We start from the raw sequence: 66715 nt of genomic DNA, 5'->3' as shown, positions 1-66715 counted from the left end.
CCGTTTGAATACGGGTAAGTGAACATTACGTTCAAATCTCCAGGTATGCATCTATTGATTTGGTGTTATTCCATTTTTAGTATGCTTTGCTTGGTTTTTCAAGACGTATAAGTACGCTTGAATGTTACAGAGCCATGCCAAGGGCATGTCGGCACAACGTATTTTGGGCCAAGTGTCCAATCTATCTTGCAGTCTTATGCTGTTACGAACCTACTTGTAGGGTTCAATTTGGCACATGTTGTCACATGGGAACAACATAGTCTAGGAACTCAAGGAGTTCTGTTTAGCCAGTGTGGAGCAATGAATGAGGGTCCCTCTCACTCCCGTCGTAGAGTGTTTACAGTTACCTCCACCCACAAGTACATTTTGTACTTGAAGGATGTTCTTTTTTACACATCCTTACATGAGACATATTCCACATGTAGAGAATATGAGTCTCTGGACTGACACTGGCACCATTATTTCAATTATGTGTCACAACAAAGTCACTAGGTGCTGGTCACATCTGTTTTCTAGACCATTTTAGCACGACGTATTAGGCGCAATTTCGTGGCCAGAAATTGTCAGATACTTAGAATGACTTGTTAAGGTACAGGTACTGCTAAATAACATTACAGATGGTTGTTTATACATATAGCAAGGCTATAAGTTGTTAATGAAAAAGTTTCATTGTCTGTACCTAGAAGTGATCAATGTTTCACCTTCTATTGTGATTCAGACGTTTCAGCAAGGCTTACAAAAGATTGCAACTAAAAGTATTTAGTTTCTTTTCAGAACTATTTACATTCCTTTTAATGCGTGCTAGACGCATCACAATTGCCATACGTATTGGCAAAGATCATTATGGATATACAGGTTCGGGTTAGTTTTTGCTAAATGCATGCACACTAGGTGTTATGGGCCCTAGTGTTTAGCAACGGCTGATTTGGAACGGCATGCATATTCCTCAGATTGCTGCTTATGAAGCATTTTGCACTCTATGTGCACTATCTCTATGAGATAACTTTTTGGTATACTAATCACCAATAGAGGTCATGGCTCGGTTTTGGGCGTTTGTAGATTTTCTCAAGGTAACCACGATGGTTGTACACTACTGTGATTCTCCGTTTACCAATCATCTAGGACGACTGTTTGTAAACCGTGAGGAAAACACACCTCAGTACTGTCAGTTATCCAAGGGGATAGTCAGATTACAAAGAGTAATCTTGTGCTAAAGGATCTGCTAAGAGCATACGTTAGCACAATGCATTTTTGAATAGATGATTTTCTCCCTATTCTAGAATTTGCTTAAGTACGATTTTCGACTTTCAACACCTCTTGTGGTGGGGTTGGAGATTGTGTCAATACTTTCATACGTCAAGGACTTACCAGGTGTGTTGACAGAGTACGTTGGCACGTAACCTTCATTAGGGACGAACATGTAACGGAATTTTCAAGATACTCAGGCGAGTAGGAAATCTGGCTCATAATTGCATGGAAAGTTACGCCAAGGTTTCCTTGCATTATTCCAGAACCTTCAGAAGATCTGAAAACTAGTTATGCCTTTGGACGACTCTTAGTTGTGGTTACCCCTTTACAATACTCACGTGAGTTATAAATGGAGTTACCATTTAAACCCAAGTGACTCTTAGTTGTGGTTACTCCTTTACAGCACTCAAGTGAGTTATATATGGAGTTACCATTTAGACCCAAGTGGTTGCAAACGGACAACAATGTTGAAAATCAAGATATTCCTCTTGGTTTCATTGAACCACCTCACTGCACCAATTATCGGTCATACAGACAACTGGCTCACTTATGGGACGTCAATAACGAGAACATCAGTATTCTTAAGAAGAAGTTTCTCACTTTTGTTTTCAAGGACAAAAACTCTTCTTTAAGGGGGGAGTAATGTCAGGACACGGGTCCTGTACCCTAAGAACTAGGCTAGGCAAGGACTATGGCCAAGGGCCGGGCTAGGCAGTGTGGACAGGGGATCCGTTTAGGGCAAGGGGCTAGGAGCCCACCTATAAAGGGAGGTTGGGAGGAGGATCCATAAGAGCCTAGTTACCTAGTTTCTTACATGGATCCTTGATTGTTTGTTTATTTAGCTTTCTATAGTCCACACAAACCCTTAGTTTCCCATTCTTTTTTGGGACTATCCCTAAAGGAAACAACTAGTCACTACGTGCCACCTCTCAATAATGAATCCTACCTTTAGTAGATTGTCGATTTCTTCCTTAATCTTCTTGGCATCGTTTAGATTTATTATGTACCTCTAAAGCTTTACTGGTCGCAAATTTGATTCTAGTGGTATCAATGCTGGCATACCTCTGTATTGACACCCTTTAGATATGTATGCTCCCAAGTGAACACATTCCTGTATTTCTGAAACAACTTGGGATTTTCCTTAATCTCCGGCTTCATATGCTTGTTGATTTTACCATCTTAGGATGTGCTTTTGAACCCAAATTCCACTCCTTTGTTTTTTGGTTATCTAGTAGTGACCAGTTTAGTCCATCTGCTTTTCATTTGCCAATGATACAACTTCCTTCTTTGTATGTATGCTTGCCTCATATTCATTGAGAAGATTATCCATCTCAACTAAATCTATCTCTTGTTTAGATTGCACTCTATAACGTCCAAGTATACAAGTGTTTTGTTGCATATTACCTATGTGCTCTTCATCTAGGATGGCCTCCCCTGTAGTTTGGCTTCCCTATTCTCCAAATGGCCTACCATCTAGATTCACTTCTCTCTCTCTCTCTCTCTCTCTCTCTCTCTCTCTCTCTCTCTCTCTCTCTCTCTCGAATTTGACTTAGTGAAATTTTTTGGATACTACTGTCTTTGGTGCTCTACCCTTTTGCAAGTAGAAATTATTGCATTTAGTTATAGCTTGGCTAGGGAAAATATGTTCATGGATGCCAACATTCTTGTTTTGTATATCCTACATAGCCCTTCTGGCCTCATTGTCCTTTTCCAGGTTCTAGAATTATTTGTCTTAGACCCGAATCCTTCTATTGGGTCGTTGGAATCTTAGTGTTTGGTATGCACAGTTGTGTATGATTACTGCACTTCCAAGCCATGGCCTTCCCAATAGCATACTATATTCCCCTTGGACATCTAATACCAAGAAATTGGTTTTGAATTTCTCATAGCCTACCTTGATCTAAAGATTTTCAATCATATCATTGGCCTGGACTATCCATTGGTCTGCCATTTGGATTTTGAAAGGAGTTGGTTTCATTTCTTGAGTCCCAACCTTTCTCTAACATGCTCTCCCAGAATGTTGACACCAACACCCCCATCCAGTTTGAGCCTTAACAGTGTCTCCCACTGTTTTCCGATCTTATAATCAATCTAGATTATCGATACTTTGTCATATTTAATCTCGGACAAATCCATTACCATTGCATCTGACTCTTTCTTTCTTTGCTTCCTGATAAAACTAGCAGCCTCAAGAAAAGTTCTTTTGATGTCATCCTATTCAATAGTTAGCCTCTGAATTTGCTCACAGACCTTGACATAGATCTGGTCACGTTCATTTTTAGAGCTATTGTATGAACTCAATAATCTCCCTTCTAGATAATTGTCCTTGGTGACATGCCTTTGCTAGCCTCCTACGTCTTCTAGTTGATGGATTCTTTTTTGGGGAATTAGATTGTTGCTTTCGAACATTTTTCGTCCCCAAATTTGATCTATCAGCCTTACCCAAGTCCACCTTAACTTGCCAAACATCCTTCTCTAGATGCTCTTATGAGCCCTTTGTTGGTTCTTCATCTTCTTTCGTAGCATCTTCCTTACAAGATTCTTTCTCTGGGATTTGCTTCTCCAAATCCTCTGAAGCCTTTGACGAAAGGTGTTGAATGCTTTTGGCCTTCGAGCATTCTCGCCTTTGTGGCATCTTCTTTGCGAGATCCTCAGTGATCTTGGCTGCCAGTGTCCTCTTCTCTAGCCATTCATCCACCTCCTTGGCCTTTCCCTTTGCCTTCTAGACGGCTCTTTTCTTTTTTCACTTCTAAGCCTCTTTAATCTGCTTCATTTGATTGAAATGCTCATGTGGTAGCTCCTCGATGAAAACCCCAGTACTCTTGGCGATCACTTGCACCGGAATTGGGTATGTCATCTTACCTCCGGGAACTTTAACTTTTACAATATCTAGGCACGAAGCTGCAAAGTGTCCATACTTACCACAAATATTGTGAATCCAAGGGCCAATGCGAAGTAGCTCAGGGGTTGCCTATAAGAGGCATAGAGTTAGGTAGAGAGCGGGGCTTCACACACCTTGTCCTCATAGTGGTATTAGAGTTAACTTTAACTTGGTTTGCATAAAGCAAGGTATGCAGAGGATGCCGAGGAAGGAGAAGAAGCGCATCTGTCAAGTCGAGGTGTACAACTACCCTTGCACACCCTCTTCAGGTGCCAGCGACCAGCACCAAACAGAGCTATCTATTAGCAGAGCTTTCAATGTAACAAAGCATGTTGGCATGAAGGTTAGAAATGTCATTTGGGATCTGACAAAACAGGTTGTGGAGAACTTTTCTTAGTTCTTCATTGTTTTCGGGAATCTTTAGCAAGTAGGTACAATAGTCCTTTCTTCCATTTTACTCAATGATCAGTCGTCTTACAGACTATTCATACTTGTCAGTTTTACCAGACCTGGCACACTAAATGGAGTCCTACCATTAGGAGGTTGTCCATATGGTCAAAAGTGCATTTTCATTGCAAACAAATGGCATGCAAGCTTGCATCGAGTGCAAGTTATTCCTAAGGCTTGAGTAGCCCAACCTAGATGTTAGATGTGTATGATTGTATATAATGACCTAGCATTTTCTACTTCTACTTTGCACTTTAGGTTATTAGCAGCAATTGTCAACCTTTTGGATTGACAGAGACTCAAGGTTAATAGTGGCAAATCATAACCTTTCTCATCATGTGATTGTTGCTTATGCTTGTCACATGGTGGGTGATCAAATCACATGGTTTGTGATTAAGGGACCTATGTTTGCCTTCTTGAAAAGAGCTGCTATGTAGCCAATATCTCAGTGCATATGTATGCAAAGCGTGATGCATTTGAAAAAGTATGAGAAGTGCTTGATGGGTTTCCCATTTGGAATTTTGCCAGCCAAGGGCAGGGTGAGGAAGGATTGAAGTGCTTTTTAACGGATGCAAAACGAGGGCCTCTCTCTGAATGTAGTCACCTTTATCTGTTGTCTAAAAGAATAGGGTAGCATACAAGCAATTGATAAGATTCAACAAATTCATGACAAGATTGTCAGAAAGGGGTTGTTGGAAAACGGTATTGTTCTCGGCATTGCTCTTTGGCAGTGCCTAGGTATACAGATTGACTACAAGCTTCTTGTTTGAAATGCAGTCTCTCCAAATGCACTGGGTATGTCAAAAAGGGTGTAGGGTAAGGAACTACTGGAGTGTTTTACAAATGCAAAAAGAGGGTGTCTCTCCAAATATAGTGACCTTTATCTCTACAGCATGTGGCATCATAGCTGTAGTCAAGGACCAACAATACCTTTATGAAATTGTTGGTAGGGGCTGTCATGAAATTATATTGTTCTTGGCATTGCTTTGCTAACTATGGTGCACTTGAAAAATCATGAAAAATGCTGGGATTTTCATGAATAGTTTTGAATAGTATTTTTGAACATTTTTCTTTCTAGATCTAAGAGTTTACAACTTTGAAAATCACAAGTTTTTCTTCAACATTTGTAAATTATTTTGCTCAAATATAACTAAAAATATTGCAACATTATAAGTTTAAATTTTATAGATTGAAACCAAATTTTTGCAGTTGCATGTTTTATGAGAACACTGGTTCTGCACAAAGGGAAGCTGTTGGCCAATGGTGCTGCCATTTGTGGAGAAGGTTTGTGCACAAAGGGAAGCTGTTGGGCAGTGGTGCTGCCATTTGCAGCACACCAATTTGTGATTCTCCCTCATATGTTTACCACTTGTTGCTTCACCTCATTATTGAGTATCTAAACCCATTTTCTTTAGTTACAATCTACAAGCTATAATGGCATGTGCGTGTGGGTGTGCTTGTGCTTGTCCTTGAGAGAGAGAGAGAGAGAGAGAGAGAGAGAGAGAGAGAGAGAGAGAGAGAGAGGATGGCCCAGAGCGAGGGGTGCGCTAGGGTTCATCCATCTTCGTGCGAGAGAGAGAGAGAGAGAGAGAGAGAGAGAGAGAGAGAGAGAGAGAGAGAGAGAGAGAGAGAAGATGTCTCTTCAATCAACCATCTTCGCTAGAGCAGGATAGAATAGTGTTTGAAAAAAAACCAGTCTAAAATCTTGGTTAGCATCCTCCGTCTGACGATGTCAAGCTAGAGCCATTCAGTCAATTCAACCAACTCACATAGTCAATCACTAGCATCACTCCCTGGGTTGTACGCCTTAAAACAAACAGAAACTTTCTATGTTTACACGCTCCTCGATCTTGGAAGAGGCAACATGCTACTGCTCAATGTCTTGTCTCTTTTGAACCCAAGTCATCTATCGGACCAAGGCTAGAAAAATAGGTTTTTCCTAACCGGCGAAAATAAGGGCAAACTCAAAATTTTCCCGATTTTTAGGTCAAAATTTGAGGCTTTTTTCGGTAATTACACTAAAAGGTGTGTAAATTTCCGGTTTTCTTGAAGGCAAGCTCACAATCTAACGGGGATGGCTAATTGAAGAGACATCTTCACTCACTCTCTCTCCGTACTCAGACATGGTATCAAATTCACCAATTGTAACTTTTTGGTCTCATAGGTCATTTTGGCCTTTTGAAGACGTTAATATAACATTTCATTTCATTTCATTTCTCTCTCTCTCTCTCTCTCTCTCTCTCTCTCTCTCTCTCTCTCTCTCTCTTAAGGACAAGCACAAGCACACCCACATGCCATTTTAGCTTGTAGATTGTAACTAAAGAAAATGGGTTTAGCTAGGCAATAATGAGGTGAAGCAACAAGTAGTAAACATAGGGGGGAGAATCACAAATTGGGATGCTGCAAATGGAAGCACCACTGCCCAACAGCTTCCCTTTGTGCTCGAACCTTCTCCACAAGTGCGCAGAACCAGTGTTCTCATAAAACATGCAACTGCAAAAAATTTGGTTTCAACCTATAAAATTTAAACTTATAATGTTCCAATATTTTAGTTATATTTGAGCAAAATAATTTACAAATGTTGAAGAAAAACTTGTGATTTTCAAAGTTGTAAGTTTTTAGATCTAAAAGGAAAAATGTTCAAATATACTGTTCAAAACTTTTCATGAAGATCCCAGCATTTTTCATGCTTTTTAAGTGCACCATAGTTAGCATCCATATTGGCAAAGCAATGCCAAGAACAATATAATTTCTTTGATAGCTCCTACTAGCAATTTCATGATGGAATTGTTGGTCCTTGACTACAACTATGATGCCACATGCTGTAGAGATAAAGGTCACTATGTTTGGAGAGACGCCCTCTTTTTGCATTTGTAAAACACTCCAATAGTTCCTTATCCGTCATGCCTTGGGCCTATGTATTCCAGCACATCAAGCAATCTCAACCGTCCATTGCATTAGCATTCTAACAGTGAACATGACAAATGCATGACGGATGGGAATCTCCCTCACCCCCACTGTTCCGGGACACGGAACAGGCTCGGCCTCCGCCTCGCCTATTCCAGCCCGGAACAGTGGGGGTGAGGGAGATTCCCCACCTCTACACCCTTTTTGACATACCCAGTGCATTCGGAGAGACTACATTTCAAACAAGAAGCTCGTAGTCAATCTGTATTCCTAGACACTACCAAAGAGCAATGCCGAGCACGATACCTTTTTCCAACAACCCCTTTCTGACAATCTTGTCATGAATTTGTTGAACCTTATCAATTGCTTGTATGCTACCCTATTCTTTCAGAACACAGATAAAGGTGACTACATCTAAAGAGAGGCCCTCGTTTTGCATCCGTTCAAAAACACTTCAATCCTTCCTCACCCTGCCCTTGTTGGGCGAATTCCAAACAGGAAACCCATCAAGCGCTTCTCATACTTTTTCAAATGCATCACGCTTTGCATACATATGCACTGAGATGTTGGCTACATAGCAGCTCTTTTCAAGAAGGCAAACATAGGTCCCTTGATCACAAACCATGTGATTTGATCACCCACCATGTGACAAGCATGAGCAACAATCACATGATGAGAAAGGTTATGATTTGCCACTATTAACGTTGCGTCTTTGTAAATCCAAAAAGCTGACAATTTGCTGCTAATAACCTAAAGTGCAAAGTAGAAGTAGAAAATGCTAGGTCATTATATACAATCATACACATCTAACATCTAGGTTGGGCTGCTCAAGCCTAAGGAATAACTTGCAGTCGATGCAAGCTTGCATGCCATTTGTTTGCTATGAAAATGCACTTTTGACCATATGGACAGCCTCCTAATGGTAGGACTCCATTTAGTGTGCCAAGTCTGGTAAAACTGACAAGTATGAATAATCTGTAAGACGACTCATCATTGAGTAAAATGGAAGAAAGGACTATTGTACCTACCTACTAAAGGTTCCCGAAAACAATGAAGAACTAAGAAAAGTTCTCTGCTACCTGTTTTGTCGGATCCCAAATGACATTTCTAACCTTCACGCCAACATGCTTTGTTACATTGAAAGCTCTGCTAATAGATATGCATCCTCCGTCTCACGATGTCAAGCTAGAGCCATTCAATCAATTCAACCAACTCACATAGTCAATCACTAGCATCACTGCTGTGTTCACAAGGTTTGCAAGCTTTACATGAAACAAGGACCTAGGCACAAAGAAAACTGCCCATATGCTGCATCAAGGGTTTAAGCAACTGAAAGCTCAGCATCCCCGACACAGAAGACCTAATAAAGACGAAAAGTGGCAGGAAGAGCACTCATAGTAACGATACGAACTGCAGGTCCAAGACCACCTCCTCCTGCGGCATCTGCCGATTGCATTCGTAGACCAGCAGCAAATGCCTGAGCATCTTCCATGCCTGCGACTTGAAATAGGTTGGTGAAATTTCCCACTACATCTGCCATCTGCACTGGGGGTGCACCTCCAGAAGGCAAAGGGTTATTGGTAGCTGTGTTTATTGCAGCAATAGATCCAATCCACAATTGAGCAAATGTATATATCTTCATAGATCCCAATCTCCATTGCAGACTTTTCTTCTCCTCCCTCCTCCCTCTTCATCATCACCTGCTCTATGAGATCCGCAACTTCACCACTAAATTCTTGTAGATCAACCTTGATGATCCTAAATAGAAAGTCTGCTAAGACCACCATTGCTATGCGTGAATGCTGACACTCTTCGTAAGCCTTTTCAAGGCCCTGCATGGTTAGAGTATTAGGCTTCAACCTCTCCAGCATGCGAACAACTAGCTCTTCTTGATCCATCGACTCCCTTGCATATGAAGTGGACATAATGAGCACTGAAATAAACAAACAATCGATAAACAAGCAATTTAAATACAACTGTGGAAAATTTCAGGTAGACGCATGAAACACAAAATTAAACCTCTCAAATATGTAAGTAAACACAGTTGTTGCAAAGTGCAAGTAGATACCTATCTCAGAACTTCAGAACAGCAAGGAACAACTATCTTTATCTGTCTTCCTCTACCTTGTTAAGATATGCAAAATTGCTGACATCAGCACCAACTTGATGTCATTATGATTGCAAAACATAGCTTTTTATCACATAATTAAGTGCTAATATAACCCTTTAAATCAACCCAGCATAAACCTTGTTGCTACAAAGACACGTTCGTACTTTATTTGCATGGGAAAAAGAGTGGTTATTATGTTATTCGACACATACAAGTTCAAGTGCTGAGCTGAAGCAAGTAGGATACTAACCTATATACGTACAGCAAATTTTCGTAAGAAGCCAACAAGAAGGCAGATAGGACTTGGGCTCCCCACGCGCTGTTTAGCCCTGCTGCTGCTGCTGCTGTAGCTGTCCCCCCCCGCCCTCTTCTATCTCACTGTTCTTGCTGCCCCTCCCCCTCTTCTACCCCTCATCGTGCTCGCCTCTCCCCCCCAGCCCGCCAACTCGTGCGCGTGTGGGGGTCGTCCTCTCCCACGCACAGCACTTGGACCCTCCCCACCCCCACCCCACGCGCCAAGAACCCACACCCCCCGCGACTTAGGGGTGCTCGCTTGGGCCCTTGGTCCCTCCCTTTCCTACCACTCTCCTCGCCTGTGCAGTGCACTATAAGGTTTCCATTGTAGAAGTACTTCACAGGCTCTCCCACAACATCTTGGGTTTTACACAGTGCTTGGGTTGTATTTATTAACACACGCACAATGGCGGCCTTGGTCTGGCGTTGGAGCATCCCTGTAACTCCCCAGCCTCAACCTTGCACATGGTCCTTACAGAGCAGCAAAGCGACGTCGTGCAGGAGACGGTGAAGACCGACTCCGGGACAGTCGTGTTTGGACGTGTGGAGGGAGCTGAAGGACTTTCTCCAAGCCTCGCTGCTTCTCGATGCCGATAGCATCGTCGAGGCTGCTCTAATGGGGCAAGGTAATTTCATGGTATGCCTCTCATCGGAGGAGGCGGCATCCTTTACGGATGCAATGGTTGGTGCCGGAGTGCCCAAGGTATGAGTAGCAGTAGAGAACCCGGATGCCATTCCCTTACGTATGGAGATTGTCACCGCCCTAAGCCCAGTCGTGCAGCGTGTCATCGTGACGGGGCCCCGGGCCAGTGTCTGAGATGTCACCAGTTTGGACAACTGGCAGCTGAGTGCCCCTGCTTTGGCAGACAGACTTGTAAGCACCAACCTGACGTTCCCTCTGCGCACCAGGATGCTGCACAGCAGCGGGTCCCCCTTGGCGGCCACACTCCTGTAGTTCATGCAGAGGGTTTTCAGGAGGTGCGCTCATGTCATAGCCGTAAGCAGCACACTAGTCGGGCCACTCACGAGCCCACCAATGCGGAGATGTAGGATATTCCATCAATTTCTTCGAGGCCCCAGTCGCCGCGGGCATTTCTGTCCCCTGCCCAGACCCCCCTAGTGAGGGCGGAGGGGGGAAAGCCCCTTCCCCTACAGGGCAGGAGTGGCAGGGGGGAAGGAGGAAGGAGAGATGGGACCTCCAGAGTGGAAGGAGGGAGGGGGAGGGACGGGTGCGGCGATGGGGAGGTGGAGGAAGCGGGAGAGGGGGGGGGCTCCCCATCCCGCCTCCTCCCCTGCTTCCCAGGAGCAGGTTCCACCCCGACCTCCTCCCTCAGATCCCCGCCCCTCCTCTCCCTCCCCCTCAGTGGCGCCCTCAAGCTTGGAATCCAGCTCCAGGTCAGAGGCTTCGGGTGGGGCAACAAACAGGGCTCGGCATTCCTTTACCCGCTCATAGTTGTTCCCTCGAGAGTTCTTCAGCACAGGGCCCTTGGTCGTACCTAAACCTAGCACCTAGTGGTGCCTCTTCGCGTCTCGCAACAGTGGAAGTTGGTGGGAGACTTGCAAGTGTGGTCAGCAGAAAAGGCCGTTGAGTTCTACAACAGAGGTGTCGTGAACTTTACAATCTTGTCTGCTTGAGGCCCATGAGGCCATGCAGGGGGCTGCGCTTATGCCTTTGCTGCGCAAGTTTGACAACAAAGATGGGTTGTTGTCTCCCTCTAGACCCATGGCCAAGCACCAATGTGGCACTCCACGGTCCTCTACCTCCTTTTCTTTGTCCACGCCAAGCAGGAACCTATTTGGTTACCCCTCGACAACACCATGAGTTTGCACCTAGCTTCATGAGCACAAATGGCCTTCATTATAGTGTGTCTCACGGTCCTCTCGGAAGCACCCAAGATGACTATGGATGAGGACACCTTTGAGAAACACTTGGAACAAAAAGACTCAAAATTGAAGGAGACAGTGCTAATATCTTTAGACCCTAAACACTTTGTGGACATATTGATGACTCAAGAATTTAGGGAGACACTGCTAATATCTTCAGAACCTGAACAGTTTGTGGACATATTGATGACTCAAGCTGAGGAGGTGAAGTTACCTTCTCCTAAAGGTATGAAGCCTGAAAGAAAGAAGGAGTCTTGCAAAGATCCCAAGAATAACTTGGGTACCACAATGAACAACAGGGAGCTGAATTCATGGGACCAGTTGTCTAATGCTCTTAACCAAATTGATGTCTCTATGGATACAGGTTTTACTTGGACAAACAAGCAACAAGGGAGTTGCTACAGAGCAGCAAGATTGGACAGAATCTACATGAACTCCTCTACTGCAAGATCTCTGGCAGGTATCTTGTCACAAAGATATTAGTCTGCTGATTTTAGATCACTCTTCTACCACACTTAGATCACTCACTTCTGTCTCTAGACATTGTCACGGATCAAGTCATAAATGTTTTTAATAAGGCCTTTTCTTCCATCCCTCCCCCCTCCAAAGCTTGGTATAGTGCAGTCAAAGACACTCAGAAAATTCTCAATTATACAAGAAACTGGCTAGGGAGATCATGACCAAAGGAAGGATGAGGATCACCAGTGAAATCACTGACTTAGAAAAGTCTGTCCCTCCTAGCAGTCCCCCCCCCCCCCCCCCCCCCCCCCTCGTGGATTTGAAAAAGCAGTTGAAGGTAAAGAGCTCCTATCAGCTAGGGATTCTTTAAAATGGACAAGAGACTTCTGGATTGGTAAAATTGACAAACCAGATAAAAAATATGTTTAATTTGCTGAAAAAGAAAAAAAATTCAAAGACTTCATCCCTTTTCTCAAGGATAAAGATGGAGGATGTGTAAGCTCTCACAAGGAAAATAAAGTTGCTTTAGTATACTCGCTGATATATTCTCTTCTCCTCCCACAAGAAAGGCTGACAAGAGCAAAGCCAGAGCTGAGGTAGCCACAATCAGAAAAAAAAAATGGTCTCTACTCATATGGCTGCTCAAATGGATCAGCCCTTCACAGTGGGGGAGCTGAGAGAATCTACTCTTTCCATGAAGTCTAGAAAATATCTTGGTGTGGATGGCATTCCTAATGAACTTTTTAAAGAATGCCATGAATTTGCCCTTAGGTTAGGAGCTCAGAAGATGGGGGTTGGCAAGTAGCCAGCACCCAAAGAAAAACAATACATAGGATTGAGGAAATGGTTGATGACTAAGACTCTACCTGCAATGGAGTGTTGAAGGCCGATCCATCTGTTGAGCTTAGATTGGAAGTTGTTGCACACCCAATCCCACATTGTTTTAAGAGAGACTCCAAAACCCATAGGTATTCCCAACAGGCGGAAGATTTCTCCTTCCTTTATGACTTTGCAGCCTGCTTGCGTAAGCCATTCCGGCAACGAAGAGTAGGAGAATACACCAGTTTTGTTATGGTTGACCTTATAACCTGATGCTAAACAGAAGATATTCACAACTTCCCAGAATTCTCCGAGTGTAGACTCGTCATTAGCTAGTAAGGCGTTGGTGTCGTCGGCGAACTGGGAAAGACATTGCTGCTTCTCTGTACTAGGTAGAGTGATGCCTCTAACTAATCCTCGACGTAGCCTATCCTTGACCAAATAATTCAGGGAATCTACTGCCACTGCAAACAAGAGAGGAGCGAGTGGACATCCCTATCTAACAGACCTTGATAGTGCAAACACTACAGAGAGTTTGCCGTTAAGAGAGATTATTTCTCTCGCATTCCCAAACAAGGTCTTGATAAAGAGAGTCATTTTGGGCCCAAATCCCATTGCTTCCAGACATCTTACAATGAAGCCTATCATAGGCTTTGTCGAAGTCAAACTTAACAAACACAAACTGTTGACCCGATTCAGATGCATACTCAAAGCCTTCCCAAAGCGAGATAACTCCCTCAACCAATTTCCTTCCTTTGATAAACCCCTTTTGTTTAGAAGAGATCCATTTCATGAGCAACACACAGATTCTATTAGCAATTGCCTTGGCAAAAATTTTGTATGCTGTGTTGAGCATCGTCAAGGGCCTCCAATTAGCCAGATCTTTCTTGGCACCTCTCTTGTGCAAAAGCTTAATGACACCTGTGTTGATCGAGCATGGGAGAGCCTGATGAACCAGAGATTCTTTGTCACAAGGACGTGGCAACTGCTAACCTTAGTTGTTGGTTTCTTTCCGATGATTTTCCTTTAATTTTTGAGACCCTGTTTTTGAAGTTGCAAGTGACCGGACATTGTTTGGCCAGTGTGAAACATTAGTTTCACCCGTAGACGAGAAGTAGGTCGACACTGGAATTTGAGTAGTAAAAGGGTGCCTTTGCTCAGTTCAAAGTCATTTAGGTCCCCTCGCCACACTTAATAAGTTGGTGGATATTAGAAAACTAACTCAATGGAGGCACAATGCCAAGGTGGGGTCACCAAGAGAAAATCACCCGAGAACTAAGCTACATTGCATTTTTGGACATGGTCCCAGTGGTGGATTGTTGCAGGTACCAAAGCTATTGCGTGCAAGCTTTCCCTCTCATGTATAGTGTAGTGCAAGAAGTGATGTCCTGCACACTCTACACTGCTCTCTCTCCCCTCCGTGCACTTATGTGATGCCCCACAAGAGGGCTCTTCATTTGACCTATGTACAGTTGTGTGGTCTTATGCTTCTGTGCCGAGGCAAGAGCCTCTTTGAGCAAGAACAGGAGTAGCTAACTGCTACTCCAAAAGCAGGCACCGGTGAGGGTGATAACCTCACCTTACAGGTGCATTTTCAGTGTTGGTTATGCGTTGTTTTTAGACTGTTTTGCAGCCGTATGGATGCCAGGGCATTGGGAACAGTGCCCCATTGTTAGAGGACAGTTCCGAGACTGTTTAAGGCTGAAAACAAGGTAAAATCCAGTATATACAACGAACTGTAATTGCTGTTTTTGAGCTGAAAACAGAGGGTTTATGTCTTTGGAAGCGAGTTCCAACAAGGGGATTTGTTCAGGGCGAGTTTTGGGGCCGTTATGCTGCCGAAATTTTGCCAGAACAAGTGTGATCTAGTTGGATACAGGTGAAGACAGTTTTGTAACTTTACCCTCTAAAGGAATAAAGCAATACCGAAAGGGGAGCCAGTTTTTGGGGCCTACAGGTTGTCGGCGTCTGCTCAAAGCATTTTAGCTTCCGAGCCGTGTGTGCTTCGAAATGTTAATTCCCGTTACAGGTTCCTTCTGCAAGGTTTCTCTGTGTGTTAAAGCTTAAAGTAAAGTTTCGGGTGAAAGCCAAAGTCTACCACCCTACGGGCACGAAGAAGCACGACCATCCGCAACTATATTAGAGAGGATACAGCTTGGTGAGTACATTGGTAAGATGGAAGCTACTATACGATTGTGAGATATAAGCTACTATGACTATGGTCTATTCATCATTGCATCAATCTTATATTTGCTTCTTTTCGAGGCCTTGATGCAAACATCATACAGGACTCCTTCCATCTATGCATCTCTGTAATGATGGACAAACAAGAAACCGCCTGAATTTTAAGCATCTCATGGAGGAGTTGGTATTGTTTGGTTAAACGCTTCCTTTCACCTATAAATAATATGAGTTTGAAGATATTCTCTAAGTCCACCTTCTCATATAGATTAGAAAATCATGTTTGTGCAATCAAGCTAAATAAGACCCATTATGTCATACAAGGGACTCAACTTGATGTCAGCTGCGGAAGAAATGAAGATAACAATTTGATTCAATATGAATGCAAGGACAATGCCCTATGATGCTGGCGAAGACCACTCAATTGGCTCGACTCCAAGCAATGGAGCACAACCATAAAAAACTCCAAGTTGGTCAACAAGGAGTCCACCTCCCTCAATTTATCCATAAACAAGAATGGTAATGATTGAGGTGAGAAAGTCTCTCAAGCATTTGATAGCAAAAGGCAGCCCAATGCATCTCAGGGTAAGGCATACCTTCATAAGGTCAGAAACATTTGAACTAGCAAACTATAAGAAGGGCTTATAGAAGAAAGAAGACTCAAAATCAATTGGTTCAAATTTTCTTGTAAGGAATAAGAATGTTAGGGGAAAGATTCAGCACCTTTTCAAATGCACGAGGAACCAAATCCTTCAATGGAGAGAAGACTTTGGGTATAGGTGGCAGTTGCACTTCCTCAAAACTAACTGCGTCTTGTGAATTGAACCTGTTTACTGGAAAGCCACCATTGCTGAAAAACTTCCAATAATTATTGAGTGCATAGGCAAAGTGGTTCATGCTAACAGAAAACTTGCAAAATCCCCAGGCTGGAGATAGATTTCGAGCGCTCCTCCAGCGTGGCAGGAGGGCGCCCGTTGACACCTTAGCATGCTTGCCAGCGTGGCTGGCCTGCTCGCCAAAGCTGCTGTGAATGCAATGCTGTTTGCTGTACTGCCGCACGTCGGGCTTAGTCGCAAATGTTGCAGGCGCTGCTTCGTACGAAAGGCTGCAAATTGTCAGGCTCAGCACACCAATGCCAATAAAGTGGCAAACCTTAGAACCTAGGTCCTACCTATGAGAAATTTCAAAGGTAAATTGACTAAATTTGAAGGTTTTCACATCAATTTACAATAAGTTTATCTAAATTTTGTAGGTTTTCTCACCTTCAAAAAACAATAAATGGAGGCAAATCCTAAATTTTTTAGGTTGGATTACACTTAGCCTAGGTTTTTCTCGAGCCTTCAAATTCGTTGCTAATAAGTACGGTCATAAGAAGATTCAATGTCTATCAATACAAGATGCTAAATCTAGAATCTGAGTTAGTTATGTAGACTTTGGTGATGAATTGCTTCATAATTTTTAGACATAATTACCATTTTTTGTGATGTAATTAGTAACAAAATTACATGCTAAGCACGGAAAGACGGATCTCAATTGTCAAAAAGGAATAAAGATTAGAAAATCTTGAACAATCCAACCAAAATAGATAAAGGGTATTTCGAAAATTTTTGTAATTTGAGGGTATTTTGGGAATTTCCACAAAGTAGAGGGGTATTTTGGTAAATTTTTCTAAATTCAAAAAATAACGAACGAGATTGGGAATTTGGAAATTGGGACGTGTGTGGATGGTAGAGTCCCAATGTTCACACATCCCACTTTATTATTTATTTAAATTGCTAAATTTGTGAAATATTGGCTAGATTTCAAGCTCAACTTGAAGAAATCCGGCAAAAAATTACAAGTTTTAGTGTTAATACCAACAACTGCTTCAAATTTTGACCTAAAGATGGGAGGTGCTGCTTGTGGTCGTCAAATTCACTGCCAATAAGTACGACCATACTAATGTTCCTCTTTTTCCTATTTAAAGTGAGAGCAAATTAACTTCATGTATATCGGTACTTAGAAAAAACCTAGGAAAATGTGCTTCTAACATGGTACTATAGTACCTCCAACATGGTGCTTCAAAGCTCCACACCTTGCAAGAGCATTGAAAGAAGCAATTGAATACGTCTTTTGTCAGTATTGGAAAAGCCGTTTGATGTGGTATACTGCAAGGTCAATGTTACATACTAGTAAAAGTTAAATGGGTGTAGGATGTTGATAAAATGCATTTGGAAAAAAGACTCTTAAGAGCTACTAGAAGTTGTGATAGATGTGCTCACTTTGCATCCAAAGCGACAAGAAATATCAATGAATTGTTACTTAATTTCCAAAGAATAGGGAACTTATTCTTTAGTTAAATTCTTGGCAATCTTTAGTGTCTAGGGGTCTTGGCTACTATACAGTAGGAAATCTTGTTCCACTTGCTTGGTTTTGCATAGCTATGACACTAATTGTTCTTGACTGCTCCATATTCACCAATGAGCTCACAAATAGAGCCAGTTGTGTTCAAAAATGATGAACAATTTCATTTGAAGAGCCCTCAATATTATCTTAAATCCTAGTTCTATCATCTTCTGTTGAGGAGAACCAAATTCCAATGAAGAGTTGAAAAAAAGAAAAAAAGAGATGTTTGCGATGTTAATCTTTTGCTTGTTTTGGGGGGACTGGGGGTGGTGGTGGGAAGTGTTAGAAAAAACCAGGGTCTAGTGTATTTTAACCGGCTGAAATTATAAAATCCCTGTTAGATTTTGAGCTTGTCCTTAAGAAATGGGGAAAATTTACACAAGTTTTAGTCTAATTACTAGCAAAAGCTTCAAATTTTGATCTAAGAACGGGAAGAATTTCAAGTTTCCCCTTATTCTGACCGGTTAGGAAAAATGTATTTTTCTAGCCCTGGTGGTGGGGTGTAGAAGGTAGTGGAAATGACATAAAATGCTGCCAGTCAAGGGTTAACACTCAAAATTCAAATGCCTCCTTTGCATTGAAGTTTGCAATGACGGGGCGGCAGTACTGTATGAGCGCAAGAGCAGGCTGCAGCTTTTTGGCAACGAGGAGGAGAGGGAGTCAGGTGACGTGTGTACTGTGACACAATATTGAGAGTGCAAGAATGGTTGATCGTTGCACTGTGCAGCCTTTTTGCGATGTGCCACGATGGGCTGCTTGCCATGCTGGTAGGGCACTACCTCCGCCACGCTGGAGGTAGTGCTCGAAATTTATCCTCAGCCTGCATACATAGGCTAGGCTGGTTACACATCAAAACGTGGGTGCCCATTCAACCCTTAGGTAAAGCTTCACACACAAGCGCACATATCAAAATAAAAAAGAGCGGTAAGCGAGAAATGTAGCGCCACAAAATGTTAGTAGCATGTATGCTAAGCATGGACGTTAACGTGGAAATGCTTGTCCATTGCCTAGCCATGCATGGTGGCCTATCTGAGGTGTCGATCTTCTGTCCGCTTCTTTTTTGCACAACATTTAATCTTCTCCATGTGGCCGCGAGCTGGAATACTGTACTTGCCCATGTTTGACAAATTATGTGTAAACACCCTAATTTTCTACGTAAATAAATAAATTTTACCTAAAATTTATGAAAATACCCAAATACCCAGCCTAGGCATGTGCAAGATAGGGTGTACCCACTTTTAGCAATTTGTGCATACTTGGACTTCCTAAAAGCAAGCATTTATGCAAATAGCATGGCATATTACCATGATTGTGCTCAATTTTGAGAGCCAAGAATTAATGTCCACACAAAACACAAAGCCATGAACACATTAGTGTTCATAGCAGTTGACATGCTCATGACGATGCCACTCTAATGGTACATATGCTCACACTGTCCTTGTTCATCCACTTGGTCATGTAAAGGACATATGAGGGACACATATGTATGCAGCTTGTGTGTAGCAAAGTGATGTTATTTTCTTAATGCAAGTTTTTCTATATGAATGTTTCTTTTGCATTTCTCTTTAACACTAATAATCTCTAACCCTAAATTATGCATTCATATATGTTGGACTTATGCATCATAAAATTTGTCTTTGTGAGTTAAAGGGGAGTTAAGTTACTAGTGGTTGTTTTGCTATAATGTGTGTCATGTGTATGTTATCTGCTACTTTCTCTAGTAGTGTGTGTCCCTATATCTTTTGATTACTTGATGTCCCTGGTGATTACTTCTTGTGTACATTTGTATGATAACACATTGAAATTCTATAACATTTTTTAATGGGCACAAGTTTGGTTATATTTTACGATGTTTATGAGGAACGTAATGAGGTAATTTTAAGCTGAGCATTGGGAGCTTTGATGTGAAAGATGCTTGTCTCACAAAGGCAGTGGACTCCCTTCGCTCGTCGAGAAAAATGAGAGAGAGAATGAAAAATGAAATAAGTGTGTTCACCTCTCCACCCAACCTTAGCTTATATAGGAAAAACACTTTCCCTTCTAAAACAATGCATGAGACCTTGCCCTTGAGGCTCCTCTTGAGCATCCTCCATTACTCCTTGGCATTCATGTCCCATGTTTGTGACTCCTCCTTAGTATAAGCTCCGCCAAGCATAGGCTAGATTCCTACCTACTTACCGCAAGCCATCGCTAATCTTGGCAACTTTGTCCTTGTGTGATGCAGGCATACTTGACATGCCTAGTCATCTAGCCTACTTGCACGCTTGCTCTTGGTCATTCTTTAGTACTTAGGCCTTGTCCAAAGACCCTAGTTGATTCAAGTTTCATTAGGAGGGGCAAACTCTCATTGGTGGCCAACTAATTTGCCTTCAACACCCCAAACCGAGGACTAACATTTAGGTGGGTGGCAAAAATAGTTGCCTCCTTCATGAGTATTTATCGAGGGACTAACCAAGCAGCTATGCACGAGCCGCTTTTGACCATAACTATGTTACTCTTTTTTTTTAATAAAGTCTACCCAATGATATAGGAGCTATCAACGTCAAGTTACTCAATGATACTCAAGCCACAAATTTTGTATATAATTCAAATGCAAGCTTGCAAATGATGATTATACTAGTGTTCCTCATGTTTAGTTAAACCACATCAATATTTTTTTCAATCCATTAGCAAAGGCTACTGAGGAAACTTCTTCTTCTCATAGTCTCACACTCACTTAGATTTACTATATTTGCCATAAGACCGTATCACTCTGCTCTACCTTACCCTAAATGTTAGTCGCCAAGCCAAGTGACTAAGATTTAGGTGGGTGGAAAAAATAGGTGCCTTCTTCATGAGTATTTATCAAGGGACTAACTAAGTAGCCATGCATGAGCCGATTTTGACTGCAATTTTGTTACTTTTTTTTTTTAACGTCTACCCAATGATGTAAGAGCTATCAACGTCAAGTTACTCAATGGGGAGTCAAGCCACAAATCTTGTATTTGATTCAAATGTAAGCTTGCAAATAATCCTTGCAAAGATTATACTAGCCTTCCTAATGTTTAGTTAAAGCACATCAATATTGTTTTTAAAATCCATTAACAAGGGCTACTGAGGAAACTTCTTCTTCTCATAGTCTCACACTCGCTTAGATTTACTATCTTTGTCTTAAGGCCTTTTCATTATGCCCTACCTTGCCCAATTAGCTAAGCACTTAAGAAACCCTTGCCCGTAAGGCCTTGTTGCTTTTTGATGCTCAACTACTTGGCTCGTATTTATTTAACAAACTTTTCAATATGTAACATTTAATGGCCTTGTAACTTGTGTGTAGCGGAAAATAGCATGAACATAGTGAGCATTTCATTAGAATAAATTCCTAATGACAATAACAAGAGTGCTTGGGTGGAGAGAGCAACAAAAAGCATAACACCTAGTTATATAGCATGAACAATACTTCAAAAGAGAGAGAAATTAAGCTATTGACAACAGTTGAGGACCAGATTTACATGGAGCCGATCCCGTCCCCAAAAGGCTTTGTATTATGGTTTCTCCCATCAAGAGAGACATTTTACAATACAATTCTTTGTGTTCCTTCAATACTAGCTAGTGCAATGAAGATGGAAGCTTCAAGCACTAAGCAAAACGCTTATAAAACACAACATCAGTTCCCTCACAGTCTCAGACCCAAGACCTCACACACCTTCGAAGATGGTGAGAGCTAGCGGGGTATGAGAGTAGATTGAGAGGAAGAAGGAGTAGTCTTATGAGAAAGATGTACATCTCCTCACATAATCACTCATCTTAGCATAGCATAGCTTAGTAGTTAGCATGGTAGAGGAGATGAGCATGCATTGAAGCTTGGATCTTGGTTGGATTTGCATCACAAAGCCAAGAGTTGTTGGTGTAGGCCTCCCTTCTCACAAGCTTGGAGTATGTGATAAGCTTTCCATTAAAGCTTGAGAAGGAGAAAGAGAGAGTCTTCTTACTTCACACATGAGTTAGTGTGAGTGTGAATGCAATAATGCCTTTGAAAAATCAGCCCCCTCTCTCTCTTTCTTGGTCGACCCCTCTTGCTATTTGCTCATGCTACCACCCCATTGGACCTCTCCAGGCTTAGCCAATAGGATTTAAGGAGCATAAGTGATAGCCTTTTGACATGTGCCCCCCTTTACCCTTTTGTGAGAGCTTTATGTAATTAATTAATGCAACTAAACTCTCATTGGACCCCTTTGTCACCTGGCCAATAGGAATCAGGCAAACCATTGGCTGCTGAATGCTCATTGGACCCCTTGGAAGACTGTGCAATAGTCTTCTAGAGAGCTTAATTCTTATTGATTCTTTCATTAAGTGTTTTTAAATTAATTAAACTAGATTTACTCTAGTCTAATTCTCATTGGTCCACCTCCATGGTCATCCAATAGGATTTGAGTACACCTTGTGGGCATCTGGCCTAGGGAGCTGACATGTGTCCCTCATACCCTTTGTGTAAAGGAGACGTGTGTGTGTGTGTTTCTCTCTCATCCCCTACTTGTAAGGCTCGCCCCCTCGTTTTTAGGAGTTGTGAAGACTTTTGGTACACACACAAAGCATCCAATATTCCTAAGCTTTTGACCTTTGGACACAACCTTTGAATTTTGGAACCTTAGCATTTTGGAAGTCTTAATGGGCTTGACCTTAGGGTCTTTAAAGCCCATTGTTGCACATTGCTCTTTTGCAGATGGCCCCCCCTTTGGATCCCTATTTTCCTTCCTTTGGATCCGTACTGTGGCCGGTCTTCCAGCTTAACCAATATTCTAGCTTTTTCTCCCCTGGCATTCCCCATATTAAATGATCAGTTTAACATGAGAAAATCATTTAGGAGAATTAAATATTAGTTATTATGACATTACCTCTCTCTTGAAATCATTGTCGTCCTCGACTATGGGGTAGAGAAGATAAGCCTATTCATTAGTCCTTTTTCTAGTGGGTAGAGGATCCCTATGTTACCCTACGACATCGTTCCAGAATGAATGACTAATTCATTTGGCTCTTGAGAGCCTAAGCTGCCCCGCAAGCATGTCTGCACATTAGTCGTATCAATCTTCCATAGTAGAGTGACAAGCTCTACTTGGTGTTTGGTAGACGTCGTCTCCACAAACTTGATCTAAGAATGCATACTACTTCATTTTTGTGCACAATAAAGGAAAAGAGAGTCTTATAAGACAAAAACTTTGTTCATTTTAAAATTTTGTACATTTGCTTACTCTAGGGATGCATTGTAAGCATTCACAAGGTTTAGGTTATCCTTTAATTGTATGCCTTGTATCCATCTAGCATCTTCAAAAAGGATAATTCTTAAACTTAATAAGATATCATCGGATAGTCTTACTGCCACTTAGTACCTTGTCTTCATGTGGGACAATGGACTCGGGCTGCAACACCTCTTATTGGTCCTCGATCTCCGGTGGGTCTTCAATAGTTGGTTCTTGTTTGCGGGAGCGACTCACACACCCATGAAGTGCATGCAAACACTACCTAGATTAACATAGTGTCAATCGAGGACACAGATGACACGATAGGCACACGTAGGAAATATCTTTAGCTTGTCAGGCTGAGACCATCCTACACATACAACACTCTGGAAGGCCAACTATATCACAATCAAGAACCTCACTGCTCTCAACTACACCACCTAGCCACATACACACATATGGATCTGAAACTAGAATAACTACTCATTACAAATGACGTTTATAGCCATAATCCGCAGCATTTCATAACTCGCAAAAGATAAGACTTTGGTACGAAACTTGAGTTATGTTGTGTTGTTGACCCAGCGGTCAACACTCCCCCCCTTCCGCGTTCATGTCGTCCTCGACATGACCTGATTGTCGATGGCGATGTGGTCTTTGCTGTCGTTTTGGCTTCATCTGTTGCACTGTTTGTAACTTTGTCGAACCACAACAAGAACTATGATCCATTAGAGCGGACATCTATCAGCATAACCATTCATCTTTTGAGATCCTCTGATTACTTTTATGTCTGCTCTTCTTCATTGGGGACTTCTTTGTTCCTGTGCAATCATGTTGTTAGTGTTGTCTGCAGCTTTGTCATTGTAGGGCATTCTTCGACTCGCCATTGAGGAGAAGTATGCTATAATCTGAAATTGGTGCTCCAATTCATTTGTCAATTGATTTGAGTAGAATTTCCTTATTGTTGATGTAGAAGGAATATGTACAAGAGGATGGTGATAGGTGTCTTTAGATTAGGGTCTAAAACCTGGATGACCAAAGGAAAAAAAACCCGGTGGGAAAAAATGCCTTTGGTATACGCTCTTATTGGAGTTGAGCAGTTGAACGTGAAGTACATGTTCATGAAAGGTAAGTGCTTGGGTGAAACACGGAAAGAGTGTCTGATGCAAGTGCCAATTATGGGACACTCTATATGCATATGAGAAATTTGTCACCAAAAGCATGCAATGTGAAAGAAGGAGATGATGGGTGTTTCGATGAATAAATGTAGCACATGTGACATCAAAAGATGTCTCAATAGCTTCCACCTTTCCAAGAAGGGTTGTCGATGTAGAAGTTTCTCCACTCGTATCTCACTGTGCTCAGTACGTGAGTGTCTTTTGGACCTTCTCCTTCTCTTCACCAGACTTAAGTACTTAGACTTCAACTCTTTTGCTCACCTATACCAGCATGAGCGACACAACGTAAATATGCTCAACTCTTCCAGCTTGAGCAGTACCTAGAATAGCTAAGACGCTTAGACCACAGAGAATATTACTTGAAGCTTTGGGACTAACACCTCACTCATTTTGTGGCTTAGCTACTTGACTCTGACTTGTATGACTTGTCGGTTGCATGTTGACACTGCTTTGTGACAAGTTCTTCGGCTGTTGTAGTGGCTGCCGAGACATACTTCGTGAAGTTTCATCGTTTTCCTGTACCTTCTTCTCTTTGTAGTGCTCAGGCCTCTCGTCAGTCTTTTCTTCATGTGGATTATGGCTTTTTTATATTTTTTCTTAATAATAAACAAAGAAAATCTTAAAACAACTCAACAAAAGAAAAATCATTCAAATAGAAATCTAAATGCTATGTACACTATACACATGTCCCTAGGGGCTCATATATGGATTTTGTCCCCATACTCCTCTGTAACACTACTATGAGGGCATATACTCTAAATTTCGTCAAAAAATTATCACAATAAAACGCAAAAATTCAATGCCTCTCTCAAATCATCGCCCTCTAATAGTCATAATGTTAGGTCCGCATTCAGAATGCCTCCCCCCTTTCTATTTGGAGTCATCCTTTACGACAGGGTATCGCAAAGAGTATGTGTTGTGCTTGGGCAATTAAAAGTTGTGCCTATGCAGGTCTTGCAATGTAGCCCTATTATGCATACACAGTCAATGCATGGAAAAGATTTATGTTGTGCAAGATGTGGGTATAAGAAATTTGCTTATTGGCATTTGTTGGCAAGGCTTCCTATTCTAAGCAATGTAATGGTCTTTGAAGCTCCTGTATCGTTGCTTGATTGAAGCGACTTGCTCTCTTCTAACTGTACTGTAATCGTAGGAAGAATTGTAAGAATTCAAGCGGTGATGCACTGACAACAGTTTTGTTGTTCCTCTTTGGGACCCATTTCTTTGCGATTATTGGCTGTTTTGTTGCTGACGCTCGTTTGGGAACCCATACTTGCCCTTGCTTCGTTTGTGTTTGAAGAGACTTCTTTGGGATCCACCTTTTTGTTGTGTGAGTCGACAGTGGTCTTTGCTTCAGCCCTTGTACGCTTGGTTGGGGACGGATTCAGGCTTTGAAAGTTGATACTGTGGTTGTTTTGGAATCCAAATGAATTCCTGAATTTTTTGTGCTTGAATCATTCTTTGGAGCCCAAACCTGATGTGAAAGCTTGCGACTTTGTGATATTCTTACCCATTTGTGCATGCTTTCCTTGTTTTTGTTTTGGTGTTGGATCTTGTGATTTGTCATTAGAGATCTTTGTCTTCTTGATCCATATCTGTTTTTGGCCGATCTGGATTTTTGGTATCCAGATTTGTCGAGCTTTTTGGCTTTGACTTGTTGTCCTGTTCTTTTGACCTGTCATGGTTGTTGCTGAAGGGGTTGGTGATAGTGATGGCCTGAGTTGATGATAGGGGATGTCGTAAGATTCATCACTATCGCTACTATCCTCAACAAGGTTGACTTCTTGTACTTTCCCTTGATTTTTTGGTTAGTAGTGGAAAGTTACTGTCTGTTTGCTCGTGCGTAGTTTCTTGGAGGACTTTTCTAGCCCATTGATTAGAGCATTGTTCGCTCGTTGCTCTGGTCGTATTCCTCCTAGCTGAGTCTTTGCATCCTTATTAGGAGTCATGTATGAGGATGCTTGTGGTGGTTGTGTCTTCACCGAGGACTTTGGAATCCACTTTTGATGCACTTTATTCATGTAGCGATGACATTGATTCCCGGGTCGTTGATCTTCTTGAAGCTCGAAGTGTTCTACAGAGTCATAGAACTCGTTGTCTTCTTCATCTTTATATTCTCCACATTTCTTTGTTTGCTCCTTATTTCGAGAGCTTGTTGATGTCTGGATCTCTTCGTTTTCCTAGATTATACTCACTGCAAAATAAGGAACGACATCATAGCCATTTTCATCACAAAACTTTGTTGTGGGAGCATCCTCCACGGCGCACACGTCCAGAGTAGCCAAGATGTGTTCCCATCCAAAAGGCTCTAACTCTTCTTCAGGAAATGGTTCTGGGATATAGTACCTATTCTCTATAACCCGCTCTAGGATACATTCCTCACGTTTCAAGTAACATTGTGAAGCTCCACACATCCACAGTTCTTTAGGCTTACCTAACCAAGCTGGAAGTTCTGATCCTGCTACTGTGGCGGAATCAAACTCCTCAACCGGTGGTCTCGTCACATCCCTATAGCTATGGTACCTCAAGTTTATCTTTGTTATGGTTTCCATATGTTTCAGGTATACATGGTCATAGCCCCAATCTTGGACCATTTTCAATTGTCGCATGAATGGTCTTCCCAGAATGATGTCATAGTTGTTCTTCTTGCCAAAGTCAACAACAGCAAAAGTGTGTTCATATTCAATGCCACAAGAAGTAACAAGTACTTTTTCTAGCACTCCTAGGGGCTTTTCCTTGTGTCCGTCTGCGAGCTGCAGGGTCATTCGTGTGGATATCAAGGCAGGTTTTCCCCATTTTTTCCAAACCTCTTTGGTTGCAATGGCCACACCAGCTCCACTGTCAAGGATTGCCATGGTTTTTACACCATTGAATTCCATAGGAAGGGTGGTGTTTCCATCTTCTCCCTCGTAACACTCGCCTACCTTGTTTAATGGCACTGGCCTAGTATTTAGTTGAGGCTTTCAAGCTCTTTGATGCCTTCCTCGATTTGAGTCATTTGGGTTTTTACACCAAATTTCTCTAGACATTTACCCACATTAGCCCACATGTTTGGTCTTATTTTGAGCAACTCGGCTAACATTATTGTACAGGTGACTGGGGTAGATAGAATATCTACTAGCCCCTTTGAATCGATGGCCTTGTTGGGAGACAGTCTTTGTGATGGGAGTGCAACCACATCTGACTTGGTCTCGTACTCTCCCATGTAGAACGGTAGTGTTCTTAGCGAATGGGGTTGACTATCCATAGATTGTACAGATCCTTTGTCGCCCCAATACGATCGCACGTCTAGATTCATTTGAGATTCAGTCTCAAATTCCTCTATTGGTGGTAGAAACACTCCTCGTTCCATCACCAGTCTTGTCTACTCCTCTTCTTAGGTCATCGGCTTCATTGGCCTCTCTGACTTGTTTCCACAATTCGTCAAGACCATCTATCTCTTTACAATCCTCAGGTATAGCTTGGTGAAATCCCTCGGAAGAGTTATCCGTGGTATTCAGTACTATCCTTGGTTCTAATGCTGGGTCTTTGAGGTTTGGTCTGTGCTCATGACTAGAATCTGGCTCTTTTAGTTCTTGGTTTGGTGGGATTACTTGTGTAGGCATGACACGGATCACATCCTCAGGTTTTTCAACTGGTGGTTCTAGTAAAGCTTGGGCTGTTTGAATCATTTTCTTGCACATTTCAAACCTTTGCTTTTCTAGTTCCGCATAGGGATATGTCATCCACCTGTGTTCTTGGGTTTGGTTGTTTTTGAGCCTCACATCATAGGCTTTCAAGAGGGCATCTAATGTTTCATTAACCTTCTCTGCCAACACAGATCCTCCTGAACTAGCACTTCTTGGTTTCTCATCCGTGGATGGTTCTTCTAGAGGTTTAACCATCTGTGTAAGAGAAGGTGCCTCCTTTTCCTCATGTTGTTTTATCTTCTCCTCAGCTTCGATAAGCTTCTCAGCTAGGGATTTTTGCTCTCGTTCCCTGCGTGCTTTCATCCTAGTCTTTCTAGCTTTCCAATTATTTCGTTTGCTCTTGGTTTTCTGACTAGGTGCGTTTGTCTTTGGTCCATCATCTGTCTTTGGACTCATGTCACTTTCCGTGTTCTTTGTCTCTGGATTCTCATCAGCTTTCTTTTGAGCTTGTGCTCTCGTAACTACTTGAACTTGTACAACATTTTCATTTTCTGAGCTACTAGGGAGTTGAACAATCCCTAATACATTTGTCGTGATTTTCCTGATTTGGTTTGGTTTTTTCGGGCAATCGGGGATCAAGTGAGTGATACCACACTCAAGACAATAGGCATTTACTTCAGTGATCTCCGTATGAGGACATTGTTTGACCAAGTGGTTGTCACGACTTTTGTGACAATCTGTCTCTGGTTGAGGAGATTCTTTTAGCATTTCCTCTCGGCTATAAGCAAGCTTTGACCTAGATAAGCCGCTATTTGCAATGAATCGCAATGTCCTTTCGTCCATTTCATACCTTCTTTCTTTCGACTGAAACCCAGGAGGTGGAGGTTGTACCGGCCTCACCACTCCATGTGTTTCTCTCACATTTTGTTGCTTCGAAGGGTAGTACTCACTTTGGTTGCTATACCACATTGTAGCTGGTACTGGCGTTGGTTTATTTGATGCTTCCATCATTGGCATGTATCTCATGTCTACCGGCATTCTAGCACCTGGCAGCGGAGGTTGTTGTCCTAAGACAAGTTGTGGCCTTAAAACTCCTACTGGTCCTGGCGCATTCCCCGTAATGTATCTAGGTGGAGTAGGTGCTTCTGGAACAGGTTGTACATACCTCTCCCTAGCATTTTCCATGCTATAATAGCACTCTTCCCCCGTATGGTTCGTCCATTTTCTCTCAGTTTCATACCACTTCGGCTCTCCCGAATCAGACTTTACAAGAGGAATCAACCTCTTGACCAAGTCGTCGATAAGCTTTTCTTGATCCATAGGTGCCGTTGGCTTGGCAATGGACTCACTTATCTGTGAAACACTATGCTGAGAGGATGTGTCATCTCCTTGACTCTTTAAGTCCTTTTCTTTGTATGCTTCACAATTATCCACTAGATAAAGAGCTTCTTTGATCAACTCGTTTAGCGTCATCCTCCTTATCATATGCAGATCCTTCTGAAGGCCCGCATGTCTCATTCCCTGGATAAAGATCAGCATCAGTCATGCTTGCGTAGGTAATTCCGCTCTCGGACAGAGCTTAACATATCTCTTGAGCCGTAATGATGCTTTGCGTACTTATTCATCCTCTTCTGTTTGAATCTATGGATTTGCGAGACCGTGTTGTGAGCAATGCCTTTTGGCGAGAATTCTTCAATAAACTCCTCAAACAGCTCATCTAGGGTCTCAAAATCCCATTTTTCCACCGAGTCGAACCATGTAGCTGCATCATCTTCTAGAGTCAATCCAAATCCCGCAAACTATGTCACAAAATCTGAAACTTCCTCTGCTCTAATCACTCTTCTAAAAGCCGTTACGTGATCTCTCGGATATCTATCTCCGGAGTATTTTATGTTTACCCATTTCTGGACTTGGGATGGTCTAACTCGTCGATTGTCTACAAGTCTAACCAGAGACTCTCCCAATCCTTCTCTCGTTATCGCTCTTGAAGGGAATTAATCCTGGTGGATCTCTTCTTGGAATTCCTATAGGAATTCTCGTGTTTGGTGGAGGCATTTGTGGTCCTTCATTGACCAAATATCCACCTCTTTTTAGTACAGTCTGTGGATTTGTGCTTTCTACAACTCTGTATTCTCGTCCATACTTGTCAACAACTATAGATCTCCATTGACAGTCGACTTCGTATGTGTAGACATATAAGAGCTTGTAATCCGTTATCTCTTCTAGGTATGGATCTGAGCACCTATAAAGATTGACCTCATTGTCGTCAATGTATCTATATAGTCCTTCACTCTCATGACCAATCATACTCTCTCAACAAGATGGATCTTTATCAATTGCAAGTTTGGAAGATCCATTGTGGGAGGATATTCCTCTATCATCGGGATCTCCAAGCTTGTGTAAGCTGTGTTTGAATCTAGGGTAGACATGATTTCTGGGCTTAAGAGCTTTTGCTTGGTTCAAGTAGACTTAGTCCACTGTGTTCAAGTTCTTTGGTTAGGGAAAAGTCGAAACTATGTCCAAAACCGCAACCGTTTCGTCACAATTCTCGCAAATTGTCGCTTTCAGACACCCCTAACTTGCGTATGAATTTTGAGGCCTTAAACGATGTTTTTTTCAAAGTTGAACTAATCATTTAGTTCAAGTTTTGCTCTAAGATCTGTAGAGCCGCTCTCAGGCTACGTTTTGATATAAAAACTTTTCCGATCCGATACCGTTTGTGAAAGTTATGGCCAAAATAGTGAAATGCAGTTTAGAATGGTCAAAATGAGTCCAAATTCAATTTTAAAAGAAGATTTGAGATCTTTGTGACACTGTGAACACTCCTGTATGGTCAAAAGTACAGTTGAACCCTAAAACTGGCCTAGAGACATCCTACGCGTAGGATATCTATATGCTCAGAATTTAACAAAATTTGGTCCAGAGACTCCCTTTAAGTCCAGCAACACAATGGTATGCTCAGAATTTCATTTGGACCTAAAAATGGCATTGAGACATCCTACGCGTAGGATGTCTTTTTTCTCAGAATGACTTGAAATTTTCACCCCAGCTTCTCCTTGATGTGTTGATCACAGTGGTGTGCTCATAGGTTGGTTTGGAGCCCTAAATCAAGCTGGAGACATCCTACGCGTAGGATGTCTAACTGCTCAGATTTTGTCCAAACTTGATCCCAAGATTCTCCTAGTGCTCAGCAACCCAATGGTATACTCAAAATTGAATTTGGATGCCAATAGGTCAAGATTTGGGCTGCATAAGCTTCTAGTGTACTCCAAGAGTAGGATATCTAACAATTCTTGTCTTTGCTTGGTAAATAGGCCAAACAAGGTCCAAATTCACTTTTGAAAAAAGTTCTGGAATCCTTGAGACACTTAGAACCTCCTTATATGGCCAAAGTAGAATTTTGACCACTTTATGACCTTGGAGACATCCTACGCGTAGGATGTCTTTTTGCTCTGTTTCAGCTCAAACTTGCACTGTAGCTTTCCCTTGATGTGCTAAACTCACATCTATTTTTACTTTTTGATTCTGACACCTATAGGTTGGTCAAATGATCAAGAATCTGTTCCAAAAGCCTGATGTCTGTTCTGATGAATTCCCAAGTCAAATCAACTCCAAATTGGACCAAATTTGCCTAGGAGGCTTATCTAAGGCTATATGACAGCATGGTATGGTCACAGTAGAATTTTGGTTTCAGAATTATGCCTTAGACATCCTACGCGTAGGATGTCTAATTGATCAGAATTGCCCCAAATTTGAACCACAGACTCTCCTTAAGGTGCTGATCACTATGGTATGCTTAGAGGTTGATTTGGAGTGCTAAATCATGGTGAAGACATCCTACGCATAGGATGTCTAAGTGCTTAGAATTGCCCCAAACTTGAGCCACAGCTTCCCCTTGATGTCAGCAACCCAATGCTATGCTTAGATTTTAATTTGGATGTCAAAAGACCCCAAAACTAGCTGTTCTTGCCTTTTGTCTGTCCAAAAACGCTAAAGTCTGTTCAATCTTCACTTTCACTGACCCAAATGAGATGAAATTTATCACATGCACTCAATACAACATTTAGAACATGCCTATGGAGTCATCTTATGGTTTGGTCTCAAAATTAGGCCTTGGACACAATTTGGGTAGGATGTCTGGCAATTCTTGTCTTTTGGCTTTGATCTATCAAAATTTGGTCAAATTTCCACTTTCCAGGTGAAAATAGGGTAAAACCTACCTTCTGAACACACTGGTTAACTCAGAATTTCAAAATTTCCACCAGATCACCCTGTAGACATCCTACGCGTAGGATGTCTTTTTTCTCAGAATGGACTTCTGTTTCTACCCAAGGTGCTTCTTTATGCATATAACAAAAATATGTGATCATAGCAAATTTTGGATATCAAAATTGCTCAGAATCACCACTTTTGGGAAAATATTTCTCTGAAAGAGTAACATCCCCTTAACTCTCAGTCTATATGTCCAAATGACATGAGCTTTGGTGTGTGTGTCAAACACAACATGCAGAATATGGGTATGATGTCAAAACTTGATTTTTGCTTCCAGAATCACTCTCTAGACATCCTACGCGTAGGATGTCTACTGATGAATTTTTTGGTAGAATTCATCCACAGACATCCCCAAGTCTTGAGCACTACTTTTCAAGCTTTCCTACCAGTCTTTATGCAAAATTGTGCTCAGAATCTTAAGTTTCTTATTTTCGCGTTTTTGACACTCCGTCTTTGGTCTTTTGGGTGTCAAGAGTTGGTCAAAACTCTAGTTTCAATGTATGCTTAGGGTAAACCCCCCCTTCTGAACACACTGGTGCAGTCAGAATTTTCAAATTTGGTCTCCAGAACCCCCTTGAGACATCCTACGCGTAGGATGTCTATGTTTACAGAATTGCAGGTTTTCTTCACAGAACCCTTGCAAATGCTCTTTTGTATGCACGACATCAGTCAGTCATACAAAAATATCCACAAAAGCTTGTTTAATGCATTTTTAGCCTCAAAAGCATACTTCTCGTGATTTCAAATACAATCAAGCACTTTAGCAAATAATTCAGTGCTGAATAGCTCTAGATCAGAATCGGATCACTTACCTAAAGCTACTCCTACAAATCATATGGGGTTTTGCATCTATGAGTAGAAAAATGCTTCATTGCCACACATGGACTAGTAAACGCTTTTATCACCGCACAAATCACTTGACCACCAACAACTACTCTAATCCACAGATCCTAACTAAACCTATCTAGTCGCAGACCCTCGGCAAGACACACGCTTCTTGGCTATCCACTTGATCGCGGAATATCCTCTTCCGGATCCACTTAAGAAAAATGCTTTCTTTAGCCGAAACTAAATCAAGCAACCATCACATGAGTGTTAGTAGGAAACCTACTTAGGTCCTTGTGTCCCCGGCAGTGGCGCCAATGTTGCGGGAGCGACTCACATACCCATGAAGTGCATGCAAACACTACCTAGATCAACATAATGTCAATCGAGAACACAGATGACACGATAGGCACACGGAGGAAATCTCTTTAGCTTGTCAGACCATCCTACACATACAACACTCTGGAAGGCCAACTATATCACAATCAAGAACCTCACTGCTCTCAACTACACCACCTAGCCACATACACACATATGGAAGGTAACTCACCTAATCATGCGTCGACGTGTGCGCTTCGTCTCGCATGGAATGCTTGGCGTTGTCGCGTAGCTCTCCTCGAGCCTACAACAATGGTGCAGTTGGATCTCCAATGTGTTGAGCGAGCCGGGAGTAGCTAGAGGATAAAGTTCACACTCACTCTCTTTCTCTCTCACACACAGTAGACGGCAGCGCTAAAGTTTTGATTATGATTAAAAGTCTCCTTTACAAAATGACCTAGGTACCTTATATACTAAGGCTACCTTAGGTTTAGGTTTAACCAAAAATGGGGTTGAAAGGGTCAAATGGCTTTGTATTTACAATCTGGAAGTGCCATTGCATCCCGGATTCTGAAACTAGAATAACTACTCATTACAAATGACATTTATAGCCATAATCCGCAGCATTTCATAACTCGCAAAAGATAAGACTTTGGTACGAAACTTGAGTTATGTTGTGTTGTTGACCCAGTGGTCAACAGTTCTTGAGGTGGCTCTCCTTTGTAAGGCTTTAGTAGGCTCGCATGGAAAGCATTGTGTATGAGCCAATGGCTGGGCAACTTGAGTTGATAGGCCATCTCATTGATTGGCCTAAGAATATGGAAGGGACCATAGTACCTTTTTGGTAACTTAGCATAGTACTTTTGGTGTCCCGTAGGATTCTTGCCCATCGTGTGCCTTAATGAGCCTTGGGAAATTTGAGTAAGACCCAATCATTTTCTTTAAAGGCTTGGGCTCTTTTGTGTTTGTCAGCACAACAGCCTTTTGCCTTTGCTGTGAGATAGAGATAACATCTTTAATCTTTTGAAAAGATTCTTGTAGGTCTCGGCTATACTCATCTGTAGCAAAGATCTTCTCGTGTACCTTAAGTAGTAGTGGACTTTTTGATCTTCCCTCAATTACCTCAAAAGGTGCTTTTCCCGTGGAAGTATGTACAGTGTTATTGGAGACATACTCCACTGAGGGTAAGTACTTATCCCATTGGGATCTTTGATCTACTTCCGTTACATAGGATTTTAGTAGATAGAGAATTGTTAGGTTAGCTATTTCACTTTGACCATCCGTTTGCCGGTGAGAGGCCAAAGGGAAATTTAGCCTTGTTCCTAAATTCTCAAAGAGACCCTTCCAGAAATTATTGGTCATTCTAGGATCTCTATCCAACACTATGGACATTGGCAAGCCATGGTACTTGAAGATTTGTGAAATGAAGAGGGTTGCCATTTGATGGGCTTTGATAGTCTTTTTGACGTGTATAAAATGAGCTTGTTTACTGAACCTGTCTACTATCGTCCATATTCCCGTATTCCCAGGGATAGACTTAGGCAACCCAAAGATAAAATCCATGGATATGCTCTCCCATGGTGAATTAGGGATTGGCAAAGGTTGAAGCAATCCAGGTTGGTTCCCTTTATCAAACTTCGTCTTTTGGCATACCACACATTTAGAAACATACTCTTGTATGTTTGCTTTCATGATAGGCCAATAGAAATATGTTTCAATCCCTTTTAGGGTAGACCGAATCCCTCTATGCCCTGCATAAGGAGGAGCATGAGATTCATACATTAATTTCTCACGTAGTGACCTAGTAACGCATAGTCTATTGCCATAGAGAAGGTAACCATCTTGTAAAGTAAATGGTTCTTCTTTCTTCCCTAGTGCAAGGGATGAAATGACATCTCTAAAGTCGGGATCAATAGCATAATCATCTATCATTGAAGATAGATCATTGTGAGTTGCTATGGAAACCGCATTCACTCTCGGCCGTCTTAAAAGTGCATTGGCTACTTGATTATGCTTGCAGCAATGTGAGCAATATGAAAATGAAATTCCGAAAGGAAATTTTCCCACCTCATTTGTTTACCGGAGAGCTTCGTCTGTGTCATGAAGTACTTAAGACTTTGGTGATCCGTTCGCAAAATGAAAGGAGTCCCCAATAAATAATGCTTCCATGAGTCTAAGGCATGTAGAACTACGAGGAGTTCCTTTTCATATATGCCTAGAGCTTGCTCAATAGGGGCGAGCCCTTGACTTTCATAGGCTATGGCATGCCCTTTTTGGAGCAAAACAACTCCAAGGCAATCACCACAAGTGTCACGTTGGACCTCAAATGGCTTTGAGAGATCCGGAAGTGTAAGCGCAGGTTGAGAGATAAGCTTTTCTTTAAGCTTTTTGAAAGCATTGTTCTCCTTGGCAGACCATGTATACCTAACATTTTTCTTTGTTAGGTCATGTAATGGTCCTGCTATTAGTGAGAACTTTTCTATGAAGCATCTATAGTATGCACACATACCTATAAAGCTTCTTAGTTAATGAAGATTCCTTGGTTTAGGCCATTCTTTTATTACCTAACTTTGATGGATCCATTTGGATGCCATCTTGAGAGATAATGTGACCTAAATATTGAATCTCTTGCAATGAATTCACTTTTCTTTCGATTAACATAAAGTTTATTCTCTCTTAGAACTTGAAATATTACCTGGAGGTGTTGCTTGTGTTCGTCTAATGAATTAGAGTAATGTCGTCAAAGAACACTCCAGTAAAGGTTCGGTGAGGCCTGAATAGCTTCTCCATCAAGAGGTTGAATGTGGCTAGTGCATTGGTCAAGCCAAAAGGCATGACAATGTACTCATAAAGACCAAACGTCGTGTGAAATGTGGTCTTTACAATGTTTTGATCAACTATCCTTATTTGATGGTAGCCACTTTTTAGGTCAATCCTACTGAAGTAGGTCGATTCTTGTAGCTTATCAAATAGGTCTTCTACCCATGGAACGGGAAACCTATTCTTGATAGTGATCCTATTGAGTGCTCTATAGTCAACACACATATGATATGTGTCGTCTTTCTTTTGCACTAGAACACGGGTGAGCAAAATGGAGATGAGCTAGGCCTAACCATGCCCTTCTCAACTAACTCATGCACTTGCCGCATAATCTCCTCTTGTTGAGCTTGAGAAACTCTATAAGGAGGTTTATTAGCTGGTGAACTTCCTGGAAGAAGTTCAATTGCATGGTGATTGCCTCGTTTAGGAGGTAGTTCACAAGGGATGTCGTCAATAAAGACATCTTGAAACCCCTTGAGAAAATTGGATAACTCTAATTCCTTGTGAGTGTGTATATTTTCTTTTGCTAAAACATTAGGTTCATTTTGAGAATCTTTAACAAAAATCATGTACACGGAGATAGAGCTATTTATTGACTTATTGAAAGCTTGCATATGTACAATGGGTATGGTGTTACCCATTTCCTTAGCATCTATGTACATATCTTTTTCCCTGAACCTAAAGTAGATTTTCCTTTCAGGGAATTTAACATTGGCAACCATGCGATCAAACCATGGTGCCCCTAGGATTACATCCTCATGCTTGAGAGAAGATATAAAGAAGTCCTCTTTGTCCACATAGCTTTGGACATGAAGCCTCAATTTCCTAATTAAGGGAGTGACTAAAGCTTCTTCCCCCTTGAAAGCACCGTTTGCGGGTAGGACATCTCCCATCTCGTAAGCTTGTATGCCTAGCATGGTGGCCAACTCGGTGGATATAAAATTGTGAGTAAAACCAGGGTCAAAGAGAATAAAAGCATCATGTTCTCTTACCTTTCCCCAAGCATGGCATAGAGGAGATCCTTCGTAATGAGCTTCCTCTTCTCGGATTTCGACCAAGGTATCTCTAGGAGGCTCATGGCGGGTGTTCTTTTGGGGACAAGCGTGGTATGCATGCCCTTGCCCACCGCACTTGAAACAATGGTTATCCTTGCGATAACGCTCAAGCTCTTCAGGAGAGAGTTTGTTTTTGCCTTTGTAAACTCCCTTCTCCTTAGCTTTGTTGGAATTTCCCTTAGGAGACTTTTGGACATTGTCCTTCCCCTTAGGCTCATTGAAACCCTTGTTTTTCATGGGCTTAGAATTTTTCTGTCTCTGTTTGGAAAATTGATTCAAGCAACCACCATAGTATGGTGTATAACCGTTGATATGGTGCGTGGCCTTTGGGAGTTGACATACTCCACCATTTTTTCAGTTAAGCCCGCACAAAATTGCTGCTTTTGCTCTCCAAAATCCATCGTTTGGAAGACAGTGGCTTTGAGATGTAAATCCCAAAACTTGTCTACATATTTATGAATGGATTTGTAGGGAGAGAGCTTCAAGATTTGCCATTCGGTGAGTACTTTGTCTTTGGTATCAGTAGCCAAAAATTGTTTCATGATGGAAGCTCTTAAAGCTTTCCATGTTCGTGGAGCTTCACTGTTGGCCTGTAGGCTAGACCACCATTGCTTGGCAGACTTTTGAAAGTGCATAGCTACATGGTGTAGCTTAGAGGACTCCGTAAAGCCCTCATCTCCAAACCCGCATCGAATTGTTAGATAAAGGCCAAGACTTTGTCCGTAGCACCAAAGGTGCCATTGTAGATAATGAAAGACCCTCTTTGAACTTCTTGAGCTTAGACGACCTCTTCCACGCGGCATAGGATTTCCTATGGCCTCTTTTCTTTGATGGTTCAAAAGTTGCACCATCGCTTTCTTCAGAGGATGAAGAATTTGAGGAAGATGTAGAAGAGGGTGACCTCTTTCTCGCCTTTTTCTTGCCTTGATCTTCTTTGTCTGTGTGCGCTTATGTTGCACGTGTCAATGCAAGGAACTTGCCGATACACCGTGTGCGAGCCACAAATGGCTCCAAGCACACAACAAGCCTAAACTAGTAAGCTCAAAGAAGGCGATGGTGTGTCACTCACCGCTCTATGCTTGCTTCGTGGAGGATTCCTCGCCACGAAGAAGAAGGAGACGCCACTACGCCGCGCTCAATCGCTTCACTGCCGTCGTGCCTTCGTAATGCTCGATTGCCCACACTCTCTCTCTCTCTCTCTCACACACACACACACACACACACACACACACACATACACACACACAAGGAGGTGAAGAAGAAGGAGATGGAGATGGAGATGGAGCAAGAGCACTCTTCTATTACACAAATGAGAGAATGAGTGAATTTTAGGTTTAGTTGAATTTTATATGAGCTCCCCCAGTTCACACTTGGGCGCCCATGCTTAGCCAACTAATCCATTGAATGTTCCAGTTAGAGTGCGCCTCTCATCGGCGATCACTCTTACTCTTTCCTATTGAACTGACAAGCCCGGTACCTGACTCTACCAATAAATAATACAATGTCTGCCGTAGGTTACAACGTCCGTCTCGTAGGTGATAGGGTGTCCGTGAGCCGTGAGGGTTAACATGCCCCCCTTCCTGATGTAGATTCCGTCCTCAGAAGCTATTGAGTTGAAGCTCGTTCGTCGAGGTGGAAGAGCATTTGAGATGAATGTCCTTAGCCTTGTTCAGTCACTGCAAAATCAAACAACATTGGCACAGTAATTGCATTCTCATAAGCGATTAAAAAGCATATGCAGTTTTAGGCAGACAAATTGATTGGTAACAGAATTTTAAACAATTTGTCAGCAATAAACAATAAATTGCAATATAATCAAATGCATAAACAGATGTAAAGGTAAAAAATTAAACAAGTCTAGGGTCGCTAATTTAACGGTTGAAAGGCACTAGAGATCGACTATTAATACCATGGGTAAGCTTCTTAATTTTCTCTGGTCAATTAAGTTGTTTAATCGCGAGAGTCAAGTATTTCATGTTCGAGGGCTGACTAGAGGCTATACCTAGAAGACCTTGTAGTTAAGCTACGATAAAAGGAATTTCTCATGAAATCATCGCCTGACTGATTACCTTTTCTTTGACCCCCCAAAGTCTTTTCACATTGATTCAATTTTGATGTGTGTGCTTATTTTGTATGGCTTGGGTTTTTTGCTTTTCAAGGAAAAGCGCCCACACTGGGAACCTCTAGGGCTCTAGTACCATAGGCGATACATGTGAGTGAAGTACCCAATCAAGCTGAGATTTCTCTTCCAGCTTAAGATTTTACATTGTGACACTTTGATTTGTTTTTGTTTGTTCGTTTTCAACATTTTAATTTTGTAACTTTGGGGGGTCATATAACACTGATACACCTCCCCAGGCTCATCACACTAGTAAACTCCCTTTATAATACTTAAGCTAAAGGTCAATAGAGTCAAGCCCACTAGAAAGCCCTAGTACATTTCACACAATGCTGCCTAAATCAGATTAAGAACCTAAGTAACCATTGATTATTAGGAAGGTATTCCCCATGGTATTAAGAAAAGATCTCTAACACCTAGCTTGGTCAAACTAGCTTAGTCGGACTGCTTGATTTTTAAACCTAGACAAGTGATTATGACAAAAGATTACATTGAATTAAATGTTTGATACTAAGTAAATGCATTGAATATTATGCTACCAATCACAATTAAAGCAGACAAACATGAATGCAAAAAAGATAAGGGGCAATGCTAATGGACAAGAAACACCTGTTTGTGTTGATGGTCGCGCTTGATTTGAAGTGGATGAGAGAAAGATTCCATGAAGGTCAAAATCCTAACCACAGCAACACGCTCCTGTACACACTAGGAAACACAAGGAATACCTCTAGGAGGCACATCAGTGGGAAAAAAGAACTTTGCTAATCACTCAACTCTAAAACAGAAACACTCCTATTGTATTAATCCTACCTACCCTCCATCACTCGAGTGATGGGGATCAAAGGTATTTTATGACATAGGTTTTTGTTTCAATGTACCGGATGTAAATGTGTAGGTCTGAGTCAATGTTTTGACTTTTATTGTGCATACTCGTTTGCTAATTGCTCTTGCTCTTTATTTTTTTATTTTTTTTGTGAGTACAAGGCTTTATATGTACATTCCCTAAGATTGGGAGATTAAGAGGTCAGGGAGGAAGGTTGAGAGGGAAACAAGTGAATGATGACTGTCAGCAAACATTCCCCCTTCCTTGGGTAGATCATATCGTTTGAAATGTGCTCGTCACCCTTTGAAACCAATTGTTCCAGTCGATAATAGGTGAGGATTTTTGCCAGTAGTTTTCTATTACCTTAGGTGCCTCATCGAGTTGTAACGGTGGTAAGGTACTCTCCCAGGATTGAACTTGAAGTGGTTCATCAGGTGATTCTTGAACATTGGGAGGTGTGGATTCCTTTGTAGCTTCATGGAGGTCCACTATTGTAGGTGGAGACTCTAGAGAAGCTTTTACCTCTATGGATGCATTACATGAGGAGCTAGAAGCTTCATGGGACTCCCCCCTTCCTGAGCTAGGTGGAACAAATCGTTCTTTCTTTGGTACCCAAACTAGCTCTGGAGCAGGTGTGTAGCATTCTGTGATTTTTTTCTTTCCACGATCATCAGTTCGTTTTGGAGCTATGGGATTGGCCTCACTTGGGTCAGGTGACAAGTAAGAACACAATCTACGTTTTGGTACCCAGATTTGATCATTTCCTTGATAGTAGCCTTGGGCTTCCAATAGTCGTTTAGGAATCCAGCGCCACGTTTTCTTACATTTCTTGGAGCGAGTGGAATGTTTCTTACAAGGCTTTTGTTTTTTAGCACTAGCTATGGTCGCTAAAGAAGCTTTAGGGACCCACTTGTATGTTTTCTTTGTTATATTAGGATGAGTCTTGCCAGAAGCTATATGCATTGCTTGTAGCATATTTAAGGGTACATGCATTTCATCCCCCTCAGGTGTTACCCAGGTCGTCCCCCTATTTCCCCAAGTGTCTATGGTTTCTGCTAGGTGGACCCAATCCACATTGTCCGACTCAGTCATCCCAGGTAGTACATCCATATAAGGAGAATCTTCCCCAACATCAGTGTCCGCTTTACACGTGTAACAATACTGCAATGGGGCCGAGTGAACTGTGGTGTCAGATCTATGATCGATTATAAACCTGTTTCCTAGAGGATGTGCTCGACCCGTCACAAGATCCACTCGAATGACAGAATCTTGGAACTGCAAGTAGACATGGTTTTTAGACCAGTCATGCACCATTTTTGCTTCCCTCATGAAAGGACGTCCTAAGATCATCTCCGATGCCATAGTGTGTTTGGAGAAATCCATAACAATAAAGGTAATCCTTATTTTATGTCCAAAGACCTTGATCTTGAGATCTTCTAGCATCCCAATAGGTTTAACAATAGACCCATTGGCCATCTTCACTACTATGGTTGTGGTCGCAAGGTGAGGTCTTCCCATAGTTTCCCAGCAATTTTTAGTCACAATGCTAACCCCAGCGCCACCATCAAGGATTCCCTTCACAGTTAATCCCTTAGTAGTGATTGGTATAGTCGCATTAGATTCATCACCCTCAAAGTATTGTCCCAACTTGTTAACAGGTATTTCTATAACAAGGTTCTCATCTAGGTTCGGTTGTGGATCTATGTATTCCTCCTCTATTGGCATCTCCCCAGCTCCATCCATCTGTGAAAATTGTGGTAGCCCAACTTCAGTTCTCCATTGAGGAAGGCTCGAAGGGCTGAGACTAGCTCGGGGTCTTTATATAGTTTGGACATGATGGTGGTTCTAACTTCTGAAGACATGAAATCCATCAATTTGGCAATGTTTAATGGCACCTTTTGGCCTCGAGTCCCTTGATGTGGGAAGGATGGGATCTCCATTTCTTCGATAGGATCAGGTAGTCCCTCTGTAAACATTCTTTCCATCAAGAAGTGAGTACGCCCACTTTCCCATGACTTTAAGTCACTTTCTTCTTGGATGACACTAGGTATGTCCAAGGGTCTATGGACTTGGTGAGGTTGTTGTTGCGTAGGGAACACGGTGTCTGTAATCTGGATCTTCCTAGGTGCTGGTTCTAGATCCCTTTGGGTATCTTCTACCAAACTCCTTAATTGCTTGACTCGCTCAATCTCCTCTGTAGGGTTTGGGTAAGTTCCTATCTTCTTTTTGGATCCTGGCCATTGTGGCTCATGAAGATCTTCCTTGTTGGTTTCTATGTTAGTGGTCGTTTTGGTCTCCATGGTTTCACCTGAATCAGAATCTTCTTCAGTGTCGTTCATATATACGGGGTCGTCACCAGTCCCTATGTTGGTCTTTGAACTGGGGTCTGACTTCGCTGCTTTTTGCGATCTCTTTCTTCGTGTTTTCTTCTTTTTCTGAGATTGGGAAATTGATGCCGTGTCTCTTTCCTCAAGAATATAATTTTGTTTTTGGAGCATCGATCGTGTCAGTACGTTTACTGGTACCACGGGTGTACTTGGTGATGGCTCCTCAGTAACTTCAATCAAGTTTAATGGCGTGATCTTCGGTGCATTTGGATTATTTGGACATTGGGCAATCAAATGATCTATGCCACATCGATTACACATGAGTATCGGCATTGTAGACGTGCTTGCTTGATTGGTTTGCATTAGTGTGGCGTTCTTTTGTAGCCTAATAGGACACTCGGCTACACGATGTGGACCTCCACACTCATAGCATTGAAGAGGTGGTCTCTTAGCAGTGTAGTTGATATTATGGCCTCTTGCCGCAAGAGCAGCTACTTGATATACAGGTTTGACTTGTCCCCAATAGTCCTCCATGTAGTATTGTGGACTTTCTTCAAGCACATCCATCCCATAGGCGATATTAGGATCTATATCTTCCTCATAGCCTTCCAAACAAGAAATAGATGACTCACAACCCACTTGATTCACCAAAGTGATTATCGGATGTGGTGGTTGCGTTCCTAGCACTGGAGGTGGTAAGGGCGTTGTTTGAACAACATTTTGGGCCCTAGGGACCATGTGTTGTGCTGTTTGTTCAAGAGGTGGGGCCGACATCAATGCAGGCACTCGAGGTGTGTCTGTCCATGCTAAGGTTGGTCTATTGGCCATCGCGCGCTTAAATACTATGCAATCCTTAGCTTGATGACCATACCTTCCACATGCATTGCAGTTCCCATTGAATTTTACTCTAAAAGTAGGGCATTCACTGGTACTATGCGGTCCATAGCATACTGAGCACCATTGCTGCTCCCTTCTTGGATACATATGATTGTTTTGCGGAGCACGATTGTCTCTAAGACTCTCTTGAATAGCCTTGGTGAGATCTGCTAAAGTCATCTCAGATATCTTTGGCTCCTTAGCAATAGGCTTTAGGGTCATTGGCTGATGCCCTGCTGCTTGCGAGCATATAGATTTAGGCTCAACAGACACTCTTTCTCCTTGAATCATTAAATTATCCTCCAATTGGATCGCATTGGTGGTGACTGCTTCCCAAGAGGTGATATCCTCATGTCGTAATCCCCTAATGAATCTATCAAGCAATTGGTTATTGTTGAAGTGCTCATTTGGATTACAACGAGAGTTCAAATGCTTCAAGCGACTTATAAAGTCTCTCACCGACTCTCCTTCCTCTCGTTGGGCTTTCTGGAGCTGAGAGGCTACACCCCAAATCACTTCCTCTCATATGTATTCTTTTAAGAACAGTCTCCTAAGAGTAGGGTAAATCGTTTTTTCTTCCACCCTTAGGGTTCTATACCAATCCCCAGCCTTTCCACTTAAGGTTAGGCTTAAAGCATTGCTCTTATGTAGGTCATTGTGTTCTCCTAGAGAATCGCATATTTGTTCAAACACTTCGATATGCTTTCGCACATCCCCGTCTCCACTAAATTTTTGTGTAAGCTTGGCTATTTGTACTGCCTTACTTCTAGGCTCTCTATCAGGCGTGTTACGCATATTCTCAGCAATAGATCGACCAATAGCTTGAGCAAATGTTGCCAAGTCACCTAAGTGAGCAGGTACCGTGGGTGAAGGTGCTCCAGAGACTACATGTGGAGTAGGTATTGGCATTGGGCTTGGCGCATAGGAAGCACTTGGGTTCCACGTTGGGTACGATGTTGTGCCATGTGGTGGTCCATAGTTCATATGAGTGGCCCTAGGCATAGCAGACGTCGGATGTGACATGCTAATGCTAGCCGGTATAGTCCCATGGAAATAAGAACTTGTATATTGTGGTTGTGGAGCATAGGTAGTTGAAACAATGGGAGGGGTAGGGACTACATGAGTACGTGGACCCATAGGTGCATACGATTGGTTCGCACTTGTAGGTACTATTGCAGGCATTGAGCTACCATGTAGCGGTGCTTTACTAACAAACAAGGTCCATGGCGTGTTTCTTGGCATGCCCATCATTGGGGTAGGCATGGTAGCCGTGGTGTCTTCAACGGAAAGATGAGCTAGACTTGGAAAAGTAAAGCTATGACTTGTGGGCTCAGATTGCATTGAGACCCCTGGCGAAACAACATATGGGGGATCGATGGGACTCACTGGGGGAGTCTCCATTTGTGATAGAGTGGGTTGTTTCCCTTTGCCCGTGTCTAAAAATTGCATAGGACCCGTCGAAGGTATGTTTATTCCTCGATTTTTCCTCTCGGACTGGATAATCCTATGGATGACATTGTAGATCATGTGTTGTTGTTCCTCCAGACTAGTGGCACTAGATGTGGATTGTACAACTTCTAACCAACCCACATGGTATGTGTAGCCCATGTATAGGTCGGTCAAAGTCTCCATGTGTAGGTCATATTTCCAATTTTCATTGAGAAATACCCCGTCCAAACTTGGTGTACTAGAGGGTTGCCGTGAGGTGGATGCACTGTTGCTTCCCGTGTTTTGACTTTTAGTCAACGCTACCTTAGAGGCGACTTTGGAAGGTGGTAGCTCGGTAGGGCCCTCATTAAATGAGGTAGGTAGAATGTACACGTGGACACTCTGAGGGAGTGTGGGGTCTACAGGAGATGTGAATGGTGATTCTACTTCCCCACCCCCTTCGTTTACTTCACTAGTCGTAGGTTCAGAGCGCGTAGCTCTACTAAAAGTTTCCATCAAACGGCTAAAAACACTAGTTCCAGGTTGTTGGGCCCAGCTAGGTACGGTTTCATTTATTCCCCCAGGGCTTTGTGTAAGATGCTCTTCCATAATATTGTAGTCAGAGGAAGAGTCGCTAGCCGCTATATTTGGGTCTTGGGTTACACTACCTTGGGTCCCCGCCGAGGACGTAGACCCTAGCGTGGAAGGATAGTGAGTACCCCCGTAAATCGAAGCACTAGCTAGTTGTTTGGACTCTAGCACACGACCAGAGCGTAGATACATGGGCTTTGGGTGCCCTACAAGTGTCGGCAAGTACCCTTAAAAGTTACTTGCTTTGTTTTGTGGGTGTTTTGCACCCGCACCCCGTTTTCTACTTGATTTTTTCTTGTTTTTGATGTTTTTTTAATGTTTGATTTTTTTTAAAATTGAAGTGTGTGATAGCTCGAAACGAGCGTATCACTTAAAGGGTCGCTGTGTGCTTTACAGCACAATTTTCGGGCATCTGATGTTCCGTTGGTCCTCAAAAATCATTTTTTAGCAACGTGTGAAGCTAAAATTCATTTTTTTTTAAAGGCGACTGAGGCCGAGGCCTGAGCGTGAGCTTGGGCTTAGGTCTAGGCTTGGATCTGGGAGATATTCCCGATCCCGGTCCTACCTTTAATTTTTTAAAATTTATTTATATATTTATTTTTATTTTTTAAAGGATAAGGCCGCCGCGGCCTGCGCGAGAGCACACACACACTCTCTCTACCTACTTCTAACTAATACACCTACTCTTACACACTAACACACTCTATTAACTCTCACTAATCTCCTTCCTACTTACTGTAAACAGAAAACTAACTACCTTAATACACAGAGAATATATACAGAACCTTTGAAATCTCTATTAACAAAGAAAACTAACTACCTTAATACACAGAGAATAAACACAGAACCTTTGAAAACTCCATTAATAAAAAAACACACAGTATAATACCAAATCCCTCTTCTCAACACACACACACACACACACTCCTTCCTTACCTTTCCTACAATAGAAATTGCACCACGGAGAAGCATAGAGTGCTACTCGAGCTTCATGTATGGCACTCCCCGGCAACGGCGCCAAAAATGTGCGCTTATGTCGCACATGTCAATGCAAGGAACTTGCCGATACTCCGTGTGCGAGCCAAAAATGGCTCCAAGCACACAACAAGCCTAAACTATTAAGCTCAAAGAAGGCGATGGTGTGTCACTCACCGCTCTACGCTTGCTTCGTGGAGGATTCCTCGCCGCGAAGAAGAAAGAGACGCCACTACGCCGCGCTCAACTGCTTCACTGCTGTCGTGCCTTCGTAATGCTCGATTGCCCACTCTCTCTCTCTCTCTCTCTCTCTCTCTCTCTCTCTCACACACACACACACACATACACACACACAAGGAGGTGAAGAAGAAGGAGATGGAGATGGAGATGGAGCAAGAGCACTCTTCTATTGCACAAATGAGAGAATGAGTGAATTTTAGGTTTAGTTGATTTTTATATCAGCTTGCCTCATTCACACTTGGGCGCCCATGCTTAGCCAACTAATCCATTGAATGTTCCAGTTAGAGTGCGCCTCTCATCGGCGATCACTCTTACTCTTTCCTATTGGACCGACAAGCCCGGTACCTGACTCTACCAATAAATAATACAATGTCTGCCGTTGGTTACAACGTCCGTCTCGTAGGTGATAGGGTGTCTGTGAGCTGTGAGGGTAAACAGTCTGCACCATCACTTTCATAAGAGGAAGAGGATGAAGAAGATGGAGAAGAGGGTGTCCTTTTTCTCACCTTTTTCTTCTCTTGCTTTTTGTCATTCCTCTTTGAATTATGGTCTAGAGAAGTGTGTGATGGTCTTCTCCGTTTTGGAGGTGATGGAGAGAGTTTAGCCCGCCGTCTTCGTGGAGCCATCTCCGCCAAGGTGGCAGGAGACTCACTTCTTTCTCGTTCCTTCGGTGGGGGTTCTTGAATTCTCCTTTGGGAAGGAGATGCATCATCAAGAAGTGTTAACTAAGTCAACGTCAGTTAACAGAAGTTGTTAAAGACTGAAGACGTACGGATGCACATCGAAGATGAATGCAAAGAAGCAGTAAAGATTGGAGTTATACATTTTCCACATTTTCTCAAAATGGTCACGTATTGTAAATTCTCGATTTATTTCAAGCCATTGTAATATTTTAATGTGTTACGGGCTCAATGGCAGCTCCAATTTATAAAGAATAGGTCACTTACTGTGCCTAGGTTGTAGATTCAGTAAATGTTGAGCCCTAAACGCCTTGGACGCTCGGACATTGCATATTTTTAACCTAGGTATATAAGGCAGTGTGTAAAAGAAATTAGGGTTCTCAAGTCATCTGTTGAGAGTACTCCTTGGTAAGAGCTCTTGAGGTGTGTAGCTATGGAGTCCTTGAGATTCTCCTTGCTCATGAGACTTGATTAACACTAATCAATGATTCATTCTCTCTCACTATGCCTCTCCCATGCTTCTTATGATTGCCTATGATGCTTAGATTAACTAGATCTTAACTAATTAGTGGTTAATCCCTCTCTAATCTTGTGCGATTTCCCTCTTTTGCTTGTGTGTGTATGTAGGTTTGATTGGAATGTGGTGTTCGATAGATCTATGTGTGTGTGCTTGCGATTAGTGTGTTGCATGATAGGATTAGCGTTGTGTGCGTCTTGCAATCGTAGTGTGTGTGATTGGCTTGATTAGAGGTGAAGAGAAGTGCATATGGAGATTGCCCTTCATTGCGGCTTAGCTCCTCCATAGGCCGAGAAGCTCACCTTGTAGAGTTAACCATTTGCGTTGCCACGATTAGTTCACTAACCGTGTGAGTGTTTCCATGCCCTAGCCGGGTAGCTCATCCCTCCGGATTGATAATTTTGTTGGTCATTGGAGCTATTGCAAGGATGGGACCCCCAACATTTGGCGCCGTTGCCGGGGACGATGGCCTACGGTAGTGTAATTGTGGCATAAACGAATGCGTTCCCTCACTAATTTCACTTGTGTGTTTATGTTTTTGTGGATTTTGAATGTGTGTGCATGAAGCATTGTGTTCATGTTTTTGTGGATTTTGAATGTGTGTGCATGAAGCATTGTGTTCATAATTCCCTAATGTGTGACCATATCTTGCCAATTGTGTGTTTACACACACTAATTTTTCACTAACCCTTTGCTAATTTGACTAATTTCTGCTAACTTACTAATGTGCTATGAAAGATTGGAGCAATCGACCATCCAATTGATCTTCAACGGAAAGGTAATTAAGGTGGTATTCTCAACCTCCCTAGAATCTAAAGATGTGTAGAATTTTGTAGATATCCCACCAAGATACAATGTAGTGTGATGCAATGTAATGCTATGTTATGTTGATGCAATGCAATGTTGATGTTAGGGATGGAAAATTCTATGATTTTTCATTTTCACGCCATCATAATGCCGAAATTTTTAAGAATTGGTGGCGCATGTTGCTAATTGGGTGCCTAATCGAGTTAATTGCATACTTGGATGGTCAATTTTAGGTGTGTGTTCACTAATTACAAGTGTGTGTGCATTCTAATTGAGTGTGTGCATGCTAGTTTTAGGTGTGTGTGCACTATTTTGCCCATGTTTGAGCACTTAGAAATCAATGTGTGCGTTATGATTTGTGAATTGTGATGATTGATGTGTGCTCATGCCTAACTATTGATTTGTGAAATCACATTGCAAATCCGACAAATTTAACACTTTTGTGTGCGCACCTAAAGATTGGTAAAAACTACCAATTTTTTAGTGTGTAAAAGTGTATAATTTGCAAGGTTAATTCAATGTTTTGATTGCATAAATGATGTGTATAATGATGAAATGTTGCGTTTTTGTGCTCAAAACAGAGATTTACACACTCTAATTTCGTCAATTTTTGACCTATTTTTGTCGATAATTTTCTCGGTTTAATTGCATAGTCTTGATTTTATTGATAAAATTCTTGGAAATTGAATTGATGTGATTTGTGTAATTTTATTTGGCTGCACTATTCCCCAATGTGTGGAGAATTTGTACAAATTTTTTGGGTATTTTTCGGATAATTTTTGCATTAATTTTTGGATAATTCCATAAAAATTTGATTTTACGATCTTTACGAGCTATTTTGTGTGTGCATATTTACGACATCATTTTGTTTGCATTTGTGCCTTCCGTGGTCGAGTTTTGAGCGTTTTGCTATTTTCGGGGGTCGGATTGATGTTTGTGTCGTAAATCGCGTTTACCGTAAAATCTACTATTTTCGGTGTGCTTTTGCGTGTCGGAAATGCTCTGTTGTGAATGATGATGATTTTCTAAAATTCCTAGAATTTTTTGGACTTTTTTGACAAATTTAGGGATTTTCTGACGATTTTTGGAGTTTTCGGCTAATTTTTGACCTATTTTTGGTATTTATTGAAAATTTAAAAATAAATAATAAATAATAAATAATAAATAAAAGAAAGCGGGTTTCGGGTTTCGATACCGTGCCTTGCGGCGCATAAAATACTTCTCTTCTTCTTCTTCCTTGACCTTGTGTGACCCAACCCCTCCACACACACACACAAAACAAACAAAAGAAGAAAAGACAAGAAAGTCAACACACAAACAAACAGACTCACAAAGTCACAAACAAACATACACACACACACACACTTTTCTCTCTCGCACACACAAGAGACCAAAAATTAAAAAAATAATAATTAATTAATTATTTATTTATTTAAAAAAACACACAAAAAATAAATTTTTTTGTTTTGTTTGCTTTTCTTTGTCTTGTTTCTCTTCATTGCATTGCACATGCATCAAGCATCCTCACACGTCCCGTTCACACGCATTTAAGCACGAATAGACGCATTTAGAGCTTCGAGAGTCAGATTTCATCCGAAATTTTCCGATTTTGTTGATTTGAGCCATTTTTAGCATATTCGAGTCAAATCACACACACAGACCGTGTTTGACACGGATTTTGATTTTGGGTCTATGATTTTCTAGATTACACGTTTTAGAGCTGTTTCACGCGCACTATTGCATTCTGCCTTGATTTGATCGCAGAGTCTTACGATTGACCATATTTGATTTCGACTTGAGGTACAGATTCGTTTTGGCCTTGATATTGACCAGATTTAGCTAGTTAGAATGTGTTCACATGCGAGATCTCGATTTGGCCGCTTTTGGTTATTCTTAGCACACTAATGCACGATTAGAGCTCGATTTGGTTACTAGATCTACATTTGGCTACGACTTTGACAGAGTGACCGATTTTAGAGCCAAAAAAGCCAGAAAGTGCCAGAAAAACCCAAAAAAAAAAAAAGAAACACCGGGGAAATCTCACACCGAGCAAACAACAAAAAAAGCTAGAAACAACAGAAAATTAGAAAAAAAAAAACCGAGAAGTGCGAAAACAGTTTTGGTGATCATTCGAGCCGAGGTCATCACAGTTCTAGCACAGATCTGGACATTGTTCCCACAGTTCAGACAAAGAACGCCAGGGACTAAAAGTCATTGTGCAAACCAAAATTGGCAAGTGCAAGCAATTGCATTGCAAATTGAGCTTCTAATCGGACGAACAGTGGCACAACTCACATGTGATTGCAGATTAGGCTAGTACGAGCAGTAGAAATTCTCCTAGGAGACGGTTTTTATAGAACCAGTCGACATGGACTCAAATCGAGCCGAGAGTTCAAGTACAACAGAACAAGCCAATAGCTGTGGCAGCATAAGTGCAACTGCAACCGGCCAGATTTTACAACTATATGGCTACAATGGAGACAAAATCTTATATGCAGATACAGAAGGCAATAGATACTGACAGTAAAAGCAACACAGGAACCAAGATCCTACTGATCAGAGTAAAGCTAAATTCAAAGAACTCCCAGATGTTCACAGACTTCAATGGAGCTAGGTATTGCAAGCTCAAAGATGAAGTGCAAATAGAAGGGCAAAAAATCAACCCAAGTGTAAATCCAGAAATGTGCACAAGTCCGCAAAGCATCCATTTAGTGCATATGCAATCAGGGTCATTGTACATGGATTACAATGGTCAAATCTATAGTCGAGAGCCAATAATGGAAGATCCAACAGATCAACCAATTGAAGCCAATCTAATTGGAGAACCAAGTCAAAGACGATACAAAGGTCAAGATGGAGCAATCTATAGCTTGATGCTCAGTGTTTTAGAAGAAGATGCTGACAACTTGGCAAGCATAGAAGCAGAAACTTCTCAGCAAGAGCCTGACATGATAGAGCCAGATGAAATAACACCAATCATATGGTATTGCTCAGATTGTGGAAGAAAAGGTGGACATTTTGCTGAAGATTGTCCAAGAAATCCAAACAACAGGGATACATCAACTGCCAACAAGCAAGGTACATAGCAAATTGGAAATGAGAATCTCGATGTAAGTGCATCTAACTCGTTACTATGGTCGCGGATTCATGCAGGTTAGGCGAAATAAGTTGAATTGGTGTAGTAAGTGATCAGCTACCTCCCCTGCCGTTTGTTTCGAAAAATTGGATGATAACGAATCTGACAATTGGAGGTGAATAAGGCTTTTTTTCTTTGCCAAAATATCTCAGTTTGACATCCATAAAGATTTTCCCCCCCTCTGTGTGTTCCGTGACGCTTTTTAAAAAACCTTCTTCCAGTAAGATTTGCACGATACCTCTAGTCATTTTAGTAACTGGTATCCTAGTCATAGCTTTTCTTTTCGTATTCGCATTTCTGATTGAAGTAACTGTGGTAGAGATGGCACAAGTGCCTCGTATTTTACCTTCTGCTTCTGGCTGTCTTGCTATACCCTCGACCGCCTGACCCGCGGCAGTGCCTTGACCAACACCGGGTCCGATTGAAGCGTACAATCTTTTTCCTCCGGAGCCCAAACTTTTCATTTGGCTCGCGGGTAATACATTACTAGCGCCGGGTAATAGGATTTCGGATGACATTGAAGTCAAAAATTGGATTTACCTACAACCATTTACATTTCGTTTCCATAAACTGCTACTTTCGTTTCACGAAACTCCAATTCGCGTTCATTTCTCCCGACTATTTTTCATCTTCCCATTCTTTCTAATTCTATTTTGCTTCCTCTATTCCCCCTAATTCTGATTTGAACAGATATAAGATCTCTTGGATTTTCTGGAGAGACAGTATCGGCGAAAATTGGAGCTTATTGGGAGATTATATACCCCTGTTTTTTACCCCCACCTGGTGGAGATACTTCTGCGATCTAATTACAAAAGCATATCCGGAAATAGTACTTAAGATAAGTAGAAGCACCATTAAAAACATTGCAAATTCAAAATCAGCATAAGGATGCACAGACACCTGAAAAGCTTAAAATTGATTCTTTGAACAACAAATTCTTGCATGAATTTAGTAAAGGTGTCGAGATATCACCGAAGGTTGAAAAGACTGTTAAATTTGCAAATGATTTTGCATCCACTGACACAAGTGTGCAATTATTCATGAGTCTAAGGGACATATCAAACAGAATGATGTTAACATTGTATGGTACACATAATTCATATACACACTATATAGACCAAAAAGGGAAACTGTACAAAAAGGATCAACCAGTGTTTGAAAGGCCCACATATCAGCTCATAGAAGTGAGTCCAGTGATAGATCAGAAAGGATGGTTCATCTCAGAGGAAAGAATCTATTATAGCCCATCCTCTCTAGAGCTAAAAGATATGACCCGAGTAAACCCAGAAATTTGTTCAGAGCCAGACTCTCCTCCATCAGAAATCAAGCTTCGACGTTGTGACCAAACGAGCACATACTTTGACCAAAACAGTCATAGATTTAGATGGGAGTCTAGCATCTATGATGCCTTGGGTCTTGAAACCACAGAAGCTCATATCATAGGAGACCCACGGGATAGACAATATCAGGGCAAGGATAATGCTATCTACAGCTTAACTTGGGGAATAATTTGTCATGTTTCACGAAGATACATAGAAAACTATGCAGAAGGTTTGCAGATGCCAAATGTCAACAGTGGTACCCAGAGTGTACCTTCACAGTCCCAAAAGGTGAGACTAAATCAGAGCCAAAAAATTTTGAATTCTTACAATGAAGCAGGCTATAGTGATCACCCTAGGAAGGGGGGAGCTGTATATCCATTAAGCTCAACTTATGTGCCAGGAAATGCTACACCAAGTAGAAGCCCTAGAGCTTCTAGTCAACAGACCTCTTCAAATCAGAAACCATTGAAAGATCATATGGTTGTTGGAAGTTTCCAATTGATCCAGATTCCATCAGAGTCTGCAGATAAAGTATGTAGAAAAATGCTTATATGAAGATCATCAAGGACAAAAGTTTCAGCTGATCTCCACAAATCAAATTAAAAAATCGACAAATCCAATAGTGTTCAAACAATTACATGTGACCAAGCTCACATATGCATATCAAGATGCACATGGTAACGAATATTAGCTAGGTCATGACCTTGTACAAACCCATACAGATGGCCCGACTGAAGTCAAAGACTATCTGAAGATGATGCAAATCCTCAAGTTGCCAGAACAGGTAACAGATAAGTCAAAGTCAATGGGAGCTAAAGTTCAGAGAGCTACACAAAGGTCACCACCAAAATCTCCTCCGAAGAGACAGATTCTACCAGAAAGTACAATGGATCTTCTAAGATCAAAGGTTACTCAAATGCAGGAGGACAATGCTCAACAATTGCAAAAAAGTGCAGTATCACGGTCAATGGAGCCAACATCAACAAAAGCAGGTGATCAAAGCAAAGAAAATGCAGATAAAGTTCAACCAAAGGATGTTGCCATAGCAAAAGAAGTCAAATCAGACACAAATCTTAAGACGATCAAGTGCAATATTGTTGGTGAAAACGAAGAAAAGATGTGAAAAGAAATAAAGCTAGATTTCAAGTTAGACAAGAACCTCATGTCTTTTCGCACTTGGAAAAGATGTGGTCAACCACAGTTGGAAGATGCTCCTAGATTTGTGAGCATATCTGGAAACAAACGAGCAGAATGCTGGGGAATCATCACCACCACCATTGAAGTAAGTTCACAAATCATCACAACTTAATTCCATGTAATCACAGCAAAGAATATGCCAGACGACATCATAATGGGAATGCCAATGGCCCAAGAGATGTTAAAGATACAAAGTTCAAACATGACGAAGTCATCACAAAAATCAAAGGATGAAGAACAAGACTGGTCACCCACGGACGACAGCACAAAGTCCTCAAGCACAGTTAAAATGGAGACCGATATCAAAGCAGATCTTATTGAAGATGATTCATCTCCATCAATCAGAACTTCAGAAGAGCTAGAAGCAGATCAAGCAACAACAAGTGTAAATCAAACAGAGCAAAGGGAAACCACACTAGCTATTGAGTAGAGAATGCCACCAAAGCCAGAAGCTAAGAAGAATGGAGTTGCAGACAACCAAGAAGAAATAGGAAGCCCAAAGATCAATCAGACAGTGCCAGTCGAATCAGCAGACAAAGGTAAAGCTAAAGTAGACCTTGCACCGACTAGCAAAGTAGTTGTGACAGCATACCTCTACATCAAAGAACCCTCATGGATCAGCTTCTTCAAGTGAGTCAAGCTTTCAAAACTTCAAGTCAATTGCTAAACCAACTAAAAACTTTAAGGAGACACCCAAAAAAGCAAAGATATATCAGCCAAAGTACTCAAGAAAGCAAAGGAAAGTCAAGCAAGTGTTCCAAGCAGTTTAGTCAAAGTCAATGATCCAATTTGGATTAAGGACGGGAAATCAACACAGAAAGACAAACACATGGGGTGGATAGCTTCACAATGGAGCTTAAAGGAACAGGAGTACTATGAAGGTAACAGACAGATATGGGTGCCCAAACCTCAGGTACGGGTATATGAAGTGAAGTCAAGTCCCTCCCAAGAAAGAAGGCCCACAAGGTATCAACCTCGACAATATCCTAGGATACCTAAGAAGCAGGTATACAGCAAAACAACATTGAAAGATGCTGAAGTCTACCACGACTCTCAAGAGGATACAGAACAAAGACAGATCGCAAAGGATCTTCCTCTTAGACAAGGATTCTACACAAGGTATACAAAAATTTGGCTACCAGTCAACCACAAGCCAACTACAACTACACCAAGCCTGCATGAAGATCTCAAGAGCTCAACAAGACCTAGAGCTCAACAAAGTCAACAATGGAGATACAAAGGTTATCAATAGATTTGGATTCCTAAGTCTTCCAATGCTCCTAGTCAAAAGCCAAATGCGGATAGCCAGCAGAGGCCTAGAACAACATCAAAGACTCCTCTCAACAGGCCTATTTGGAAAATCAAACAGATAATGGAGTCTTCACAGTCAAAGAAGGACGACCCAACCAACGCAAATGCAGATTCAAAGATGATAACACAGGTATGGCAAAAGAAACCTTCAATGCCAACTTGGTCCTTCACTAATCCTCTTTTTGAGGATTCAAGCTTACTTTTACCTGAAGAAATGTTTGTAGTAAGCTCAAGAATGTAAAAAGTCAAGTCGCCAAACACTCTTTGGCATAGTCAGAGTCTGTTGAACCATAAAATGAGCAAATCATTAGTCCCAAAGCTTCAAGTCATATTAAAGTCTGTGCTAAGAGTCGTAGTTATTAGGCTTACACTCAAGCTGGAAGAGTTGAGCATATCTAAAGTCATGTCGCTCATGCTGGATGAGATGAGCATAAGAGTCGAAGTCTATTAACTTACAATTGGTGGAGTGTCGTAGAGTCCAACACTCACGCACAGTGAACAGTAAGATGAGAGTAGATATCCTCGTCATCAAAAACCATTCTTAAAGGGGTGCCAGCTTGCAAAGCCATGTCATATGCTTTTATAGCTACACCATCTTTCTGAATTATCCCTCAAAATCATTCTTGCACAGCAAATTGTTTGCCATGAATTTCTTTGTATGCATAAATAGGATGTCCCATCATTGGACATATGCATTAGAAACTCTTTTTTGCTTCCACCTATGCACCTTGAGTGGACTACAACAGGCAAACCAATGTTCCATCATGCTACCCTCTTATATTCCTTCAGTACTCCAATAATGCACGTATCCCAAAGGCACTTTTTTCCCACTGGGTTTTTTCCCTTTGGTCATCCAGGCATTAGACCCTAAATTAGAACCTCATCATTCCAATTCCCTTGTACATACTTTCCCTAAATAAACAACAACATCATCATTATGCTATTACATTGACAAATGCAACATCATCTCTCACATCAGACATATTTGGACCAATGAAGATGCTGCAACAATTGAACTCCATCAACAAATCCAACGACAAAATGAATACGATCAGCCCATCAACAACCAATCAAAACCTTCCCTGGCCTCGACGGACACTTTTCGACAGTGCTCGAGGACGGGCACTAAAATATGAAGGGGGGAACATTAACTGAGTCAACGTCAGTTAATAGAAGTTGATAAAGACTGAAGACATACAGATGCACATCAAAGATGAATGCAAAGAAGCAGTAAAGATTGGAGTTACACATTTTCACGTTTTCCCAAAATGGTCACGTATTGTAAATTCTCGATTTATTTCAAGCCATTGTAATATTTTAATGTGTTACGGGCTCAATGGGAGTTCCAAGTTGTAAAGAATAGGTCACTTACTGTGACTAGGTTGCAGATTCAGTAAGTGGTGAGCCCTAAAGGCCTTGGACGCCCGAACAGTGCATATTTTTAACCTAGGTATATAAGGCAGTATGTAAAAGAAATTAGGGTTCTCAAGTCATTTGGTGAGAGCACTCTTTGGTGAGAGCTCTTGAGGTGTGTGGCTATGGAGTCCTTGAGCTTCTCTTTGCTCATGAGACTTGATTAACACTAATCAATGATTCATTCTCTCTCACTATGCCTCTCTCATGCTTCTTATGATTGCCTATGATGCTTAGATTAACTAGATCTTAACTAATTAGTGGTTAATCCCTCTCCAATCTTGTGTGATTGCCCTCTTTTGCTTGTGTGTGCATGTAGGTTTGATTGGAGTGTGGTGCTCGATAGATCTATGTGTGTGTGCTTGCGATTAGTGTGTTGCATGATAGGATTAGCGTTGTGTGCATCTTGCGATCGTAGTGTGTGTGATTGGGTTGATTAGAGGTGAAGAGAAGTGGATATGGAGATTGCCCTTCATTGAGGCTTAGCTCCTCCATAGGTTGAGAATCTCACCTCGTAGAGTTAACCATTTGTGTTGCCACGATTAGCTCACTAACCGTGTGAGTGTTTCCATGCCCTAGTCGGGTAGCTCATTCCTCCGGATTGATAATTTTGTTGGTCATTGGAGCTATTGCAACGATGGAACCCCCAACAAGAAGCATATTTTTGAGCCCTTCGTATGGATTCTCTTCTTCTTCTTGAATCAAAGAGAGGCCTCTTTTGGGAGTCCCACTAGGAGGATTCCTAGGTACTCTCTCATCATGGTGGAGATCTTGGAGAATCCCATGAGCACGAAGATGCCGTTGCACTTCACTTTGGAGGGATGGATTGCCCATGGCTTGTTGAAGCCTAGAAACAAGGAAGTTAACAAGCATAGGGGCATCATTAGTAGCCTGCTCATTAGCAAAATCAAAGTTATCAACATTAATTTCACTCTCTTTACTATTGTCAGTCATTCTAACAACTTTTAGGTGTAAAAGTTTTAGGTGTACTTTGGCACTTCAAGCCCTAGTTGCTACTCCTCTTTACCCTTTAGAAAAGCACTCAAGCTATTGTACCCGTCGCTCGAATACCATTAATTTCAAGGAATAGAAGAGAGGGTCTTTTAACACCAAAATAGCACCGGCTCCGGTCAAGCTTCTATTAGCTCAATAGTGGTTAAGCCGTAGGCAAGCCCCATAGGACTCCACTATTAAGACCGACGGTGATGCCCCGTTATCTGCACGAAGGCACACGCACTACAAGCCTCAAAAATCCCTATTCTACTTACTCAATTGCAGTTAATAATACCAACAATTTGTAGCTAGCTTGAGGACCTCCCTTCTTGAGCAAGAAAAGAGAAACCTTGTGCTCTGATACCAATGTAACATTTAATGGCCTAGTAACTTGTGTGTAGCAGAAAATAGCATGAACATAGTGAACATTTCATAGAATAGATTCCTAATGAGAATAACAAGAGTGCTTGGGTGGAGAGAGCAACAAAAAGCATAACACCTAGTTAGATAGCATGAACAATACTTCAAAAGAGAGAGAAATTAAGCTTTGACAACATGTGAGGATCGGATTTACATGGAGCCGGTTCCCCCTCCAAAAGCTTTGTATTATGGTTTCTCCCATCAAGAGAGACATTTTACAATACAATTCTTTGTGTTCTTCAATACTAGCTATTGCAATGAAGATGGAATCTTCAAGCACTAAGCAAAACATTATAAAACGCAACATCAATTCCCTCACGGTCTCCGACCCAAGACCTCACACACCTTCAAAGATGGTGAGAGCTAGTGGGGTATGAGAGTAGATTGAGAGGAAGAAGGAGTAGTCTTACGAGAAAGATGTACATCTCCTCACATGATCACTCATATTAGCATAGCATAGCTTAGTAATTAGCATGGATGAGGAGATGAGCATGCCTTGAAGCTTGGCTCTTGGTTAGATTTGCATCAAGTGTTGGTGTAGGCCTCCCTTCTCACAAGCTTGGAGTAGGTGATAAGCTTTCCATTAAAGCTTGAGAGAGAGAGAGAGAGAGAGAGAGAGAGAGAATCTTCTTACTTCACATATGAGTTAGTGTGAGTGTGTATGCAATAATGCCTTTGAAAAATCAACCCCCTCTCTCTCTCTTGGTCGACCCCTCTTGCTATTTGCTCATGCTACCACCCCATTGGACCTCTCCAAGCTTAGCCAATAGGATTTAAGGAGCATAAGTGATAGCCTTTTGACATGTGAATGCAACTAAGCTCTCATTGGACCCCTTTGTCTCCTAGCCAATAGGAATCAGGTAAGCCATGGGGCTGTTGAATGCTCATTGGACCCCTTGGGAGACTGTCCAATAGTCTTCTAGAGAGATTAATTCTTTTTGATTCTTTTATTAAGTGTTTTTAAATTAATTAAACTAGATTTACTCTAGCCTAATTCTCATTGGTCCACCTCCATGGTCATCCAATAGGATTTGAGTACACCTTGTGGGCATCTGGCCTAGGGAGCTGACATGTGTCCCTCATTCCCTTTGTGTAAAGGAGACTTGTGTGTGTGTGTGTGTGTGTGTGTGTGTGTTTCTCTCTCATCCCCTACTTGCAAGGCTCACCCCCTCCTTTGTAGGAGTTGTGAAGACTTTTGGTACACACACAAAGCATCCAATATTCCTAAGCTTTTGACCTTTGGACACAACCTTTGAATTTTGGAACCTTAGCATTTTGGAAGTCTTAATGGGCTTGACCTTAGGGTCTTTAAAGCCCATCGTTACACATTTCTCTTTTGAAAATGGCCACCCTTTGCATCCCTATTTTCCCTTCTTTGGATCCCTATTGTGGCCAGTTTGCCAGCTTAACCAATATTCTCTCCCCTGGAACTTCCCCATATTAAATGATCAGTTTAACATGAGAAAATCATTTAGGAGAATTATATATTAGTTATTATGATAGCATAGCACCAGTATATATATTTAATTATGTCTTTAAAGAACCTGTTCTCATATCTTGAGAGAAAAATCTTAGTATCCATGCAATGAAAAATTAATCGTTCTTCTCTCACTACGGAGGATGAGTGACCTACCCCTTGAATATATCAAGGTGTCAAAATAAGCAGAAATACTTTAATCATATGTAGTGCCACTTGCACTATTAATTGAGTTAATATTACCACGTTCATTTCCTCTCAAGTGTCATTAATTTTCTTTATCCATACTTGGCAAAGTACCTAGCTAAACAATGTAAATTTTTGGAATGAGCGTGTTCTATGACATTGTTCCTTGCAAATCTAAGGGTCTATATAAGAGATAGGTTATTGAATTTATATATTCTTTAGTATGCTCATCTAGCCCCTTTTCTATGTAGTAATCGGTTGTGCATTTTTAGCAAGATGCTCTTTTTGCACATGTAGTTAGTACTTCTTGACCTTGACCTTGATCCATTTTCATATCTGTGTTAAGGTGTAAGTTTTATAACAAGTAAATCTTTACACCACACCACATGCACTTACATATATATGAAAGAGTATGTATATGGTACTCAATTTAGTGTTAGTACCATCTTAGATATGCTGTTTGTCTCGCTTGCATAGCCCCCATGATGATTCAACTCATTTAGGGATAGCTATAGACTAGCTGCAATCGCCAAGCCTACCAAGTACAACTCCCAACTGCGATCAAATTTTAGGAGTAGTTTCTTGTCTTTCAAGTCCTTCCTTGATGTCATCTCAACAAAGGTTCAATCTTGCACTTGCATTTCCACATTCTAAGCTTGAAATCCCCCATATGGAATTTTGTATAAGGCATGATCCTCTAACCAAATACATAGTCTCATAAGTCACACTATCTGTTACTCTTTGTGCGCCATTTTCATTGCCTTGCAGTATTGACCTCTTCACTCTAGCATGGCCCTCTATAAATTGATCCACCTATGTGTTTGGAGGTCGTCAACCATTAAACTCTCAAAGTATTTTAATTGTCTAAAATTGAAAAATCTTGGCTGGGTTTTGAGATAGCCTTTAAAAAGAACTGGCAAAATGGCACAAGTTATAGTGTAAATACTGGCCCAAGCTGCATTTTTTCACCTAAAAACTACTATAGTTTTGAGCAAGCCCTTATTTTCTTAGGGAAAACTTCGTAGACAACTGGGATTTGTTTTTTCCATTTTCAACTTGAAAATTTACACTACAAACCGGGGTATGGGAGCATTATGAGGAAGGGAGAACTCCCTCTCTTTTGTTAGGGTCCTAGCCAAGTGGCTAGTCGAACAACCAACTAACCTATCCAATAATCCTTGGTTAGGCTCTTTTGAGGTTGTTTATGTATCTTTTGAGCTCCTTGCTTGCATCTTCATTGGTGCTTGTTTATGTAGAGATCCTTTTTTCTTACAGCATTGATTACTTTGTTACATGTACGTTGACTTGCAATCAATAGATGGTCATTATATTGAGCAAGACCATTATTAGTCCTAAGTCTTTGCTAAGCCTTTGGAGAGTCATGGTGAGATTTTATTGAGCTGGAGGATTCTCCAATGTTGAGATGCTTTTGGTGATACAGGTTGTTGAAGTACCCCTTATATGAGGCCTCGCCATAGGATATACATCTAGGTGCTTTTGAAACTGTTTTCTTTTGGGTCATTTGTGATGATCAGTCTTTGATACACCTATAGTCAGCTAACACTCTTTATGCATTTTTTAATGATTTGGACAGCATTTTTACTCATTTTAGATTGAGATTTTGGTCATTTTATTGCAAAAGCTCCACCAAAATTTTCCTAGATCCTTGCCATAGTTTTGACTCTTGGTAGTTATGGATTCTATCTTTGAAAAAGACATTTATAATAGGTAGAAGTTTCATGGCACAAATTTTAGCATCTGGAGGGAGCATATTCAGGATGTTTTGATCCAGATTGCTAAATTTGAGCCATTGTTTAAGTGCCAAGAGAGTGAGGGTTACACAGATGCCCAGTGGAAATCACGATGCTAAATCTAAATGTTGCAAAGCTAGTGTATTTCACTATTGTTGGTGAAGGTACTTCTCGTGACTTATGGATAAGTTATGCAACACGTATGAGAACAAGAGTGCAAGTAATAAAGTTTATTTGATGAACAAGTTATTTGGCTTCGTATGAAAGAGAGTAGCACCGTTTTTGGACACTTAAATGAGTTTAATGTTATCTTTAGTCAATTGAAATCACAAAGACTCAATTTTAATGAGAAAGTTTATCTTTGTGTTATACTCTCTACCTTACTCATGGGACAATTTCTACACAAGCATGAGTAATTTTTCACGTAAAGGCATATTAATCTACAATGATGTAGGTATTTTTCTCACCAAGGAGATTCATGGGAAATCGCTTAAGCCTACTAAGAGTGGTGACGCTTATGTTGCACAGACTCAAAAAGAGAGAGGTTGCACTCATGATCATGCCTAGTCTAAGGAAAGGGCATGTGCCATGTTTGAGTGCTACTATTGCCATAAGAAAGAACATGTGAAAAAGGATTGTGATGCTACACAAGAAAACAAGATGGAATGGGTTGAGCGCTTATGATAGCTATTCTAAGTTGGCTAGTTAGAGTTAGCTCAGATTCGATTACAACTTTAGACATTATATCAGACAAAGACTAAAATGAATGCATAGACTGGAAATGGAATATACACTGAATTGGAAACTAAGATGGAGACTAGAACTGGAATATATTCATGTTGGTATAGGCAAAGTACAACCATGTGAGCCAAGCCTGCTCTGGGCTTAATGATTAGAGTTACAAAGTACAAGAGCATGAAGAGGTCCAAGACACTAAATAGGGATAGTGAAGAGTCTGGCCAAAATGACAAGTCGAGAAGATATCTCGCAAAATAATAGTGAGCCCTATATATAGCCATCGGACTGGGCCTCTTACCGGCTGTCCATTGTGCCAGTAATTGTGGTAACTGGCCTTGGGAATAATTAGCCTTATTGCACCCATCTATTCCCTCAATTGGCCGTTGTTCTTGCCATCTACATTCCTTCCCCTTTTCTTTGACTTTTGGTATATTCCAAGATGTATCAATCCATCGGACCATCCTCAATTTATCTGGAGCCTTCTTCCTTGGAGATTGATAAAGGACACTGAATGGTGCACTGGAAACACCTGGAGCACTGAAACCTACCCTTTCTTTGTGAATTAACTTTGTAAATGGCTTCCTGCTCCACTTGCTCTTTGTGCTCAGTCATCTTTTATATCTCATAGGGTGTTGAGGCTTCCCATGTCTTTGTAACAGCGTCGTACAAAGTGTTTCCCTTTGGTTAATCGGGTTCTTGCAAGTTTATGGCAAAACAATGCTTTATGGATCCATCCTACTGGGAGTGTATTTCATCCATTTCTATGAATTGTGGTTCAAAAGCTTCCCTGTTCGTCAAATCTTTTCTCAAAATTTAGGAGGCTTTGACATTTAGCTAAATAAGCTCATTGGTGATTCTAATCAACACTTAGTTGTGGCTTCAGCATTGCCCCATTGTGAAGTGAAAGTTCCTCAGATCTGCTTTCAATTCTTCTATTACCAACCTCTCTTTAGCTTTATTGAGAGCCTCTTGCCATGCAAACCACTCAGCTTTGATCCTTTCATAACATTCCCTCAACTGATTGACAATCTGAATATATCTTTGTTTGTCAGCAGCTCAATGTACCTCGAGTATAGCACAAGAAAGAAGCGAGGTAATTCTTCCTCCTTTTCAGGGATGGCATAGAATAAAACTGGAAAATCTAGAACAAACTCGATGAAGTTCATCACCATCTGATTTTCATGTTGCATCATTTTCTTGGTAATTCTGACGAGATGGTAGAGGCTCTTGAGATTTCCTCTCTTGTTCCCGTGTCATCCAGGTCCTCGGCCCTTCACTATTGGTGGCATTATTTTCAAATAGTGCCTTGATCCTTTGGTCTAGGACTTCTCTAGCACTCTGCATCATTCTTTTGGCAGCTACATACAACAATAGAAACCTCTCTAAGTTAAAGTAGATGGTTTCATCATGTAGCATTCTTGAACTCTTTGCTTCCTTAGACTCGTATTGAGCATCAAAAGCTAAGTGGAGTAGTTGTGATCCAAATCAAAGCGTGAATCCAGAATGAGTTGCTTACATTTATCAAGTCATTGAGTTGCTTCTCCAGACTAATGTCCTGATTGTTGCTGGTCACCACTTGGTTGTGTCTACTTCTGGGATGAATCTGTTCTTGTCGTTCATGTGTCTACGGTTGATCCCCAGCATCTCATCTTTATTTTCATTGAAACCACATTACTCATTAGCCTCTAATCCTCCTGCTGTTGAACCTGGTGGTGGAGGAGATGGTGGGTTGTCATCATCATCATCCGTGTCATCACCTTCCTGGTTGTTGGCATCTACCCCTTCATCGTTAAGCTCTATCTCTTCATCCTTCTCATAATCTTCATCTTTTGAATTTTGGTTATTTAGGAATTCCATCATTGCTTCATTAACCAAGTCAGTGTTGTATACCTTGGCTTTGTGTTGCAGATTGGATTGAATAGACTCTACAACCTCTTGTAGATCAACCAGATTTAGAGTAAGATCTCCATTGAAATCAGCCTTTTGAATCTTTCTGTTGCTTCCTCAGCTCACTTCTTTTCTGCTTTCACAATAACATTATCAGCCTGTAAGGTATCAATCTTTCGCTGTGGAGGGTGTTTGGGCCGCAGGAGTATTGATGGCTACCTAATTTTTTCCTTCAATCACATGGGTACTGGTGTGGCCCTAAGTTGTGTTTTTTTATAAAATCTAATATCTAACTTCACCAAATGATTTTCTCAGTGATTATTAAATATGGGAAGATAACAGGGAAACAAGAGTTAGGATATAGATATGTGCTTCTAGAACTATCTCAATAGAGGACCAAAAGGTGTAACAGAAATGGCCTATGAACTTTGAAAGTAGCGGAATTAGGTAGGTGAAGCACTTTTGAGAGATTACTTTGTGAGCATAGCGGGTGAACTTAATTGATGGTAGCAACATAAACATGGTACTTAGTTAACTTGGCATGAACAATACTTTTGCAAGAGAGAGAGTTTAGAGAACATGACAATAGTTGAGGACCGGATTCATATGGAGCCGGTCCCCCCTCCAATAGGCATTTGTATTATAGTTTCTCCCATCAAGAGAGACTTGGTACAATACAATCCTTGTGTTCCTTGTGACCTAGGTGATGCAATGAAGATGGAAAGATTTATGCATCACAAGTATAACATAAACTTTCTAGAAAGCATTAACTATCCCGAGCCTCAATCCCAAGGCCTCAAACACCTTCGAAGGTGGAGAGAGCTAGCGGGGAATGAGGATAGGGAAGAGGAAGAAGAAACATTTCATAGGAGAAAGAAATAGTTCCTCACTTATCATCACTCTTCTTGCTAGCATACATAATAGCATAGTAATGAAGATGGAGAAGATGGCAAGCTTAAGCATTGAAGCATGGCTCTTGGTTGGATTTGCATTCCATAGCCAAGAGTGTTGGTGTAGGCTCTCACTTCTCACAAGCTTGGAGAAGGAGGTGGAGTTCCTCAAATTTCACCAAGTAAGAATAATCCACAAAATGAGTGTGTGTGTGGTGTATATCCTCCTAGCATCCCCCTTGCTTGCTTGGGGCGAGTTGTGACTTTTCCACATGCTTCAAGCTCATTGGACCCCTCTCCCCCTAGCCAATCACATGCAGCATGCAGTCAAGAACATGGGTAGTCTTTTGACAAGTGTCCTCCTTACCCCTTAGAGAGAGAGAGAGAGAGAGAGAGAGAGCTTGAAAATATCTAGATATTTGTTGGATGGAACTAGAAGCTCATTGGACCCCTCTTAAGCCCAACCAATAGCATTCAAGAACACCATGTGGTTAAGCTTAGGGAGAGTCTGACATGTGTACCATGCGTCCTTTGAGAAAAGGGGTGCCCTTTGGGTGAGTGGAAGGTTAGGTCAAAGATTCTCCTAACTTTGAGACTTTTATGCATAGGAAGCTTCTCAAGCACCTTCCTCATTAAGTTTGTAGGGTCTCTCTATGACTCAAGCACCTTACCCCCCATGCATGGGACGCTTCCCAGGAACCTTCGTGTCATTAAGTATGACAAGTACCTCAAGTACCATAGTCATCAACATGACAAGCACGTTAGGTGGATTTCCCACCTCAAGCTCATCCCTAGCTTGCCTAAGGTCGCCTAAGGTCAAAGGCAAGTTTAGATTGTGTTCCCACCTCAAGCTCAACCCTAGCTTGCCTAAGGTCAAAGGTAAGTTTAGGCCGGGTTCCCACCTCAAGCTCAGCCCTAGCTTGCCTAAGGTCAAAGGACTTTTAACACAAACCATTGGAGGTCTTTAATGAAGCTAACCCTAAGGTCTTTTAAGCTCCATTAGTTAACCTTACTCTTTGACAGACCATCTCTCATTTGGGCCCCTTTACCATTGGCTCCATGTTGAGATAGATCCGTGAGCACATGTCTATATTCTAACCCTTGTTCCTGTTTATTATCCCACATTAAATGATCAATTTAATATGAGAAAATTATTTGGGTTGGTTAGATATTAGCTTTAATGACATTACGTCTCTCTTGAAATCATCGTCCTCGACTATGAGGTAAAAGAGATAAAGCCATAGTCATTAGTCAATTTGTCTTAGCGGGTAGAGGATCCCTTTTTACCTACGACATCATTCCAAGATGGATGACTAATCCATTTGGTGCTTGGGAGACATAGCTGTCGCAAGCATGTCTACTCTTTAGTCCATTTCATCCTCCCAAGTAGAGTGACAAATTCTACATGGTGTTTGAGCGACGTCGTCATCACAAACATGATTCTTAGTATGCATACTACTTAAATTTGTGCACAATAAAGAGACAATTAGTCTTATAAGACAAAAACATCGATCATTTAAAAGAAACATGTACATTTGCTTACTCTAATGTAGAATTGTAAGCGTTGACAAGGTTCATACTACCCTTAACTGGATTCCTTGCATCCAGTTAAGGATTCCTTGCATCCAGATGGATTCCTTGCATCCATCTAGCATCTTCAAAAGGATAATTTTTGAACTTATAAGA

At 41.5% G+C, this 66715-nt stretch overlaps 1 protein-coding gene across 1 annotated transcript; it reads right to left on the bottom strand.

Moving 5' to 3' along the window:
• Positions 1-9551: 9551 nt before the first annotated feature.
• Positions 9552-64109, bottom strand: LOC147441239 (uncharacterized). Its single transcript, XM_086483410.1, has 4 exons — positions 63928-64109; positions 63192-63249; positions 15954-16397; positions 9552-9629 (listed from the first exon to the last, which is right to left on the bottom strand). The coding sequence occupies exons 1-4, from the start codon at positions 64107-64109 to the stop codon at positions 9612-9614; spliced, it is 702 nt and encodes a 233-aa protein (XP_086339536.1). The 3' UTR covers positions 9552-9611.
• Between the last annotated feature and the right edge of the window lie 2606 nt (positions 64110-66715).

The sequence above is a fragment of the Adiantum capillus-veneris genome, chromosome 15 (assembly GCF_014529385.1).
Source record: "Adiantum capillus-veneris isolate H3 chromosome 15, ASM1452938v2, whole genome shotgun sequence".
Classification (NCBI taxonomy): Eukaryota; Viridiplantae; Streptophyta; class Polypodiopsida; order Polypodiales; family Pteridaceae; genus Adiantum; species Adiantum capillus-veneris.
Note: the sequence above shows the minus strand (reverse complement) of the source record. Positions and strands in the feature narration are given on the sequence as shown.

What these genes read in the sequence shown, in the direction of transcription:
- LOC147441239 (XM_086483410.1), bottom strand. Translation starts at nt 64,109, where the DNA reads ATGGAATTCCTAAATAACCAAAATTCAAAAGATGAAGATTATGAGAAG. An exon ending in GGAGGATTAGAGGCTAATGA is followed by an intron (nt 63,250 to 63,927) that starts GTAATGTGGTTT and finishes ATGTTATGAAAG; the next exon opens with GATCAAAGCTGAGTGGTTTG. An exon ending in ATAAAGCTAAAGAGAGGTTG is followed by an intron (nt 16,398 to 63,191) that starts GTAATAGAAGAA and finishes TCTCATAGGTAG; the next exon opens with GACCTAGGTTCTAAGGTTTG.